The sequence below is a fragment of the Ictalurus punctatus genome, chromosome 8 (assembly GCF_001660625.3).
Source record: "Ictalurus punctatus breed USDA103 chromosome 8, Coco_2.0, whole genome shotgun sequence".
Taxonomy (NCBI): domain Eukaryota; kingdom Metazoa; phylum Chordata; class Actinopteri; order Siluriformes; family Ictaluridae; genus Ictalurus; species Ictalurus punctatus.
The window spans coordinates 7,451,239-7,516,484 of NC_030423.2; the positions used below are offsets into that span (position 1 = coordinate 7,451,239).

At 38.5% G+C, this 65,246-nt stretch overlaps 2 protein-coding genes across 4 annotated transcripts; both read left to right on the forward strand.

The window, feature by feature from the left end:
• The first annotated feature begins 2,184 nt into the window (after positions 1 to 2,184).
• On the forward strand, positions 2,185 to 35,340 carry ocrl (OCRL inositol polyphosphate-5-phosphatase). 3 transcript variants are annotated; one of them, XM_017474476.3, is made up of 24 exons: positions 2,185 to 2,736; positions 3,734 to 3,813; positions 7,966 to 8,057; positions 8,357 to 8,395; positions 8,679 to 8,792; positions 13,261 to 13,434; positions 13,539 to 13,785; positions 13,869 to 14,030; positions 14,132 to 14,233; positions 14,467 to 14,581; positions 14,703 to 14,819; positions 14,957 to 15,138; positions 15,360 to 15,471; positions 15,748 to 15,857; positions 16,025 to 16,160; positions 16,311 to 16,421; positions 20,893 to 21,058; positions 21,265 to 21,500; positions 22,952 to 22,975; positions 25,390 to 25,506; positions 27,271 to 27,355; positions 30,426 to 30,553; positions 32,449 to 32,560; positions 32,658 to 35,340. In XM_017474476.3, the coding sequence occupies exons 1-24, from the start codon at positions 2,695 to 2,697 to the stop codon at positions 32,780 to 32,782; spliced, it is 2,928 nt and encodes a 975-aa protein (XP_017329965.1). In that variant the 5' UTR covers positions 2,185 to 2,694; the 3' UTR covers positions 32,783 to 35,340. The 3 variants fall into 3 exon arrangements, with proteins under 3 accessions (XP_017329965.1, XP_017329966.1, XP_017329967.1); XM_017474478.3 differs by having other exon boundaries at positions 2,198 to 2,314; positions 3,714 to 3,813; XM_017474477.3 differs by lacking the exon at positions 22,952 to 22,975 and having other exon boundaries at positions 2,195 to 2,736.
• A 114-nt stretch (positions 35,341 to 35,454) lies between these two features.
• On the forward strand, positions 35,455 to 49,195 carry vimr2 (vimentin-related 2). The gene is made up of 10 exons (XM_047157109.2): positions 35,455 to 36,353; positions 37,095 to 37,236; positions 37,572 to 37,730; positions 38,065 to 38,184; positions 40,035 to 40,130; positions 42,329 to 42,466; positions 43,829 to 43,951; positions 45,583 to 45,693; positions 45,785 to 45,909; positions 48,503 to 49,195. Exons 1-10 carry the CDS (start codon positions 36,241 to 36,243, stop codon positions 48,543 to 48,545), a joined length of 1,170 nt encoding a protein of 389 aa, XP_047013065.1. The 5' UTR covers positions 35,455 to 36,240; the 3' UTR covers positions 48,546 to 49,195.
• The last annotated feature ends 16,051 nt before the right edge of the window (positions 49,196 to 65,246 follow it).

Below are 65,246 nucleotides of genomic sequence, written 5' to 3' on the forward strand. Positions count from 1 at the left end.
GACATTAATAAATAATTTTGTATGTATTTATTAATGTCACATCATAGATTTAACTGTTTATTATTATATTTTGTTGTAGAACATCTGTGAAACAAATTAGTTCCTGTAATCACTTTATAGCAGCTATAAACAGTCATTCAACAGTCATTCCTTCACCTCCTTCATCCTTCACCTTAGACTAAACCTTAAATTATACGCTCCACTGCCCCTCCTCGAGAGTCCCCCAAAAACGCCAAATAACTGCTCCATTTCTTCCTGAAGGAATTCCCAACTCCAATCCTTCTGCTCGACCCCTCCTCAAAGGCAGCCACCCTCCCCATCTCCATACACCACTCTGGAAACGAGAGCGCTCCATCTGATTTCTATCCCCTTAAAATAACCTGTCTACCAATCATCACACTGGTCAAAACCCAATCTTTTTTGTACCTATCCTCCAATTTTGTGACCTCCCCATCTCCCAAAATACAGAGTCTAGGGCAGAACGAGATCTGAGTGTTCAACACCTCACATACAAAGCTCTGCACCTTCCACCAAAATTCTTGGATCTTACGACACCCCCAAAAAACATGGGTGGTGTCTTCATCTTCTGAATGGCATCGCCAGCAGGTGGGTGTGTCTTTAAGACCGAGCCTATACAATTTAGAGGGGGTCCAATAGAACCGATGTAAAATCTTAAATTGTATAAGGCGCACCCTTGCGTCTCTAGATGCAGTTTTTATTTTTTTTTTTTAAATCCTAGCCCACTCTCCCTCCCCCAATTCCAAATTTAAATCTTTCTCCCATAATCTCTTGAGAGTGGTCGAGACTCCGTCCCCTAGACTCTGAATCAGTAAGGAGTAATACACTGATGCTTCATGCCCTCTTCCAAAAGCAGAAATCACCTCTCCCAGAGTATCTGCTGCTTTAGGGGAGTGCATGCTACTCCCAAAAATAGTACAGAGCAAGTGGCGTAGTTGAAGATACCTAAAAAACTGAGATCTGGGGATCCCAAAATGTTGAACCAATTTTTTCAAAAGATATCATCACGCCACTGTCATAAAGATCACCAAGTGCATTAACCCCCCTCGTGATCCACTCTGACCAACAAAAAGGGGACTTATTAATACGTAGTTTGGGGTTTAGCCATAGGCTCGAGGCAACATTGAGATAAATATCAGAATCAAACACTCTGGACACTCTTGTCCACACTGAGTGCAGGTGTAAAATAATGGGGTGTGATTTAACTTCTCTGGTTAGATTAATGGAAAGGCTTTGCAGTGGCAAAATAGGGGCAAGAACTTCTTGCTCAATGTAGAACCAGGGAGGGGCTCTCTCAGGTGGAGTAACCCAGAACCTTAACTGTTAAGCCACCACTGCCCTTGGCTTTGTTTCTTTTTGCTTCATGGGTAATATTTCTTTAGTTAATTCCATTCATTTGAAATGAATCCATATATAAAAGTGTCATAACTCCTCGAGATTTACGATTTGATCAATCAAGGTTTATTTTAGTTAAGTCTCCTTAGGGGGGAATTTACACATAAAAGTATGAGTAGGATGAGTGGGGCGGCTGTGGCTCAGGTGGTAGAGCGGTTTGTCCACTAATCGTAGGGTTAGCGGTTCGATTCCTGGCCCGCGTGACTCCACATGCTGAAGTCTCCTTCTGCAAAACACATTGAACCAGAAGTTGCTTTTGATGGCAAGTTAGCGCCTTGCATGGCAGCTCTGCTACTGTGAGTGTGTGTGGGTGAATGAGACACAATGTAAAGTGCTTTGGATAAAAGCGCTATATAAGTGCGCCTTTACCATTTAGTAGGATACGACCCCCCCCAAAAAAAAATAAATAAATAAAATAAATAAAATTACAGGATCTTCACGAATACCAAATTTTATGTAAAAGCTACTACGAACGACTTACGAATAAATCCGTTTGTATCCAGCTTGATAAATGAGGCCCAGTGTGTGTAGGCTACATAATAGAGGCGCTCATGTACTGTGTATTAAAAAGAGCCGATCCGTACCGTGCAGTGGAAAAGCGCCATTAGGACTGCTATATAAGCGTGAGGTACGTGCAGTCTCACGTGGATATTGTATTAGACTGCACCCAAGTACGCATTTAATGAATATGCGCAGAATCTGCGCAAACTCTGCGCAAACTCTGCGCAGTGTCTATGTTCACGAAGCTTCCCAGTCTGTGCTGTTTTACACAGATGTGGGAGCCGAAGCTAGCGCTGGTTGTGTTGATAGTATTTCAAACGTGTCTTAACTGGATGTGGCGAGCTTTCCCATAGTAAAGTCTTAGAGAATACAGTTAATGAATGATTTCTACTATTACGAGGTAATGGCGGGGGGTTTTTTTTTTCTTTCTTGTCGGAGACCGCAAGCTTCACCTCTCGGGGTAGAACTAGCTTAGCTATCCGCTAGCCCCATCTCAGCCAGTCACCGATTAAACTAGAGTTAGCTTTAAAAAAATAGTGTATTTATTTCAGTGACATTCTGCAGCAATAACAATAACAAACGAATATTGTTAACTTCGGTAAATTATCAGCTGGATAACTACAGAGTAAAGCTATTATTAAGTCTGTCTCCGAGGAAAGGATTATAGAAGTGGACCGCAGGGGTGTGGACTGGTATGATACAAATATTTAAGCAGTTAACTAGCCAGCTAGCCAGTGGCTAGCTAAATATCTGGCGAGAAGCTAACTGGAGACCTGAACGATGCTGTCCTCTTTGGGAATCTGTGAGCAGAACTGCCTGGCAGTATCCTTTGGAAGTTGTGTGAATGTAGTTAGATGATTATAATAATCCAAGAGAGCGAGGCGTTTAGCTAGATAGCCATAACAGTGTTGTGAACTAGAGGCTAAACTCGCTACAGACAGCTTAGTTAAGCGAGACAGCTTGAGCAGGGAGACTAACTGAACAACTTGAACTCTCTTAGACAGCTGTAATATATCAGTGAGTTACCCAAACTGTCTGACTGCATCTTTGTATGTATATATTGTATACATATATTACATTGTTTGTGTGTGTAACTTTTGGATGGACTTGATCCTAAGAACTTTTTAGTATTGTCTGTTTAGATGGAAAAGTGTTGAGTACTGATCCCTGATCATTCTGAGATTTAAACACCAAAAGCTCCTATAAGGGGATGGGGATTCCAGTACATCGCAGTGCATCGTACTGTACACACACAATCACATAAGCAGTTTAATCAGCATGCTTTCGGGAGGTGTGGGGAAACCCGCACAGACACGGGTAGAGCATACAGACAGTCAGCTCAGGGTCGGACCAGGAACCCACGGATGTGAGGTGTCATCTACCCCAGTACCCGTTCAGATTCCATGTCCTGTTCCATGACTGGATTATGGCTGGATGATATAGATAATATTGCTACACAGTGTGATTGCACTATACAACACAGTACATGCTAATTGATGAACCGATGATGTCTGTGATATCAGACTGGCAGATAACGGCTGCAAAGGCGACATTAGTCTTAGGACACTGATACGATTCGGACGAATGCTGCTTCGTTTATATTACCTGTTACGTCAAGGTTCTCTCTGCTTGTTTTGTTGTCCAGTGAATTGGTTGTCATTCTATACTCCTTTGGGTGTTGGGGATCACACAATCCTGGCGTTTCTTTTAGTATTTACACTGTATTTCGTATGCAGGTGTTATATAACTCCACTCCCTCTTTGTTTCCCCCCATTCATCCTCTATAACACACTATTAAGTCCTTAATAGTAATGTTCAGACGGTAAAGGGGCATGAGCTGAAGGCGGGTCAACGAGAACCTCGACTCCTGTCTCTGCTGGAGAGTTCAGGACAGTTCATGTGAGTATCTGCTTCTGACGTGATCATGTTTACATTTAGTTCTGTTTATTGTGTTCAAATGCAAAACTGCCGTCCTGCTCCATGGTGTGTGTGTATGTGAGAGAAAGGAGCTGTTAGCAGAATATATAAATGCTTTTATTGTATCTTGTGCTTTGTAAGGATTCTGTACACTTTCTCTCAAATTATTAAACAGTCTAATAAGCATGTGTTATCCAGATGCCCTTGTATCTCCAGATGTGTGGTATGTATGTCTATATAGGTGGTATTGTTACGCGGAGGGTGATTTAGCAGTCATGTTTTCCAGGTTGCAGAGATTGTGTGTGTGTGTGTGTGTGTGTGTGTGTGTGTGTGTGTTTGTTTATGACTGAGAGAAAGTGAGTAGTGGCGCTGTTAGGCAGTGTGCTGCCCATTAGCCTGCATACCTCTGTGTAGTCCCAAAGCCTAAACGAGCCTCACATGAGCACACAGTCGTCTAAACTGCGTTAAAATTTCACCACACTGAACCTCATGCTGGATTAAGGAGTCATTACTGTGAAGCAGTCTAATCATCTATACTTCTATGCACTGCAGTGTTTCTTACTCCACAACGTGACGTGAGCAAGATAGAACACTGACTACATTTACATGGACAGCAGTAATCTAATTATTGACCTTATTCTGAATAAGACAATAATGTGATTAAGGTGTTTACACGAGTTGCTTTTAGAATATTCCTTTCATATACCTGTTTTACATGTTATAGGGCATAGATCGATTAACGGCACACATCATTACGTCGCCACGCCGTCTGATTTCCCTCCAGAATTTCACGTATCAACATACAGTTGGTCTTCGTTATGGTACCGTATACAGTTTTGGGTGTTTTTATTTTTAATTTTACGAAAACTTCAAGTGCAGTTAATTATTTGTCATGCTGTATGTGCAAATAGACGACTGCTTGAAGCCATAGGCTTTGTCCCAAATCGCGTACTTACCTACTATATAGTAGCCGAAAAACATGTATTTCACCTACTATATAGTAGGTAAGTATGCGGTTTGGGACGCAGCCGTGCTCTCTTGTTTGCTGTCAAACGGTTGTGCACTGTGATCGTGTCCTGTCGCAAATTGCTGTGAAAACTCCCACAAGACGTTAATAGTGTGATTAAAGTGTTTACATGTCTATAATGCACTTCCATAATGCGACTAAAACAGGAATACTCCACATGTCTTAATTTGTGTTTAGACCGAGTATGACTTTAGCTGGATTATGGTCATCAGAAATCACTGTTTACATGGTAGTTTCTTAATTAGAGTATCGTCTTAATCGGGTTAATATCGGAATGTTGTTGTCCATGTAAATGTACTGACTGATATCTGGTATACTACTTCTGCTAATTAAAGCCTGTGAAGAGCTCCAAGCACTAGACAGGAAACACTGCTGTGAGTCTGAGGTGTTATAGGCGTTTACCAACACTGTGTGTCACACTCACAATGTTTTGATAGTGCATGTGGTCCGGGAGGAGTGAGCATGGGGAACCAAGTCTTATGTAATACAGATTCTTTATGGGAGCTTTCACTTTTGTAGGTGTGTGTGTATACCAAGAGTGCTGAAAGGATCTGTTTCTGCTCTCTGATTTTTGAATTAAAATCTTTGCGTTGGTCTGCCCTCTTTAATTTTCAGTGTCTCCTTATAGATATGAGCATCAAAAGACTTTTCTAAATTCAGGTCAACCTTAGCAGTGTCTGGCATTTCATGCCAGAAAGTAGCCAAGCTTCTAGCAGAAGAAGGAAGTGACCGCTCTATATGTTCTCATCTTACCACTACTGCAGCTCCAAGTGACTCAGACTGGCACTGGTTTGTTTAAATTCAGTGTTTGGTGGTTGCTGATGAGGTTTTGCCCCTTTTGAGAGATCAATTGAGAGTCATCATATGGAGAGGCTTCCAGGCAGGACTGTTATATTGAAACCTGTTGTATACACTTGTAAGTGATTGCAAGTGTACTTGAATCAGAGCTGTGTCGGGGGATTCAAAGGAGCTGTTTGACTGAAAATAATTTGCCTTAAATGCACAAACAGCAGAATATTGCACTGAGATATTAATAATTAATTTGATTTGCTGAAATATCAAATTTCACCAAGAACCATGAATAATACAGACACTTTGGCCGCATTTTAATGAAATTTTAGTGGACGCTTGGCTTCTTGTGTCGTCTCGGAGCAATCGCCTGTCAAGCGAATACGACAGCCGCACACGAGTGAGGATATTTTCTGTTGCTTTATTTCTGCCTAGTGAATGAAAGCTCTTTGAAAGACACTTCTTGTCAAATATTTTTGTTTTAAAAATATTAGTAACATATGTGCTTTGGGCTGAGATGCTAAATTGAGCTGTAAGGCTCCAACTGAGCCAAAGCACAGAGCAAAGTGCTACAGAAATGCCATTGTGCTCTGGACATTTGGACCAGCAAACAAAAAGAGAAAATAAACAGTGGATGTGACACAAAATATTTAAGCTAGTTATTGAAATAATGATCTAGTAATTTATTGAGACACACTGTCGCCAGCCCTGTGTTCTCCATACTTGGGTGAATATTTTTTTATTGTTGTGATTTTCTATACCAACTTGGTAAAGGTTTATTCACCATTTTCACTATTCAAGTTTTACTTGTGTATTCTCATCCCTACATGCCACTCAGCCGACTTAATTTTTTGCTTCATTTAATTATGTGCGGTCTGTGAAAACAAAGTAAACCAAATAGTACACGAAACAAAAAAGTAATCGTTCACTCTGTTCAGATTCAGCAACTGGACTGATAGGTGTGAAAGTGCTTTTAAGTGACCTACTTTCCAGACAACTCACACTTTTTCTAATCAGATAAGATTAGATCGGTGATTGCAGAGCTGCACAATTATCACATTTATTTTGCTCAAAATTGAAATAATTGTTTATTACAATCAAAAACGACATATAAAATGTGAATGTTAAATGTGTCACAGCTTACTCCCAAAAGTGTCAATTTTGCAGGGTAGTGAATAAACTATAGGACTCGTGGGCTATTGAATGCATACTGTAATAACACTGAGAGTAAATAATAATGTTATCGTCATCTTCGGTGAAATACATTTTATTTCACAGCTGCCAATAATATTATGTTAAGACTCTGACAGTAATGGCTGTCAGTTACTTTGGTTGAATTTGTTGTAGTAGAGAGCTTCTGGGTTGTGACAATTTTTTTCACACAGACTAGTAGAAATGGTGGTCAGTGGAGCTTGTCAGGGTTTTTTGTTTAGTTTTTTTTTTGCCTTCAGGCAGTGGGTGAATTTTTCATGTTGTTTAAATTTTGTGCTGAGTTAAGAGGAAGTTGGAGCATGTTGGAAGTGGAAAAATTTTGACGACTTATTAGTGTGTATTGAAGTAATGACCTTCACATTAGTTTTATAGTTGAGGAGTTATAGAAACATGTCTGTGGTAGAAAAACGAAAGCCACAACGCTCACAACATTTTTTTTCTGTCTCTTCCTCCTCTCTCTCTCTCTCTCTCTCTCTCTCTCTCTCTCAGCCCTCAGTTGCACTGTACAGGGTGGAAACGTGGTGCAGTTGATAACAGCCTGTATTTACTGTTTTGGTTTAGTGCTGCATAAAATGAAAGTATATGATAATTGCGTAACTAGATATTTCTTACTACCATGTTTAATGTAACGTTTATTTTTTGTATTAGATGATACATGTAATAAACAAAAGCCATACAGTATGGTTCAGATTGAAATTATTACCGCTTCTCCTCTGAATATGAAGGGAACAGGCACAAGATAGCATGTTTGTTAAAAGCAGCATGCACAAACAAACATAAGCATGATAATATTTTAATGCTCAGTGAAATTAAAGTGAAACAAATTATCACTTTTGGCAGACGCTACACTCACCTGCTACTACTTTGTGTCAGTACAGAAGCAATTTCAGCCAGAGACTTGAATCAAGATGTGTACAGTACGTGACTGTACCTGATGCAACATTTGGAGGATCATGGGTAATTTGCCAGGTCGTACCATACTGTGCGATAGAAAAGCGCTACAATTATAGATTGTAATTCTTCTCACTTGTGGTGCGGACATTATTAAACAGTCATCATTGCGGTAGTACACAAAGTTTCATTAGAAATATTTTGCTTTCTCTAAGGTTGAGTGTTTTGGCGAATCCTGAAGCGGTCATTTCCAGTCCCGTGCCTCAGCTGTCCATTCCGATCAATAGGCATTTTCACATAGTACGTGGTAAGTGGCGTTTATATTATGCTTTATTTTCCAGAGCGTTGTCGCACCAGTCCTACGTCTCTTGTAGCATTATCATATTTTTAGTCTGTGGTGAGTAAAAATAAAATAAAGATAAAATGTTGATGACTCAGGCATTAGATCATCCTGTTTTAATCCTCAAAGTGTTCAAGCTTCCTTGTAAATCAAGCAAATGTTTGCCGAGAGCCTATAGGAATTGTTTCCTTTCAGTAATACAGCCCCTAGCAACCTTTGTACATACGAGTCATAACTTCCTGCAACTGCCTTTTTTTTCCCTCCAGAAGCAGAGGAGGCTCTTCTCATTGACTTCTCAATACGCAGTAAGAACAACAGGTTTTTTTGGTTTATAATATAGTTTCTATGTATATTAAATTATTGGCAGATAAGTTATTACTTTCATAAGAGAAAGTAAGAGACTAGGGAAGATCCTATTTTTAGTATTTAATGAGTTATTTTTTGCATGCTCTGTCACTTTACTGTTTACTGGCAATATGGGATTACAGCTTATACATTGTATGTCCTCTAAAAGGTTTTTAGATGTACTGTTTTCACCCCATCTTTGTTATGCATAGTCTAACAGCACTTTTCCCTTTCTGTCGGCAGCGACGTTCAGGATCCGTATTCGAGGGGAGCAAGCTCCTGAGCTCCTGCTGGAGTTACAGGACGATGAGCGCAGTCAGACTTTTTTCCAGCAAGTGATGAAGGCTAAGCACCAAGGTGAGGATATGCTTCTGCGCATTTGATTATTTATTAACTCTTGAATTCTTTTTTTATTTTATTTACCATGGTTGCTTATTAACCTGAACAAATGCAGTAATAGTTTATAATGCCCCAATTTCAAGTTGTAGGGATGCAAGGCTTGATTAATATGACTTTTCGTTCTGAGTTGGTTTTCTTCTGAACAAATTGCTTTGCTAGACCAGGGGCTACAAGTTTGCAGACCTGGACTGTTGTTACGCAACACTCTTGCTGGTTATATAGGTTTAATGACTGTTTCAGACTTGTCCTGAAAAATGTAGTACTGTAGAGAAATCAAAAGACATGTAAGAACATTATCATTTTATTGGAAAAATTTACGAGCACCATTGAAGTTTAGTATGTTTTTTTTTTTTTTTTTAGAGATGGTAACGTTAATGTGCCACAATAAAACACACAAGTAGGCATGAGAAAACGTGAGCTTGTCAATTATGACAGAATTTAGGAACATTGTGTGAGCCATGACAAATTAATTTACCTTCTGATAAACTCAATTTAATATTTTCAGTTCATTTTACAGACTGTATGTAAAAAACAACAGCAACCGTTAACCTGTTCCACGTTGTAAACAAATACAAAAAACCTCAATGTTCAGTCTTTGAAGTCTGTTCCTCTTAAATATGTTTAAAGCTGCACTATTAGACATTTTCCACTTTCATGGTTCTGGGCTGGAGTCAGTTCTCAAACCACTCTGGGTATATTGTGTATATATCTGAATAATCTCATATAGGATGTGATTGGGTGAGTTCATTTACCCGTCAGATGCAAAGAACTTTAGTTTAATGGTGTTCATTAGGGATGCACCGATCAGGATTATTATGATTGGTGAGGAATTATTTGATAAAGAAGTTTCAATTAAAACCCACCTTGTAGCGTTAATATTATTATTAATTTACCGCTGTGCCTTCACGAGCAGGTCACAGTAGCAGGGTCAGGACATTTTGTGGGATCAATAAAAGATGGCGGTTGTGAGATCGGGAAGTTGAGAGAAGCAGATGATGTACAGAGTTATCTCATCATCATGGCTTCTTTGCAGTATTTCCACACTTGTTCGGTTGACTGAGGAGATGAAAAGCAGTGTGAAAGTAACTGTTGCGCAGTGTAGATGTATTTTGGAGTTTTAGTTTTTATTCCGATTGTATTATACAACTCCGAACAGGTCACCTGCACTGGTGCTCCTAAATATTTTTTTCACAGTTGCAGAAAGAACTTTTCAGTCGCAAATGTGAGTGAAATGGTCGCACTGTAGAGCCCTGAAACATGTTATGTATAAGCATTACTTTGTAAGTGCTTGAAGTTTCCTTCTTACATAAGGCAGTTCATATGGTCATCATCAGAAAATTCATCTGCATGTTGCTAGTTTCTTAAAGGTGCACTCAGCTCTATTGCAAAGAGGACACTTTTTGTAATCTTTGGCTTTCATTGTTGCACTGTCAGTAAAAGTGTCTGTAAACAGTTACAGAGAAAATCTGAGGATTACCAACATCTAACCAGTCAGGAAAAGCAGTTGTTTCAGTATATCTGTTCATCATTTTGCTTGTTAATTCAGAATGCTTCTTTTACACTAGCATACCGGCCTTTAGTTTAGACTATGCATTTAGTCTAGGCATCTGTTTTGGGTGTGGATTTGGAGGGAAAAGTAAAGGGAGGGGCTGTTTTTGTATGTGTTTCAGAACAGCCAGCTTCTGCTAACTTTTACCAAAATCACTAACTATAACACTGGTAAATCTGGAGCTCTAGCAGTTACACATACAAAACCATCAGAACTGTTTGTTTACTCATTGACACCAACTCCCATTCATACCCATGTTGGTGAAGCTCCCAGAATCTATGGTATCAAGCAGAGTTTGAGTGTTAGTTATGTAGTAGGTAAGCTTCCATCTGCTTATCAACTGCTATGAGCCATATACTATACATGTAAGATTAGTTTCCAAACTTAGCTGAAAGCTGCAAAATATAGTGTTTCTGCTATATTCTGTAGTCAGGGTCCATAGATAGCCTGTAATGCTACAGTCGCAGCAGGTATCAATGCAAATAATCACAAGTAGATTGAAATGTCAAGCTGGGCAGGGTGTTTGCATTCTATAGTCTGGCAGGTTATAAAAGGTTAAGATAATATAACTGAGACAATATGAAGATGCCAACAGATTAAGGACTCTTAAAATACAATGCTGTGGAAAAAATATTTTTTCTGCTTTTGTGTATCTCTCATACTAAATTGTTTCAGCAATTAAAACAAAATCTAAGATAAAACAAAGGCAACCTGAGTAAAAAAAAATACAATATTTAAATGATGTTATTTATTAAAGCAAAACAGTTATCCAATACCAACTGGGCCTGTGTGAAAATGTGTTTGACCCTGTACTTACTAATTCTCCAAATCTATGAAACTGATTTCATAATGGGATTCAGCTGGACTAGACGCAACCAGGCCTGTTTACTGCAAACCATGTTCAATCAAATCTACATTTAAATAGAACTTTTTCAACAGCATGAAGTTGGTTAAAAGGTCTTAGCCAGTAACACACTATGCTAAAACTGAAAGAAATTCCAGAAATGATGAGGAAGAAGGTGATTGAATTGCATCAGTCTGGGAAGGGTTACATATCTATTTCAAAGGCTCTGGGACTCCAAAGCACCACAGTGAGAGCCATTATATCCAAATGGAAAAACTCGGCACAGTAGTGAACCTTCCTGGAAGTGACTGACCTTCCAAAATTCCTCCAAGGGCACAGCAGCTACTCATTCAGGAAGTTACAAAAGAGCCAAGGACAACATCAAAGGACCAACAGATATCTCGCATCAATAAAGGTCACTGTTCAAAATGGCATCAATGGAAGACTGGCGAGGTTAAAACCACTGCTAACCCAGAAGAATGTTAGGGCTTGTCTGAATTTTGCAAAACACTCCTTGATGATCCTCAGACGTTTGGGAGGATGTTCTGTGGACTGATGAGTCGGAAGTAGAACTGTTTGGAAGACAGGGGTCCCGTTACATCTGGTATAAATCAGAATTCCACAAAAAAAAATCATACCTATCGTCAAGCATGGTGGTGGCGGTGTGATGGTGTAGGGATGCTTTGCTGCTTCAGGACCTGGGCAACTTGTAATAATTGAGGGAAACTTGAATTCTGTTCTCTACCAGAAAATCCTAAAGGGGAATATCTGGTCTTCCATCTGTAATTTGAAATTCAAACCTAGCTGAACTATGCAGCAAGACAATAATCCAAAGCATAGAAGTAAGTCCTAGTCCTAGAACTACGTAAAAGACTGATCTCCAGTTATCGGAAGCATTTGGTTGCAGTTATTGCTGCTAAAGGTGGCACAACCACATTTCAATTTAAGAGGGCAATTAGTTTTTCACATGGGTAATAGCTGTTGGATAACTTTTTGCTTCAATAAAAACTAAAAACTGAATTGTGTGTTTACACAGGTTTGTTTTATGTTGTATGTAAGGTTTGAAGATCTAAAACTATTCAGTATGAGATGTACACAAAAACAGAGGAAAAAAGTCATGTCTAATAATCTATAAATGTTTGCTAAAATTATATTTAAAATAATCAATATTATTGTTAAACAAAAAATGCCTGGAGGGGTGAGAGAGCCTTCAGTCAGTGTTCATAAATAAAATTTGCTCTAAAGGTTGTAATTTTTTTTCATGGTCCCATTTCTCATATATATGCATTATTTATTATGTTTAAATAAATGCAAATTAAATGTAAAAAAATATCAGTTGGTTTTAGAAAATCAGTGCTTTGGGGCCACTCAGTGGAGCTGGAATGGAATATTGAACTTTTCTCTTTTTACTCCTGGAGGTAGCAAGACTTTATTTTTTATTGAGAAATGAGCAAATATGAGACAGATTTCACTTCAGGAAAACATGTAGATTTCAGGATTACATACAGTAGAAAATGTCTAAATAAACATAAAGAGTTTTCATATTTGCATTTGGTAATAGTAAGAGAAGAAAATATCATCTGGTTACTGCTGCTTGTCATTCACATCATTTTATCTGTACGCAGAACTTGCCCAACCAGTTTTCAATATCCTGTTAGCTTTTGGTCAGCATGTGATGGTTATGATCTGTTAGTAGCAGAATACTAATGAGGTCACTAGGAACAACATAGCAGGACTTCATCATTAAGAGCCATCCCAGACTAATGTGCTACAGCCCTTTTAGTAGGTTGTTTTTATACTAGCTGTAATCATGATAGTGAATTTTGTAAGATATTAAGTGGAGGAGAAAAAAGCTATTTAAGGGAATTTTAAGTTTATAGACTCTCCAACATATTTACATGCATACATTGTGATTACTCCATACCTGTTTGTCTTTGAAATTCTGTTAATAATCAGGCTGATATTTTTGCCTAGGCCATTTAAGACTGGTACATTGTCCTGACTGTGGTGCTGCTCGTTTTTTCTTCTTCCAGTTGAAGGAAAAAGTTCACCGCTGAAGAAGATGGAGCCTGTTGTTCCTGCCCCACCTAAAGGCTCTGTCCCAATCCCCCCTCAAAGAAGCACCTCCAAAGCATCAAGCAGTTCCTCCAGGCCCATGCTACAAAGCAATACCAACAGTAGCACTCCAGGAAAGCCTTTAACCTCTGGTACATACATTGCCTTGCATTAATTGAATACATGCTATGTTTATACATGCTACCTATTGCATATTTAAAGCTGTTATCTATTTTTTTTTTTGTATTTTTACCAGATTCTGTAGACCCTCCATACCTGGTGACAGACTTGGGTTTTGAGGATCATTTCAACCATGGATTAAAAGTAGAGGAAAAGAAGAATAGACAAAATCGGATAGTTGCCCCAAGAGAAGCTCCTCCACCTCCTACACCTCCCCTTCCTCCTCGGAAAGGCAGTTACACCTCCTCTGTTGCCCCTGCTGCAGGCCTACCTCCTAAAGATAGACCTCCTCAAATACAAATGGCCACACCTGTCAGGCAAGAGTAAGTCTGAGCAAGCTTCTTTTGCTTTAAGGAAGTTTCTCTCTTCCTATGGAGTGGCTATAGTGTCTTATTTAATCCTACAGGTTTAATCACTATACAGACCGCTCCAACTCTTGGTCTAACAGTCCAACTACGCACACTATTAGGCAGGCTATGTTAAGTAGCCAGACAGGCCAGAGAGAGGGCCTTCTCAAATATCGGTTGGGCAAGAAGGAGAAGGAGTATGTGGACATCCAGAACTTTAGGTAAATATAATTTTTTTTTGTCTTTTAAATAAATTAGTTAATTTGTACCACCTATTATAAGGCTGACAGATGACCCTCTTTTTTTTTTCTTTTTTTTTCAGGTTTTTTGCAGGCACGTGGAATGTGAATGGTCAGTCTCCTGATAGTAGGCTGGAACCCTGGCTGTGTTGTGACCCTGAACCTCCTGATGTGTATGCAGTGGGGTCAGTGTCACTAATACTTGGAGTTAAACATCTGTATTTCTGGATCATATTTCCACAAACTCTATTAGTTTTATAGACCTACATTCCATTGATTTATCAGTTCATTTTCATGATTATTAATTAGCAGACTTTCAGCATAACAGCGGAGGTGCTCCCTCGGATCAGCGTATGGTTAGGTTGACCTTTTTTATTTTTTAAAAATGTGTTAAAAGAAAACCATTGTGACTTAATAGGTTTCAAGAATTGGATTTGAGTACAGAAGCATTATTGTACATGGATTCATCCAGACAGCATCTGTGGGTTGACGCAGTGGAGCGGAGTCTTCATTCCAAAGCCAAATATAGACAGGTGAGTGACTGACCACATTACATCTAGAAGAGAGTGCAGGTTGTATAGCTTATACTAAAAGACAGCATGTTTAGGCCTGTAGACTAACGGACCTTTTTTTAAAAAAAATTTAAATCCTCAGGTACGCCTTGTTCGGTTAGTTGGTATGATGCTGGTGGTGTTTGTCAAGAAGGAGCACAAAAACCACATCAGTGAAATTGCTGCTGAGACTGTTGGAACTGGCCTAATGAACAAAATGGTGAGTCTAACGTTAGTACAGTGGTTATATATAATTATAGAATATAGAATATGAGGTTGCTAGTGTCTGGTTTCAGTTCATGCACCTTATAAATAAACTACTGCAGTAACTGCTGACTGATTTGTGCACACCTACAGGGAAATAAAGGAGGTGTGGCGGTGCGGTTTGTGTTTTACAACACCAGCTTTTGCATTGTAAACTCCCACCTGGCAGCCCATGTCGAAGACTTTGAGCGACGAAACCAGGACTATAAGGAGATCTGTGCCCGCATGAGCTTTCACCTCATGGAGCATCCACCTCTCAGTATAGTCAAACATGAGTACGTTTTTTATTTTTTATTTTAGTAGTCTCACGCCCTCACAGAGCTTATCAAACATCAATAATGTTAACACCATTAATGTTAACCCCTTCTTAAGCATAATTAAACATGAGATAATAACTGTATCAAGATGTTAGTCATATGACAGTTAATTTATGTCTCTATTACTTTATTCTAAATTTACATTTTTCTAAAAGATTGTGTTCATTTGTTTGTCTTAGTGTGGTAATTTGGTTGGGAGATCTGAACTACAGACTGTTTTTAAATGACGCAGCTGATGTAAAGAGGCTCATTGCTAATAATGAGTTGCAGAAGCTCCAGGAGTACGATCAGGTACGTGCAGAGAGACCGTGCCATGTGCCAAATAGTTAGGTCAAAAAAAAAGAGGAAGTCATTGTAGATATAGTAAGAATATGGCTTCTCAGTTCTCAAAACATTTTTGGGAACACTAAGTCAGTCAGTCACTGGAATCCCTTGTTGTTGTTCCTGTTTCCTTTTTTTGTCATATTTATGTGTCCTGTTAGATATGCCTGAAATGAAGAGAGGGTTCCTCTGCCATTTATAATACAGTTGTTTTTTTTGTTTTCTGTCTTTATTCTCTTTTGGCAGCTGAACATTCAGAGGGAGACTAAACGTGCCTTCACTGACTTTATGGAAGGAGAAATCCATTTTATCCCCACTTACAAATTTGATGCAAAATCAGACCGGTGGGACTCAAGGTATTACTTTAGATCCAGGTTCATCACGGCATATCACAGTTAAAAAAACAAAAAAACAAAACAAAACTGTGAAACATATGAGAGCACAGTTGTGAACTGTTTTAAACTGGTCTGTTGTTTTTTGTTTGTTTTGTTTGTTTGTTGTGCTTCATCTTTTTTTGATTCAGTGGCAAATGTCGGGTTCCTGCCTGGTGCGACCGTATTTTATGGAGAGGTAATAATGTCAGGCAGTTGTGCTACCGCAGCCATATGGAGCTGCAGACCAGCGACCACAAACCTGTCAGCTCTGTTTTTAGCATCGGGGTGAGCTTCAGAGTTCCACCAACATTTATTTCCCCTTTTTTTTAAATTTTTTTTTATTTTTTATTTTTATTTATTTATTTATTTATTTTTTTGACTAATTTCGATATTGTTCACATATCTGTGGGTCTTTATTTTCTGTTTGTGTAACAGGTGAAGATGATAAATGAGCAGCGTTATAAGAAGGTATTTGAGGAACTAGTTCGTGATATGGATAGGTTGGAGAATGACTTTCTACCCTCTTTGTCACTGACTCAAAGAGAGGTGAGTAGGGCTGGACCAAAAGTCATATCGCAGTTATTTTTGGGCTGAATGACGATATACAATATATATCTCGATATTGTTTACGTGGGTTAATGCTCAGATGTAAGCCAACTACATATGAGGCATCACAAGCACCTTTATTTGTAAAACATCAATCAAAATAAAGTGCAAATACAGGGTTCCTCTAACTGTTTGAGAATACACACAGCTGTGTAAATATCAAAATGTAAATAAAAAATGACAAATATATAAAACAAAAATAGTCACGTCTCTGACAATACTCAGTTGTTGCTCTTCAGTTGTTAACCCTATAACAGACTGATTTGGTAAAAAATAAACATGCAGTTTATTCTTTTGTGCTGAACAAGATACACAGTTTTTCAAATACCAAATGTAAATAAAAAATCTATAAAATATATTAAATGAAAAGATGCACATCTCTGAGAATACCTCTTCCGTTATTTAACAAAAAGAAGACGGAACAAAAAAAGAGTGGCTTGAATCCAGGTTTTCCTTTCCTGTTTAACAAACTATATCTCGGTGCAAATAACAATGAATGTGTAAACATAAAATATAAACTGGTTTACTTGCTCTGAGAAAGTAGTTATTTTTCTACTAATCTGAACACTTCAACAAACAACAAAACCTTTCCTTGTGTGTAGCTCTCGTGTTCTCTCACAGGTTTTTGTGCAAGGAACACTAGCCTATCAACAGACTTGGGCTTGAGAGATGCCTTGTTGCAGGTTACAATGTTACCACTGAAAACTTTTTCTGAAGGTGTGCTGGTGACTGGGACACAAAGATACCTCTTTGCCTGGGCTGGAAAGAAAACATCATATTCCCTTCCACGACTCGAGACTATCGGTATCACTCTCTACACTGACCGACTCTGTCTCTTGAAAGTTCATTTTCAATCGCCTACCTCTGTGTCAGGTTGGTGTTGGTGGTGGCTGTCTCTTCTTAAAGAAGCTTGCGATTGTCTCCTTAACTGGTGGTGACACAAATGCTGCTCCTTCTTGGTTTGCAGGCGTGGCCACAGTAGGAACAGGCTGAAAGCATCAGCTAGCAGAGACTCCGCCTCCAATACAGCTTTGTGCTTCAACATGTTGATCTTGTCAGTTGAGACGTACTTGGTTTCGAACCTTGGATCCACAAGTGAGGCCATGTCCAATAGGTCACTAGTGGCTGGATCAGCATACTTTGTGTTGAGAGAATTCACAATGGTTTTTTTGATGGATTTAGTCAGCTTACTATCTCCCGCATTGTTTTGAAAAGATTAAGCACAAGTCTGACATATGAGAGAGTAACATAGTCCTCACTAGACAGAGAATCTGTGAAGTCCTGAAGAGGTTTGTGAGCCTCCTGAACTGCGTTCTAGGACCTCTATATCCTGCTAGTTTCCTGGATTTCCTGGACAAAACTTTGGCAAGGGCGCCCTGCTGCTCCAGAACCCTCTATCATTTCCTTGTTCCCCATCTTGTAACGGACTCAGTGATGAGCTGGTGAGTGAGCGTCCAGTTGAATCTGAGCTTCAGCCAATTCTCTCCTTTTCTTTCAGCTATAGGAAAAGCTGCTCACAGAGAAATAGCCGGAGAGATGCGGTCATCATCCATGCCATATCGTGTGATACAAAGTTTAGAAAAATCTTTTGAATATGTTTTTATTTAATATTTATTCATTTAACAGATAACAAAAACTTTAATATGTTCTGACATCACTTAAACCAGCCCCTATCTTCAAAATTTTATATATATATTCATTTAAAACCGCTACGCGGTCAACTCCTTCAGCATACTCACCAATTGCAAGATGAAACCGGTGACCAAAGCACTACATCCTCAGCCACTTAGTCAGTTGCACCGCTTTGAGAACAGTTGTTATTGCAACCAGTTCCCTTTCATCAAGTTTCCTGCTTGTAAGGGCGTCCTGTCGGGCTCTCCGTTGTGGTCTTAGTGGTGAAAGTAGCTTGTTTGGAGACACGCACTTTTCAACACCTTTTCAACAATCTTCAATGAAATGTACGGTCAAGCTCATATATGGCTCGTATGATCTGCTCGACCATACATCTGTTGTCATTGCATAGTGTGTCATTTTTGTGAGTCGTATAGTTTTTGTCTGGCATCACAGTACATTTTGGTAGCGCCTCTCTTGTAAAGTTGTGACAGCTGGGCAAGTCGTATCTTTGATCCATTTTTTTTCAGCAGTTTTTTTAAAGCCAGCTTGTTCAACCGTTGCAACAGGGATCATATCTTTAGCAACGTGGTAGGCTACCGTCTGTTATGTTTCGCCACTTGGCAGTTTTCTTTTCATAGGGCACGCCCTGAGTAAATGAAGCTTGTAAAGAGGTTGGTTTTGGGGCAGAAGGCTTTCCAGTCTGGCTTGCAGCACAACCTCCACGAAATTTCATACAGTTGTAAATGGTGAAAGAGGTTTGTAGTGCTTCCGGCATGTGTTGCAACATGTTTATTGCACTGTCTACATATCACCTTGCTCTGATGGTCAGCCGACCTTTTAAACCCGAACCATCGCCAAATGATTGAGCCATTGTTTTTCTTACATCTTGATGTATATGCATAGAATTTTGATCTACCATCCAGATTTAGAACTAGGCTTTGACTAGGCCATTCCAAAACCTTGATCTTCATCTTCTGAAGCCATTCCTTTGTTGACTTGTTTGTGCTTTGGGTCATTAGCCTGCTGGAAGGTCACATTTTTCTTCATCTTCAGCTATCCAGGCCTGCAGGTTTTGTGGCAACATAGATTGGTATTTGGAGCTATGCGATTCCCTCTTTCTTGATTAGATCCCCAGTCGAAGCTGATGATAAACAGCCCCATAGCATGATGCTGCCACTCCCATGCTTCACCGTGGATATTGTGTTCTTTGGGTGATAAGCTGTCTTGTTTTATGTCCAAATTATGACATTACTTTTAGAATTATCACCAAAAGGTTCTACCTTGGTCTCATCAAGTAACACATTTTGCCATATGGTTTGGGGTGATTTAGGTGGGCTTTAGGGGGTTAGATGTTTGTTTGTTATTCCCATGAGAAAGGGCTTCTTGTTTCTATGGCAGTTTCTATGGCAATAGTGAAAACTACAAAAGGTAACTGATATTTTTGTCTTAATACACGTCATCTTGCAAAACATCTGATGTGTGGATGTGTAAACTTTTGTTTTATTTTCATAGTTTTCTATAGGTTTTTGTTTTCCTGGGTGTGTTGCTCAAAGCCTAGACGTACAAGTATGCGTCAAGTGCCAAACAACAAAACTTGATCTTTACAGGAATGGAGCCGTTGTCTTTATTTATCTTTTGTTTAGCAACATGTTTATTGCCCATCACTCATTCAGTTTACACACAGCCATTATATTATTCCTTTTTTTTTTGGAACACAAAGCCTAGTTTCTGTGTTTTCTCACTATGTACCTAAATATATCACATTGGTCCGTATTTCACAGTTAGATTACCATAACCATGCTTTACCACTGCAGATGATCAAATAAAGTTGATTAGATTGAGAATATGGCTTTTGGAGCTTTCCACACATCGGGGAATAAAGGAGTGTTTATTAAAGATGCTCTGGTCATGAGGTTACACCGAGTTTGTAATTCCACAAGTGCAGAGCATAAACGCCTTTCATTTCAAAACATGCAGAGCTAAAACAAAGACATGAGAGAAAACACAGGCTGAAGACTTCTCTCCTATTAGGATTTATAGCGGGCGTAACCAGACTTGGCCTTTATAGAGTGTCAAACCACTTTAATCTGCCAAGAGAATAAAAAGGAGCTTATTTAGTCTGTAGAGTATTTTAAACCATGACCAATATACATCTCTCAATACACATGTAATCATTTCCAGTGATTACATGAGGGCGGCTAGCGTCCAGTATTTGAACAGAGTTTCTCCTTTAATAGCCAGCACATTTATAATAGTCTTTTTGTTTTTAAGTGTTTTTGCTGTTTATTTTCATTTCACGTTGTATTTTTTTTAAAATATATATTAACACTGTTGTAGTCTGTCGAATGTTTGAGCCTGTAAAATTGCATCAATGACAGGGTTTTTCCTGTCAAAAATGGTCTTCGGTGGTGTCCCACAGACATGGTCATACACACACACACACACACACACACACACACACACACAATAAAAAGTAACCTACTAATGTGATCTGCGAGCCCAATACTGACAATAAATTTAAAATAAATGCAAAGCAACAGTTTGTGATTTTTGCTTATCCTATTTATTCTTGAAATAAAAAACAATCACTGTCAGGACGGATAATAAACCAAAGTGCTTACAACTGTTTTAATCATTCTGTTTAACTTCTTAAAATCTTTATTGCTGTCCTATTAAATGTTCATATTGGTTGGAGTGTAATTTATCATAAGAACCACATATGTGTTTGTATGAGTGACTTAATTGTCTCTCTATTGTGTCCCCCCCCCCCCCCCCCCCCCCCCCATATTCCGGGCAGTTCCACTTTGAGAATGTGAAGTTTCGCCAGCTACAGAAGCAGAATTTCCTTATTACCAATGATGGCCAAGTGCCCTGTACATTTGCCTTCATCCCCAAACTCACAGACTCTCAGTATTGCAAACCCTGGTTACGAGCAGATCCCAACGATGGAGTTCTTGACCCTAGTGAGTGCCAGTCATTTTATACAGTTCTTGCATTTATTGAACAGTTTGTCCAGAATGTAAATAAAGGAAAACTGAAAGAGCACATACAATGTAAACAGTCATAATAAGCTTGTGATGTGATTATGTACTAAAAGTATAAATAATTAGCTGCTCACCGTTTCTCAAGTTGCTGATTGATTGATTGATTTAAAAACATTTTTCTGCAGATGAGACCATGGAGATATCCTTGGAGGTGTATGTCAGTAAAGACTCAGTAACTATGCTCAACTCAGGAGAGGATCAAATTGATGACATCTTGGTGTTGCACTTGGACCGAGGGAAAGATTATTTCATCACTGTGTCGGGGAACTACCTGCCCAGCTGTTTTGGAACCTCTCTGGAGACGCTGTGTCGTATGAAGAAACCCATCCGTGAAATTCCCATCACCAAGCTCATCGACTTGGTGAGGGATAAAGTGCAGCTACAAGCTTGTACTAGTAGCGGTTTATTTAGAGGTTAAATCATATAAATGTACTATAAATTAATGATGCAACAGTGTAGCACATGCAAAGTGAAATCCTTTCATTGGGCCATGTGCAGGTATTAGGGTTGTAATGCTGAATGTACTAAGCAAAATTTAGTAGCAGAATTGTGATCTTACTGAACTGAAATGAGATCTACTTGGCATCTCCTGTTTTTGATCAGGAATACTGATTAGTTAAAACATTAATTAGTGTCCTCTCCTAACTAAAATGGTTAGAGATCAGGGATAATGACTGCAATTGCATCTTTTTCCAAAGTCAGGTTCTTTGTTGTACCTTTGCTGTGTTGCCAGATGTACAAAGGGAAACGCATGTAGAGCAAATGGCATACTGTCGTCTTTTTTTTGGTCAACAATATGCACGTGTACAAGACCCAAACTGTTACTATACCAGTGATTCAGAAGTTTACAGAGTGAGGGTGCTCCAACTTGTGTTTGCTCTGGTTGTGTCTAGGAGTAATCATCTTGTGCATGCTCAGCTACTGAGCAGTTTGTAGGGTTGGCAGTTAGGGCCGGAGTATTTTTCTCACACTTTTATTTAGACGTAAGTTACAGAGAACATGTGAGGGATTTATTGAGACAGCAGTCTTATGAGACAGAAACATGAGCTTAGTCTTAAACCTATAATTATGTTTGCAGATCCCATAAAGACTTTTGCAGCTCGAATGCACACACACACACACACACACACACACATACACACAGAGTCATTGCGGATCAGAGAAAAGGAGAGATCTGAGACTAATTCCTAATGAAATGCAAGATTTACTTTCATCTTCCCCATGATTGTGGTTTTGTACTGAACCAGACTGAGAGATTAAAGGCTCAGGAAAACTTTGCAGGTGTTTTGAGTTAATTCGCTGATTAGAGCTCTTCTCAGGTCGACATTTCTGTATTATAAATTTTTTATTCTAATATTTTGAGATACTGGATTTTTGATTTTCATGAGCTGTAAGCTGTAAGGGCCGTTACATTGTCACTTCTGTATGTAAATGTAGACTTTAGTCTTCAGAAGCCCAGGATTGTTCCTGTGTCTTGTTTCCAGATAGTGTACCTATACGTCACCTGAGGAATGCGAAGCAGTACAGATCACTATAAAGCTTTTCCAAAATGTTACAGCATTTTTTTTTGTCAGCATTTATCATCTGCGTTTTTGGCATTTCTCGTACATGCAAATATGAATGATCATGAGTTATCGTTTCTTTCATTTCTGCTGATCTATTTTCTAGACTGGTGAGTGAAAATGCATCTCTTATGCAATGCTTTCTTTTCACTGCTTATCTAATTTCCCTGTCCTCCTTTTTCTCAATCTCTCCTGTATGCATTGTCCATTCCTTTCAAAACAATAATTCTTGGGACCACTTCACTCTCAGGGAGAAGATAGCTACACGGAGAAGGTAAAGCTCTACAGATTGCTGTACTGTAAGGGCTACTGCAGTGTTTTGTCTGTCTTGCTAAATGGCATTTCATTGCAGAATTTGAGACAGTTTGTTTACAGTGCATGCATGTGGTGTGATATTAGTTAGTCATTTCTGTGTATGCATCGGATAACGTTCTTTATGGTTTATGCTTGCTTTGCACTGTCGTCTTTAACACATTCAACGATCAGCGGGCCTCCCACTTTAAGATCAGCTCTTGCTTCACAGCAGAATCAGTGTGTTGTTCAGGCAGCTAAGGCTGTTTGGAGTTTCACTAGGCTCTGCATGTCAGTTTCTAAACAACACTACTGCTATATCTCAGAAGCTCACCAGGCACCGACATTACAATACTTTGTGTGGTGATTAAAGGAATAATGCAACTGGTCTAATAAATTGCTAAGCTTTTGCAATTAGCAGGGTTTGAGATTCTTCCGAGACAGTGTTTACTTTGGGGTTACCAAGGTGTTAGAGTTATCTTTGAAAATATTTTGTTAGGATGGAGCACCATTGGTGTTTTCTCTGTCAGGCCCAGACAACGAAAAAGCTCTTACATGGATGGATGAATCTTCAATTAATTTGCAAGCCCACCAGGCAAGTGACAGCTCCGATGTACTTGCTCAGTCTTATGTTTGGTTTGCCCAGGAATTAATTAACTAGGTTAAAATGTTGTACCAAAAAAATATCACAAGCTAGTTAATCCTAGGATGTGGAACGACTCTGTGTAGCCACTGTGCTTATACTGTCCTGATGAGGTCTTTAATATAGCATGCTGTGTTTGCACCAAGTCTTTGGTTAACATTTTGGTTCCGAGCTGTGGTGCTCTTGCACAGCACATAAAAGATGTTATTTAAGCCTGGCTGCATGTTTTTTCAGTCGACATGCGATTTGTATGACCGTTTTTTGCCTGCACCATTCTGTATTTTGCTCAGTTTAGATAGTCTCTCCAGGATTTAGCTGTTTTGCGATCACAAAATCAAGAAAACTATATTCGCAGGAGCTTGCAATTTTTCAAAATTACGCAGATAATCCGCAGACTTTGGCCAAGACACATCATATAACGTATCACAATGCGCTTTCAGCCCAAACCCTCTTTGATTCACGTGCAACGAACATGAGTAAAACTACTGTAAAAGGTCTTAGTTACCTACAAACATCGCTGTGCAAGACCATGCAAAACAATTTCATGCCAACTCAGGTAGTTTTCCGCAAAAAAACACAAAAAACAACAAAATAAATAATTTTTGGCTGTAACAATCACCAAAAAACGCCATGAAATCCTGTATGGACTGTTTAGAGATTCCTAGTGCTCCTGTCCTTAGTGCTCCTTCAATCATGATGCTCCACATTTTCTCAAAAATGTGTGGCCCAACATTGTACCCTGCTTTATACTTGTCTTACTTAGGAGTGCTTAAAATGAATCTTGGAGCACAAAGAAAAGGGAAATGAGTGAATGTATTCCATTGTTTTGTTTTGTTTTTTACTGTAAGCTCACCAAGTTACCCCCACCCACAATTTCCGTCTTACCAAATCCCACTCACTAGCTAACTCTTATATTATTGTTACCAGCCAGGGGATTTGGGACGAACACGCACTTCCTCCAATAAATGTGAAACAGCACTCTTCACGCCTACCCTCTTTCATATACATGAGGTCAGAGACACCTCGACTGGCTAGTGTTGCTGTGATCAACAGGGGAGAGGGAGATGGAGGGAAAGGAAAGGAGAGAGAGGGAGAGTTCATTCCTTGCAGAGAGCACTGCCAGATTACCTTCCAGCCACCGATGGCTGTGGCATTGTAAAGGTTCAAACTCATGATCTCCTGATGATCGGGCTCTTTTCTGTTGCACCACCAAGTTCCTTTCTAAACCCTTTTTACCTTCACATTAACACCATCTGACTTTTAGAAACTGCCTTTCTGAGTAAAGATGTCCTTGTTAGTTTTAGTGATGGTGTTGAGACTTCTGTGGTTGGACAAAATAATTGCACAATTTTTCAGAGAAGAATAAAGGGGTTTTGCTCTGTGTGCTAAAAAGAATAACTGGATAGCAGATGCAGATATTTTGCTACTTTTTCTCTTTAAATTCCTTTTAGGATTGGATCTGGACAGGGATATGCCTTTTTAACACTGCCATTTTTAAATTCTAAGTGATTCGTTTACAATGTCTAAATACAATATTTCTAGTTTAAAACAGCCCTCCTTCAGTCTTGCAGTCCCCTGTAAATAATGTGTGACCTGCTTAACCTCACTCTAACCTCCTAATGTGTGAAACTTCCCCGCTTGTATTAGTGAATCTTGTCTAAAGAAAATTCTGAAATTTATTAGCAGCACACAGTAAATCAGGTAAAAGCACACTGATTTTTATTCTAACAGGTTAACATTTATCTACTTCTCAGGAGAAATCCAAGATGAACTTTCTGTTGGACAATAGCAACACAGAGGACAAACCATTAAAGATCCCCAAGGAGATCTGGCTGCTTGTCAACCATCTTTTCACCAAGGCCTGTCACCAGGTAAACCACAGCATGTATATTAAATCAACTCTCTAGTTTTTATTTACAAGGTGCCAAAATGTACTGATTTACATTTAGATCATCTAGAAAACTTTTTAATGCTTTAAAAATTACATTCATAATGCTTCATTTTAATGCTAATATAGCTTCTCAGTGTTTGCAGTCATTGCTTTGTGCTCAGTGTTTCTAAGAATTTACCCTCGTACAGAGTATAGTGAGAAGCCATTAGGCTTCTCACCATCACACCTGCTGCACCTCAGTTATCAAGCTTATAGAAAGGGTTTATTCGTTAATCGTTTGTACAAGCAGTTGCCCAAGAAAAAAAGGAAAAAACGTTTGCATCATACTTGTGCTCCTGAGGGTGTGGAAATTTATGCACTGGTAAGAAAACTAACTAATGTAAACCTCGACTTGCTCAACTTGCTCATGGATTATTTTTCAAGGTGGCCCAACAGAAAAGTGTTTGCTCCATCATCGCGAGATTGAATCCCAATGATGCCGCAGACATCCGTGGCCAGGAGCCCAAGAGGGCAAAATTGGCCATGCTGTCAGGGAGGGAGGGATTTTATACTCCCTCCCCCTCTCTCTCTCTCTCTCTCTCTCTCTCTCTCTCTCTCTCTCTCTCTCTCTCTCTCTCTCCTGTCAATCCTCTGTGTGTGTTAGACCACCCCCTGTCGCTGTATGAACAGGAGTTTGAAAAGCTGCAGAGTTGCTTTTTTTTTTCTTTTTCTAAAAACTGTTCACTAGAACAGGGACTAAAAATACCATGGAGAACATTTTGTAAAACCCAATCATTTCATATTATTGACCTTAATTAAAGAGTATGAAAAATGAAGAAAGCCTGCCAAAACAAACCCCTAAATTACCAGAGATAAATTCAATAAAATTCGGACAAAAGAAATGCTGCTGCATAAACTGGCCGGTCTGTCTGTGCATAGCTGTATGTTTATTTATTTATTTATTTATTTATTTATTTATTTATTTTCACCCGATGAAAGTTGGATTATAAATCGTTCCGTTTGTAACGGCATCTTCTAGTGCTGTGCAACACGCCAACATGTCAGCTGACTCACTTAAAAATAGTTTTCCTGTTATGCTGTTAAATAAAGTCTATATTTTTATCAGCACAGACCTGAGTCTAAATCACTTTCCCCCTTTTTTGCCCTTTATGTGTTTTGTGGGCGTGACCAAATTCAAATCGGCTGTGCCTCACAAGCTCCTTTTCATTTATGGATGATTGTCCTTCATCAACATATACAGACGAGTAGGAAGAAAATCAGCGTTTCCAAAAGTTTTTATTTTTGTTTGGCTTACACAAACATTTGCACACAACTGGACTAAAATGTTGATCAATGGGGCCCATTCAGTCAATTTCTGTAGGAACATAGAACAGGGCTGATGATCACTGCTCTACATTATAAGCTTTAAAAGCGGGGAACAGATTACACTCTCACCAACTTTCATGGATGCTAAACAAGACCTTTTGTTGCCTTCACATTCAGGCATTTTTATTGCTCACAGGAGTTTTAGTTACTCTATACTATAGTATAGAAATCTATACTATGACTGGTAATGTCAAGGAACCAATTAAAATGAATAGTAATAGATTGTAGTTGTGGGAAGCCTGTAACTGGAATCAAAGAGATGAAAATTAGCAGTGCAGCTGCAACACAAATAAAAATACATTTTCATCTTCCCCCAGAGCCTTTTTATATACTAATTAATTGGGTCATGTTTTAAGTAAACTTATTATTATTTTTCTAGGAGGACCTTTTCCAGACCCCTGGCCTGCAAGACGAGTTGCAGAGTATCATCGACTGTTTGGATACCAGTATTCCAGACTCCATTCGTATCCTTTTCCCCAAAATATGTGTGTGTGTGTGTGTGTGTGTGTGTGTGTATATATATGTATATGTATATATATATATATATGTATATATATATATATATATATATATATATATATATATATATATATATATATATATATATATATATATATATATATATATATATATATATGTCTCATGGATATCAAACCATTGAAAACAAAACACAGGTTTATCAAGAAAAAATCTTTGTTAAATATTGGTGTGGAACAATTATTCCATTCAGAATCTCTCCAGATCCTTCACATTTCGAGGTCCACGCTGATGGACTCTCCTCTACAGTTCACCCCACATGTTTTCCATGTGTTTCAGGTCAGGGGACTGGGATGGCCATGGTAGGACCATGATTTTGTGGTCAGTAAACCATTTTAGTGTTGATTTTGATGTATGTTATGGATCATTGTCCTGCTGGACAATCCAACCATGGCCTATTTTAAGCTTTCTGGCAGAGGCACTCAGGTTTTCATTTCATTTTGTTGTTTGATAGACTCCATGATGCCATTTATCCTAACAAAATGTCCAGGACCTCTTGCAGAAAAACCACTGTAAAACATTAAAGACTAACCACCATATTTAACCGTGGGCATGAGGTACTTTTCCATATGGCTACCTCTCTCTCTGTGTGCGCCAAATCCACCTCTGGTCCCATTTGAAGTTCCAGTAGTGTCTGGCAAACTAAGACGCTTGAGTTTGTTTTTGAATGAGAGTAGAGGCTTTTTTTTCACCAAACAACTTGTGGTGATGTAGGTGACTTCGGATTGTAATTTTGGAGACTTTTTGGCCACTCGAACCATCCGCTTCACAGTACGTTGAGACAATAGAGACACACGTCCTCTTCCAGGTTGGTTCATAACATTTCCAGTTGACTAGAACTTCTTAATTATTGTGCCATTTTCTTGTAGCCACTTCCAATTTTGTGAAGCTCGACAACCTTTTGCCGCACATCACAACTATATTCTTTGGTTTTACCCATTGTTATGAATGACTAAGGGAATTTGGTGTATGTGTTTCCTCATATTTATACCCCTGTGAAACAAGAAGTCATGGTTGAACAATTTCCTGTTCCTAGTCACCCAGGTGTACTAAAAAAAAAATTAAATATCAATGGGAATATACTTCTCATATGAATTCATGGAGGTGCCAATAATTGTTGCACACCTATATTTAACAAAGATATTTTTTTTTGGATAAACCTGTGTTGTGTTAGTAATTGTTTGCTATCCATGAGAGTAGAGTATTTTTGTGAATCTTTTGGTTAAACTATAAAGACAATTTTTCACAGCCTTCTTTGCTCATATATTTCTGAATGTGTTTCAGATAAAGCATGTAACATGTTTTTCTTTAATGAATACAAATCTATAATCGTTAGCAAATTTCTGTGTTAGAAGAGGAATAAAAGACTTCATGCCGTTATAGGAAAATACTTTAGGGTGGTAACAGTAACTCTGCTTTGTGTTGGTATGCAACAATCCACTCCGTTATTGATATCTTTTCTTATAACAGCATGCCCCCATGTGGTTTATTTGTTATAAATCTCAGTTTTATTTCTTGTACTGCGAAAAAAATAGTGATTGTAATTAGAGGTGCACCGATGTATCGGCCGATATTTTAAAAACATCCGATGATCAGGGCCTATAGAACCTGTCAATCCAAATAGGCTGGGAAAACACACTGAATTTGTGCTGTGTGTGAAGACGTTGTCTCTTGTGTGGAATGACGACAAAACTGCAGTTTATAAGCTCTACACTGCTAAAATTTTACACCGCATGCTGCAGCAGAGCAGAAGCAGTGCGTATTTTTTCTGGTGTGCATGTTAACCAGTGCTTTTACACTAGACACAACAGCAGTGAAGCTGGATTTTCGGCATCGTGTCTAAATTTCTTTTTTGCCGAGCTGCTCGAGCTGAATTAAAGGGCCAGTACACTGCTGAAAGATTTAAATTAGGATGAGTTGACAAAAAAGTATATATTGTACAGAAAAATATATTTGTAGGGTAGTATACATCATATCCAGTTAATGCTAATATATATATATATATATATATATATATATATATATATATATATATATATATATATATATATATATATAAAAGTTTATATTTTATGTTACCAGTTTGGTGTTCAGTGATGGAAATGCTTTTGTTTGTGGTGATTGAATGTGAGACTAACTGGAGGTTTTTTAGAATTCAGTCAATTAATTCTCTTAATATGAAATAATAACATTCAATAAGAAATCTTAATTAAATCTTCAGAATTTAGTTAATGTTAATTAGAGAAATGTGTTTTCTGTTTATGAGACCAGTTACTGTGAAACAACTTTTTGAAATGGAGGGAATAAAGTTTTTATTCGCATTTCTTTCAGAATTGTGGAATTAATAATTATTACTTTAAAAGAAAGCATAAAAGGCAGAACTATCAGCTGAGAAATTTAGTATCGGTGCATCTCTAATTGTATTGTGAAGGTAAGATCGTCGTTGTTCTTGTACGTGTCAGCTGATAGTTAACTTTCTCTTTGGTAGCTACAGCCAGTGCAAAGCATGCAATTATGCATCCATCTGTTATACAAATTAGTTGTGTATTTGGATTCCAGTATATTTCAAGTATTATAAATAGTCAGATGATGCTTGCGGTTATAAAATTGCCCAGGGTGTAAAAGTGCTCTGCTTAAACTGTTCTCTCCCACAAGATTTAATCTGCACTCTAACCTGGCTGCTTCTGTGGTATTTTTCTTTCTTTATTTTTTGACAGAGATCCCTGAAGCTCTTTTATTCCTTTTTATAATGACTCAAACTACTTCAAGGAGACACAGTACACCCTCTGTTTTGCTCTCTTTCCTTGTCTTTACTGCTTTATTTTCTCCTGCAGTCTGTCACTGTGCACTGCCACAGTGGCGCTCTCAGTCCAATTTGTCCTGCATTCTTCAGTTTTGTTAAATGTCACCATGGTTTTCCACAAATTGCCAGTCTGCTCTGTGTGTTTGTATGCGTGGGTGTTCAGTTTGTATTTGCACCCTAACTGTGTGTATCAGCTGGCAGCAACCATTCAGTAGCCGAAGCACTGCTGATCTTCTTGGAGGCTCTGCCTGAGCCCGTGGTGTGTTATGAACTCTATCAACGCTGTCTCGAATGCTCACATGACACTCGTCTCTGTAAACAGGTACACAGACACTCTAGAAGAAGAGCTTTGAAATACATATTTAAAATTAATCTAATTGACTGTAGTCCATGATGGTTAAAACAATACTGATTTATTTAAGATAAGCCACTTATGACGAATCATTGTTCAGTTTTTAAACGGCTGAATTTGCAGCAAATTGGCAGTTACGAATGATATTGCACTATATGTATATGACGGCCTGGGAAACCCATTCTAATGGACGTTTTATGTTATATGAAGTTCTGAACGCTGTGGAAATGTGTTTCTCAACCAGAAATAAGGTTATAGCATTTTAAAGTCTGTATACTGCCAGAAGCCAAAAAGGGGAGAAATTGCTTATAAAGATTCCATTCTGACACCAACGAATTGAATTGTGTATGTAATAAATAAAATATATACATAAGAAATATTATCACTATCTTAATACAAGTCTTTATTTATAGCCTACAGCTGTCTAACCCTTCCAGCTGTCATTCCATGTTTATTAATAATAACAATAATAATAATAATAAAACTAATAATAACAATAATAATATCCTTAAGTGAACTTTTAAAAAAAAAAAAGACAAATAACCTTTCCAGTTTATAAAATTCATTATGTTTACATTATAAAGTATATTTAGACTCCTCAATAACGTTAATAATCCTCATTAATGTTATAATGTTCTGTAACCTCTCTGTATCATCTGAGTTAGAATTATGTTAACCTTAGTTAAAGTATCATTTAACAGGAGAAGGAATCAGCCATCTCTTCATTTGTAATGTATGTTTTGTCATTTATGTAATCTTTAGCAAAACAACATAAGTGGCAGTTTATCAGAGATTATAAAGCTACAATGGAAAACTCGGATCACAAGACATCATCCGTTTCCACTCTTTTCCTTTTTTTTAATTTTTTTTTTTTTATTAACACCTCTACAGTGTAATTGCCTGTCTGTGTGTTCATGGAGAATTTGGCAGCTGATATTTAGTTAGTCTGGGCTAGTTAGACAACTGAATCAACTGCAGAATTGAAATAACAACTTGATTAAAACATGGCATTCCCTGTGTGAGAAAAGCACAAATAGCTAGATGGCTGTTAAACACCTTTAAGCAGGCTGATAGTTTTGCAGCCATGTTTATTGCAGGCGAAAAGGCACAGGAAAGGTTTAGTCCCGATATATTTATGGTTTCTTAAATACAGGTATCCACGTGTGAAAACCTGTCATTTTTTGGCTGTTGGCCAGAATTCAGCCACAGAGATATCTGACAAGTTTTCCCAGATTGCCAAACATGTGTGATGATGCGTCCCCTGTTCCGAACATTCCAAGCTTTCCAAACATTTCCATGTTTTATGGATGCCGTTTACTTATATTCTTATTAATGGATTTTCATTTGTTTGCTGCCTTTGATTTTTTTTTTTTTTTTGTAATTTCGTAATACAAACCTATACATGCTTTCGGTTATTGTGGAAATGCTTGGCACGTTGTTCGTGATTCTAAATGATATCATGGCACTGTTGGCCTGAGTGGATAGAGTGGTTTAGTTTCTCTCCTTCTTTGTGCTTGCCAAGTGAGGGAGTCGTAGATCTTGTATAGAGAATTAAGCAGTTAGCTATCATCTTGGCTCCTCTTATGAAAAATGGGTAGCAGCTTAAAAAATGAGTGGATATCCAGTGTAAATAAATAATCTACTGTATATGTACACATGATTATAATTGCAACCACACGCAACGTACTATTGACTGTATAGATATGGCCTCAGATTAGGTATGGACATAGAGTTGGAAAAGGGATATTTGGACTATATATCAAACATATGCATTGACTTGATTCTCTTAGTGTTTAAAAATGAAATAGAATAAAATAAAACTAATTGGCTATTCTTCCCGTTTTTTGTTGTTGTTTGTTTTACAGATAATATCACAGCTCCCCAGAGCACACCGCAACGTGTTCCGTTACCTAATGGCCTTCTTGAAGGAGCTGCTGAAGCATGCGATCGACAACAACCTCACTGCCAACCTCATAGGTCAGTCAGTAATTCGCCCATCTGTGTATCCACACTAACTATTCAAAAATGTTTTTCATCTTCATTTCTGTTTCTCATTCTTCATTTCTTCTTCCAGCTACCCTCTTTGCAAGCCTTCTCATCAGGCCTCCACCAAAACTTTCAAGCAGACAGACCTCAAACGATAGGCAGAGGGCCAATGATTTCATCTTAGGCTTCCTAATGGGCAGTGATGAAGACTGAGGAACTCTTCAGAGATCACGGGTCATAAACGCTCATCCAGGTGCAGGTGGTGCCCTAGTGATGGCAGAGAGTTTAAGTGCGTGTGTGTGTTTGTGCACTCCTGTATGCGAATTATCATTAGCACTATCATACCTATTTGGAAAAAATGGCAGCATCTCTTTTGCACAAACGCTGCGATTGGCTTTAGTATTCTTTTTGTTTATTAGAGCATTCTCCATTGTTAAATGAAGTAGTTTCAGGTCGAACTGGTGTCGCTCTGAGAGTTCCGTATTATTTGGCCTCGAGGCCTTTATGAGGATTTATGTATGAACCCTTTTTTTTTTTTTTCTTTTTTTTTTTTTTTTTTTTTTTTTTTTTTAAAAAGATGTTTCAATTTTATGCCAAAACCAAAAACTGTTATTTTTGTGTGTGTGTTTGTGTGTAACATGCATCAGAAGAGAGCTTGTACACTAAAATACAAATAGTAAGGAAACTTTTGACGGATTTCAACAGTGTTGAGGCACCTTTCATTTTTTTGCTCCAATCCAGCTATTAGTGGACTGTGTAAGTTTACCATGTAACTAGTGAGAGACTAGTTCCTCTCAGTTTGCTATTAGTGGGTGGGGTTATATTATTCTTGAAAGGTGACTTTGACACTCTTATGCCTTTTGAAGCAAGGCTTTCTGTGGCAGTGAACCTGAGTCACAGTGGTGTTTATCCGTTGTAGTGTAAACATTTATTTATATATTATATGTTCTTTTGCTATATCTGTTGTTTTCTCTACCAGTCGACACTGGGGATTTCTCAAAGCTCAGTCAGATTCCCTCTTCAGTCATATACATGGGAATTTTGTTTTAGACCCACCTGTCCCGGTTCATCATGTTTAATTGTCAGTGCCGCTTTAATGCTGTATTTCAGCATTTTCTGGACAGTGCTGCTAAAGTGCTATTAAACATTGTGACAGTGAGCGTGGATCTTCACACTGTGGTTCAGCAGAACACTACACTCCAGAGTGCTGTGGAGTATAGCTGTTTGACAAATGTTCCGCATGTTTCTGATGGTTTATTCGAAATCCAGCTATGAGCTTTCTGGTTTTCAAAGTCATGTCTACTTGATGTCTTACCTGATGTAATTATGTACTCTTGTTAATTAATGGGTGTTTTCTGCATTGTCTTCTCTTTTAACGCTGGTGCAAAATGTCTCTGCTTTTCTTCTGTTGATACTGTGTGTGCAGTAACCTAAACCATGCATAACAATCATTACTACATAACAGTCATTAGGGGGAAGTTTCCTTTTTTCTTTTGTGCCCTAAATAGAAACGTTCACACCCTAATAGCTTTTAGGGGCATTGCTTGATCATTTACATATACTGTAGATATAGTTCACGAATCCATATAAGCTACTATCTTTATCAAGGCCTTTTTCTGTATTTCAGTCCATACTAAAAATCTGAATTTAGGTTTGTCATGAAATATTGTTTACAAATATAGCTCCTAATCATGCATGCTGTTAACGTCCTAACCAGAGGTTTACTGAATCAGTGCATAATTATGTTTTAAAGATGAAGATGAAGAGGAAATTAGGAGAACTTCTTTGACTTTACTTATATATACACACTTGGTATAGTTTGGTTAGTCAGTGGGTTTGTCCTGTGCTGTCACATATACGGATTACAGGTCAGATTTTATGCAACATTGCAAAGTCAGAGTATTCTGCCATTTCACATAAGTAGAAACCAACTTGAATAGTTAAACCTGTTCTCCCGGAATTTAACCATGCGAGACACTTGTGGTATGTCAGCTATGTTAAGAACAGGAAACTCTGCATTGAATACATCACTGATATTATCAAAAGGATACTATTAGAGGTGAAACTTTGTCTTTTTGCCCTACTTGTTTCCACGGCTCAAATTTCCCTGAAGTCTTAAATGAATTTACTATAAAAGTCGAGTATCCGCTATTGCTGTCTTCAAAGGCTCTTATCATTACACTGTAAAAATTAGCATGGCCTAATGCAACTAGATTATCTGCTCTCACATTCAGCTACTTCAGACACAGTCATGCTGATCTCTGCTATCTGACAAATTATCCATGTCTGGCATTTTTTTAACACTGTGTCTGTGGGTAGATTTAGTCACGCACAACACTAGGCCTCTTCTTTTGTAACTTCCTCTAAAAACAGCAGTCATAAGTAGATTCCTGGAAAGGGCCCAGCACTCAGCTTCTGCTTTCCTCAACAAATTCCTCAGAATTGCATGCATTGAAGTCTCGGGAAGGAGACGCTCTAGTGCTCAGTCATCTGAGATTTTAGATGAAAAGTTCATTCAATGGAAGGCTGCTCGCTTCTATGATGTCTCCATTCATCTTCATCAAGATCCCTGGGAAAATATAATTGGAGGTGTACTGCCTTGTATTGTCCCTTGTCTTGCATCCTATTTCTGTTTTCATGCATTGGGTTCTGCACTGGTTTGTCTTGTAATTTTGGTACATATGCAACTGAACACTTGCACATCCTTCAGTTTTCTCCTCTTTTTTTGGTACTTTTAACTTATTTAATGGAAATAAAATACTGAAACTTAACATTGTGGTTGCTGAAGTCATTTGAGTTTAGCCCATTGTTGTTATCTGTTTGCTGAGGCACGGGGATTACAGCTTTCATTTAAGTTTCTAGCAAAGTATAGCGTTAGGTTATGAATATGAGCTTCCTCCTGTGCTTTTGTTTTGTGTTGTATCATTAATGTATATAAACGTACCTTATGTATTACAAATGGCAATGGATTTCAACATTGTCGCCATCATATGTGTAGCTTCATATTGTATGTGTATCAGGTAAGATGTCTGGAAGAAGAGAATGAGTCTTTGGAGGCTCAGATTATTGTGATGGAAGAGAAATTAGCAGCCAAACCAATCCCCTCTAGATCCAACAGTCTCGACTGGCCTTCAGACTTCAGCCTGGAGGCCGTGGTTGGGAGACCACGCAGAGAGAAGGTGTTTAAACATACCAGCACTAGACATACCAAATATTTGTCATTTACACATATTCATGGTTTATGTACATAGAGTATGGGCCAGTAATACAACACATTATAGACAACTAAGATATTGTCACTACCTGTTCATTCACCTTCAGCTGTTGTGTACTTCAGTAGCATTTTAGGAAGCATTCACATAGTTATGAAACTAAGATATGTATATTTGTCCTTCACTGAAGTAGTAAATGCTCAGGCAGCATTCATTTCGAAACTATGCCTTATATGGTACTCTCTTCTCTATTACAGATGGCAATGGAGTTCAACATTATTGCCATGGCTGGATTGTTTCTCCTGTGTGAAACATTTCGCTTCTGATACCATTCCTATAGTTAGTTTGTGAGAGAACCCTCATGTCTGTGTGACATTCTCAACCAAGCAGTGTATAAAGTCTCCAGGCTGAAGCAGTAGCCACCAATTTGCCCAGCTATTGTGTAGCTTTGGTGCAGCCATGGCCATGCTGAGAGTGTCCTCGTATCGCAAACTGTTTGAGGAGCAGCACCAGAGATCAGCTACATGGCTCAGTCAGCGCTGTGGAACCCAGATCCTCCCATCTTCCGCCAGGTCAGACTGATATGCCAGCTCTTTGGCATTATGGCATTTACTTTCAAGAGGAAAAGAAAGGTGGCTTCAGTGATTTTTAAGGTTATATAAGTGTTATATATATTATATAAAGCAGGGTTGTTTTTTTTTTTTTTTTTTTTTTTTTTTTTTGTTACAGTGGTGGAAATCACAACCCACCATTACCAAAATTGTTATATTTATTGTTGAATTCTTGTAGTTATTTACTGTCATTCGAATGGAAAGGGTTTAATCCAGACCTCTATGACTAATAAATACATTTAAATAATGTTCATGAAATGAATTTATTCAGAGGGGGTCCTTGGACACAAGAACACGCTTAAGAACACTTTGAAAAATGATTAGTTACTTACAGTCAATGGGAAATGAGGGGGGGTTTTAGTTATGTCAATTTATTTGCATTATAAGCATTAGAAATCAGGGAAGCCCTCTTGGTGTGTCTCTTTCCATTATTTTTCCCTGTGCTAAGAATAGTGGAACTGCAGTGTTTTTAGCAGTCCAGTTTCACTTCATCCACTCACGAGAATTGAGACGAATGTTTAGTGCCATGTGAGGTATTTTTCGAGTATGAAACTATGACCTCACCCATTTGACTGATAAGCATACTTCACATTAGTCATGTCAGATGACTTTCCCATTGTAGCCATTTCCTTGCATGCGCTTTTTTGTTTGCCTGTGGTTTTAAGTGAAATGTCATGAGAAAGACGAAAATCTGTTTCCTAGGGGTGGAGTTTCCATGATCGCCTCTCCTGAACCGGACTTCGCTGCAGCTCGGGCGTTAAACAGGGAGGGTCTGATGCGTTTCTCCCAGGAGCGCTCCATAATCGCCACCCTCAATGATCGCCTGGCGGTCCTTATCGACATGGTGAGACTGGGAGAGGCGGCACTTTGCGACCGGGTGCAGAATAACTGGGCACATGTTAAATGCTTTACACATAGCACAACCTCCTTAGTCTTCTATTTGACACAAAAAGCTTATTATGCATTTGTGAAAGTAATATCTTCTTTGTAGTCGGCCCAATTAACTTATTCCCATACCATTACTTTGATACTACTGATTACTATGATTGATTACCGAAGGAATTGATTAACCTGGGTCTCTGTCCATATTTTTCATATCACTATGGCAGATTATTTAATAAGTGTAGTGTTCGAAGATTTTGCTACAACGTTTGTAGCTTCACATTGTATGTGTATCAGGTACGATGTCTGGAAGAAGAGAATGAGTCTTTGGAGGCTCAGATTATTGAGCTGGAAGAGAGATCGGCAGCCAAACCAATCCCCTCAAGCTCTGTCAGTCTCGACTGCCCTTCAGACTTCAGCCTGGAGGCCATAATTGAGAGACTGCGCAGAGAGAAGGTGTTTAAACATACCAGCACTGGACATACCAAATATTTGTCATTTACACATCAGATTAGTGGACATTCACAGTTTATGTAGGGCATGGTCCAGTAATACAACACACATAATATTGCCTTTATAAACAATTCAAATATTGTCACAAACTGAATCACATTCAGCTACTTCAATAGCATTTTGGGAATCATTCACAAAGTCAGGAAACTAGCATGTGTATATTTGTCCTTCACTGATGTAATAAATGGGACCAGGCAACATAATGTAAAGGAACATGCTGACCTAATTAAGATCAAAGCTTGGCCTTATTTGGTATGCTGTTCTCTATTTTCCCCAGGATGAGATTTTGTGTCAAAAAGAGGAGCTGACAAAAGAACTGCATCATATAAAAATAAAGTATGATGAGGTCGTGGAGCAACGGACTCACCTCCAACTGGAGCGCAGGGATGTTGCCGTGGTAATGCCATAAAGGTCTATGGAGCTGAACAGGGCCCTTGCCATTATCTTTTCTTCATTTTTTCTCCTTTTAAACAAAACTGTAACTGCACTAGCCCTTGCTTTGTCATAGGTACCGCACACAAATACTAACTTCCTGCGGGGATACCAAAAAATAGAGCATGAACGCATAACAAATATTTCAATATCAAGATATTTCATGTGTATCAGGGTGGAGGTTTCTTCACATTTTGTACAGTTTTTCCTTTTTTCATTTAATTTTTTAATTAAGTGAATTCGTATAGGGTCATGATTCATCTCATCCATGTCACTTTTATTATGCATTTATAGTAACTATAACACAAATGTACAGTTTAGAAGTACAGACCAGGCATGCAAAATATAATCTAACGTAAAAATCTAAACAAATGTAGTATCTAATCATCTGTAGATCAGTTATTGGATGTCAGTCCAGTTTGTGGGAACAGCTTAAACAGGCCCTCTGTGATGCTGTGTTAAGTTTTCCAGTAGATGGCAGCCTCTACATCCAGATCAGTGTGTGATGACATCGCCCAGCCTCTGTGAAGAGAATAACTCTGTGTGTGTGTGTGTGTGTGAGAGAGAGAGAAAGAGAGAGGCCCAAAACGGCACAAATCTGTTCTAGAGAGCGTTGATTAGCAGTCCCATGCTGGCTCTGGGCTAGCGGCCATGCCGAAACACGAGCCGCTGTGTTCATCGAACATCTCATCACTCCACACATGTCTCTTCTAATAAAAGAACAGATGTGGGAAAGCTGCTACAACCGTTTATAATTCATTCATGCAGGCTCTCATCTCTCACTGCCAGATGCTGTATGGTGTGCTTGGCTGGACTGAAATCTGAATGGAGAATGGCTGATGAAAAAAGCTGCTATAAAACACAGAAATAGAGTGTGAGACACATGGTGGAGTCAAAGGGAAATGGGTCAAAACAGAGATGGCAGACTTTTGTGAAAATAATTAAATCACTCTAAATGGTTGGTTGCTGCATACAGACCTGAGAAGCACAATATATCATGTTTAAAATTAGTTTTTATGACAGTTATACTGCAAGTCCATATAGGCTGTCTATGTAATAGACATTATTTCAAAATAAAAAGAAGTGCCAGTTTTATATGAACCATCTCCCATTAGGTGTTGTTAGCATTTACCTAAAATAACAGATTAAATACCACCACAGACAAGACAAGGTCATCATATGGAATTTAGCCTCTGACAGTTTAGGACTGGAGGAATAGTGTGTGCTCTGTCATCAGAGTCCAAGCTTCCTGTGGTCCATCACCACTCTGGCACATTCATATGCAAATGCATTCATTCAGAGTAATTGAATTCTTCGCCAATTAATCAGGCACCCTGAGAAGCCCGGATGAGCTAAGTGAAATGGCACTGTCTCGCAAGGAACATGCCCCATACATTGCTGTGTGTACAAGTTGTTGGAGAGGCAGTAACTCAACTTGAGCTTCACTCCCATTGCCACAAATGGTATGCCGAAACCACATGCTGCCACACTAAATAGTCTATTAAAATAGTTTCCTACATAGTGTACACAGAAACTACATTAGACATGGCTCACTATGTGGTAGGAGCACTATCAATTTAAATAGGAGGTCAAAATAGTTTGCTACTAGGTGTAGATTGAGGCTAAATCATAATGTATGCACCAATGGGTTTTATATATATATATATATATATATATATATATATATATATATATATATATATATATATATATATATATATATATATATATATATATAAAATACATATTGTAACCATACTGTTTTTACACTGGCTGTGAAGAGCATAGTTTGGTAATATGTGCTGCCCCCTGCAGGAAGTGGATACAGTGACTGCTGACTGCTTGGCACTCAGAGAACAAGCAGCAATCTTTGAGGAGCAGTTAGCTGCCATGGAGCAACAGCATGAGCTGGTAAGACAACACTGAGCACAACTGTATCCTGAGAATTTCCATGCTGTGGTTCTTCATACACAGTTCTCTAATGGAATTGTCAGTGAAGTAGTGTTGCTTTTATTGGTGGTCCATCTGTGTCAAACTAATTTTAGGTAACATGCCACATTACACTTAGTCCACTGTCAAGTGGGCCAGATCAAGAAAATCAGTTTACTAGACCAATAGCACATCAAGAACTCCTTTTAAATGTGTTCCTTTTCAACATACACTCACTGGTCACTTTACCAGGAACCTGTACACCAGCTCATTTATGCAGTTATCCAATCAGCCAATCACGTGGCAGCAGCACAATACATAAAATCATGCAGGTACATGTGAAGAGCTTCAGGTAATGTTCACATCAAACATCAGAATGGGGATAATATGTGATCTCTGTGCATTTAACTGTGTTCGGGTCCAGATGGACTGGTTTGAGTATTCCAGAAACTGCTGATCTCCTGGGGCTTAAACACATAATGGTCTCTAGAGTTTACACAGAATGGTGTGAAAAAAACAAAAACAACATCCTGTGTTCAGAGGGTCTGCAGGCTGAAACGCCTTGTTCATGAGAGAGATCAGAAGAGAATGACCAGACTGGTTTGAGCTGACAGGAAATCTATAGTAACTCAAATAAGCACTCTTGGTGTACTGTGTTTCTGCACTGTGGTGAGCAAGAAAGCATCTCAGGACACACAACACACCAAACCTTGAGGTGGATGACCTACACCAGCAGAAGACCACATCAGATTCCACTCCTGTCAACCAAGAACAAGAATCTGAAGCTATTACTGGCACAGCCTCACCCAAACTGGACAGTTGAAGACTGGAAAAAAACCAGGTGATTCTTCTTCTAATCTTCAGTTGTCCAGTTTGGTTGAGCCTGTGCCCATGAGGTGGATGGGCTACAACACCTGAATCTGCATGATTTTGTGCATTGTGCTGCCGTCACATGATTGGCTGATTAGATAACTGCATGAATGTACAGTTGTTCCTAATAAAGTGGACAGTGAGTGTATGTCTTAAAGGTACATTCAGAAAATGGACAAATTGATTGCACATATATCCCCTACAGAACAGATGAACAGAGTTCTCATCATTACCAAGAAAAATTTTCAAACTATGGCTTTACCATAGTCATGCATAAGTATTCACCCCCTTTCATTTTTTCACATTTCTACAGTGTTACATGTCAAAAATGGTCTCAGCAACAAACCTCAAAATATTACAAGTAAAATTTGTGATTCTAAGAATATGGAAATTATTGTTTCTAAAAAGTAGATAATCATAATTTTGTGTAATTTACATTCATTACGCATTGTATGTTGTTTAAACTGGTAAGAAATAGGCGAGTCAAGGCATAGTCAGATCTTACATGGTATTTTAGCCTATAGTGTATGCAAGACAGCGCATTAGACACACATATTTAGTGATGCTGAGAGAAAGGGTGCTGTGGTAAGTACCCACTCTCATCAACTGTTAGTACACTCCATTAAACTTTGACATGGCAGGGAGTGAGGGAGAGGCAAATAACAGCCAAGACCTGGCCATAGAGAGTTAGATGTCACAAATGATGGAGCTTTGGCCCAGATAACAGCAAAGGCTTTGAAAGAAGCTTTCTGTCTGTATTGTCTCTGTCCTTGCTTTTCTTTCTTGTTCTTTTTATCTGAGCCTTGCTTTTTTAAAAATACATTTTCCTATGCAAACCATATTCTCTCAATCTCTCTATACCCCTCTCATCTGTTCTTCTCTTCCCACTGCACTTCCTACAGGAGGTGATAGACCACCAAATCCCTCATATCAGGCATGGGAGCTAGGGACAACGGGATGCTACAGGCATAGAAAACTTAATCATTATGTATTTTCCTTTAGTTATCTCATGTTTAACACACTTCCTCATAGCCATGCTTGCAGTCTATGGGCTCATCTGGAGTATTAAATAAGGACAGGCATCTCCTTCTATTTTTATGATGGCTACTTTTAACAGGGTATTCAAAGCAAGTCGTATTCTCCTGGTAACTCTGCTGAAGTTGTTATTATTATTATTATTATTATTATTATTATTATTATTATTATTGTTCAAGGACAATTAATGAACATTGGCATTTAAGAGTTTAGAAGAGCATGAACTGTAACATGATGAGAGAAATGTAACCTCTTAATGGTGTGCTGGTCCACAGAGGATCGAGAGTCTGTGTGAGCCTACGGCTGAAGATCGGGATGATCCAACTGTGTCTCTGCAATTCCCCACCATCGACCTCACTCCAGCCATCACGGTTATCAAGGACTACTACTGCCAGCTGGCTGAAAGCCTAAAGGTACATTATGGATATATTTAGAGTCTGTTCTACCCTGACACTAAAGCTTTCAAACATGCAATTGTGTTGATATGGTCACTTCACACAGGCTAGGAAAGATTTATTTTATGCTAAAACCAACAACAATACACTTTTTGCATGGTGTAGCCTTCATGTCTTCTTTCAACTGTCTATTCAAGGCCTAAAGCTCATTGTCATTGAAGTCAATTATGTAATTGTAACTAGTCTCACTATTTAATATATGATGTTTCCCATCTACCTGAGCATCTCCTCAATATAAATAAGTGGGACAGATGATCTTTTGGGTGAAAACAATCCAAACACTCTCTCTCTCTCTCCTCTCTTTCGCTCTCGTTCTCTCACTCTCTTCTCTCTCTTGCGCTCTCTCTCGCGCTCTCTCACTCTCTCCTCTCGCTCTCAATCTCCTCTCTTGCTCTCTCACTCGCCTCTCTTGCTGTCTCTCTCTCTCTTTCTTTCTCTTGCTCTCTCTCTCTCTCTCTCTCTCTCTCTCCTGCTCTCAATTCTCTTCTCACTGGGCAAACCTGAGCTTTCACGTGTCTCAGTGGGACCACCATCTGTGTTTTCTGTCTCAATTTCCCCACTGTAGAGAAGCCCTGTCCGATACGTTTCTTTTCCAGCACAGACTATTATTGTGTGTTCAGTGACTTATGAGAAGAGAGTTTTCTTCCGAGGTCATCCTCTAGCACCATTCCCCTTTGACCCTGCCTGCCCCTAGAATGGTGGCTCTACACTGGGTCATGGCCAGTAATCAGTGTCCTGGCCTCCTTCCCAGGCTCCTTGGCAGTTTGCTAAGAGGTAAGAGAACTGTTGCACTGGGAGGTTGGCTTCAGGAGTCTCTAGAGAGCCTTCAGTGTTTGTGAATGTGTGTGTATTGGCGAGATTTTCAAAGACATGAGAGAGTGGGTTTTCCTTTCTAGACAGCTATGTTAAACTCTACAGTTGTTTTCTCTATGTCCCTGTTCTTCCTTTGTAATTTTTGTCTACTTTTCTCTTGCCCTGTGGCACCTGGATCCAGGGCCCATCTTTGAGTCTGGGCCTCATTACCGCTCCAAAGGGGCCAATTGTCTCAGTCACAATTGATAGTGATTGGGTCTTGGACTAATCATAATTACCAGCTGATTTTGGCTCATCATGCTAGCTTACGTGATGTCCCCTCATTTGCTTTTCTTTCACTCTTATTTATGCCTGCGTTAATTGGGAACAAGTATGAGGTAATGTAAGTGGGGATTAATCGGCCATGCTTACCGCCTACTCCCTGTATATGCCAGAGTCACTTTGTGCAGCAAGGTGATCTGAGTGATTGGACATGACTGATGTAGTATGCTTTTCTTGTGTTAATAGTTTGAGTCCGGGGCTGTTGCGATTGCCAGAGGAGAAGAGAAGGGGAGGAACTTGGAAAAACATACTGGAGGGAAGGTTAAGGATTATTCTGAGGTGATGGATGTGAAAGGTCTGAAGGAGCTGGTGAGTGACACTTCCTCAGTGCTGCACTTGAGCCCCCAACCTGCTGTTCTAACAGACTGATCCTTCCACTGTTTTCTTTTTTTTTTTTCTGAACATTTTGATCCACTGTGATTTCAAGTGATCCAAATTATTTCAAGCCCATGGTGGCTCTTGCCAGTTTAAGCCCTTCAGTGTTTCTTCTAACGATCCAAACAAGTGCTTAGGAGTCATGAGAGGTCAGAAGGCACGCCAGGGAAAAAAGCGTGAGTGTTCCTGTGACCGAAAGTGTTTACACTGAGTGATAACACTGGGAGATGTGAGTGCTACAGCATCTCCATACCAGTGTTTATCTGTCTTCTGAAGTTATCACATTTCACAGTCTGCCAGGCAGCTCTTCCCCGTTATACTTTATAAACTTCACACATTCCAGCTGGGTCTCAGGAGAAGGCAGCAGTACTAATAAGGCCCAGTAGTAATAACACCTCACCTGTCAACTGTCAATTCTCAGTCAAGATTTTATTTATGTTTTATTTGTAAATATCTGTTTATGAAGACACACTTATAGCACATTAGTCATTAGTAAAAATAATAAAGAAGGATCCGTTAGAGAGAGAGATGCATGAGAAGCATCTTGAACTTGAGCATAGTATGATTAAGAACCATTCATTGCTCTCGGTTTACATTTTAGAGGACGGGGAAATCATCAGTTGGTCGCAGCTGACACCTTTTCATTTGCAATAACAAACAAAGCAGTTTGGTCCTAATTATGTTGGTTGTAGTCATAGCCCACTCTGAAAATATACAGAAAATAAACCACTCTGCCTGCTTTCATAACACCATGTGCTCTTCCTTAATCTGCTGCGTGCAGATCGACATTGATGGACAGCCTGCCTCGCCCTGTTCCACTTGCTCCCCTCCACTTCTCTTTTTCTCCCACAATCACTCTTTTTATTTCTCTCGGTTTCTACCCTGTCTTTCAATTGTGTTTTCATATCTACCGTGAACCTCTGTCTAGGTTTTGGTTCCTATTTCTCAGTTTTGTTTTTCCCTCTCTCTGTCTGTCTCTCTCATCTTGGGGTCAGTTTCCTAATTCCTAGTGAACTGACTAACTCCTAAGAACCTAAACAAACTGCTTATGGTGAAATTAGGTCCCCCTGCTCTGCCTGGGCTTTGTGTAATGAGGGAGGCATCATTGATGTCTTCCATCGACAAAGGACACCAATCTCCTCACCAATCAATCTCGAAGCAAAGCAGCGACCACCTCTGTCGCGTGGCTCATCAGCAGTTAATAAGGCTGCTTGGAGGCTCCTGTGATCTACCTCAAAGAGAAACAGAGCCAGCTTTTTCCATCCATCTCTGCCAGCTGACTATTTAGCTTACCTGATTACAGTAATTATTCACAGCATTAGACTGCCCTGAGGTGGGCCATATAGCTCTCTGCATTCTGTTTGTTGTAAGGAACAAAATTAACCTGACATTCTGACAGCCTTCATATGCACATGTATACCATGTAATGGCAGCCTGGACATTTCATGTTGATAGACAAACTTTCAAAACAAAACATGTTGACACTCTTTATAGAGTCAGACTCTTGTGTGTTAATATGTACGCTACACTGCAAGTATAACCATTTTGACCATATATGATCCTAGATTGTTAAACTGCAAAAGGAGCTCGCTGAGCTGGAGGCATGTGGTGAGGAACTGGGGACAGAGATTGAAGCAAAAAAACAGGCTCATTTGCTGGAGATAGAGGAGCTGGAAGTAAAACACTGAATATTATACTGAAAAATTCCATACAGCAGAGCTGTAGGAGGGCATGACCCCATTTCACTAACACAGTCTGTGTGTTTAGAACTGCATCTGCCGGCTGGAGAAAGAGGAGGCTGACTTACAAGCACAGATGAAGGAACAGATGGGAGACTACGAGGAACTGCTCAATGAGAAGATGGCACTGGACATAGAAATTGAAGCCTATAGGTAAGATTAAGACCAATACTAATGTAAATGTGAGGCTTAATTAGGTAGTGTAGGCTTAGTTAAGTCCTTACAGAGAAGCTCGTCAGCTTAAAATATAGCAATCCTCAATGCAGAAATACACGCTGTTATTAAATACAATGGGGGAAATAAGTATTGAACACATCAACATTTTTTTTCAGTGAATATATTTCCAATGAGGCTATTCACATGAAATTTTCACAAGACTTTGATATTAACTCAAGAAATCCACACATATAAAGAAATCCATACATTAATGTCCATAAATGAAGTTATGTGTAATAGAGAGTAATGACACAGGAAAAAAGTATTGAACACGCTAACTGAAATTTATTTAATACTTAGTGGAGAAGCCTTTCCTGTATGAAGAAATTAATCGGCCGCAGTATTCAGGTGTGATTTTGGCCCATTCTTCTAAACATATGGTCTTTAAGTCTTGCTCAATTGGATTCAAGTAAGGTGATTGACTGGGCCATTCTAACACCTTAATTTTTTTTTCTCTGAAATCAATTGAGAGTTTCCTTTGCTGTATGCTTTGGATTGTTGTCCTGCTCGAAGGTCCACCCACATCTCATCTTCATCATCCTGATGGATGGCAGCAGATTCTTCTCAAGAATCTCCTGGTAAAGGGCTCCATTCATCGCTCCTTCAATTATATGAAGTCTGCCAGTACCATGCGATGAAAAACAGTCCCACACCATGATGCTTCCACCTCCAAACTTCACTGTTGGTATAGTGTTTTTAGGGTGATGTGCAGTGCTATTTCTTCTCCAAACATTGTGTGTAGTATGACAGCCAAAAAATTCAATTTTGCTCTCGTCTGGCCAGACTACACTCTGCCAGTATTTCATAGGCTTGTCCAAATGAGTTGTTGCAAACGTTAAACAAGGTTAGACATGCCTTTTCTTTAATAATGGAGACTTGCGGGGTGAGCGTGAGCAGTGGATTGCATTGCCTTTTGTTTTCTCTGTGACGATGGTACCTGCTGCCTCCTTGTGTTTCTGGAGCTCTTTCCGAGTGCTCCTTGGCTCTTGGGCTTCTCCTCTGACTATTCTTCTGACTCCCTGGTCAGAAATCTTGCGAGGAGCTCCTGTGCGTGGCTGGTTGATGACGGAGTGATGATGCTTCCACTTGTGGATAATGGCCCCAATGGTGCTTACTGGTGGATTCAGAAGTTTTGAAATACCTCTGTATCCGATTCCATCAATATGTTTTGCAACAATAAGGTTGCGAAGGTCTTGGGAGAGCTCTTTTCTTTTACCCATCATGAGATGTTTCTTGTGTGACACCTTGGTAATGAAAAGACAATTTTTATAGACCATCAGTTTACTAACCCAGCTGATATTAATTTGCACAGATAATATATACAATATAATTACTTACAGATTTCAGCTGGTTCCTTGCCTTACCTTGCCAGGGAGAACTGCTTTTACTTAGCATGTTCAATACTTTTTTCCTGTGTCATTCCACTTTATTACACAACTTTATTTACGGACTTTAATGTTGTGAATTCTTTATATTTTCGAATTTCTTGAGTTAATACTGATGTCTGGTGAAAATTTCATGTGAATAACCTCATTGGAAATGTATTTACTGAACAAAAAATTGATGGGTTCAACTTATTTCCCCTGCTGTATGAGAGAACTTCCAGTTCCTACTGTGCTTTAATTTGAGTCCCAGTAGAGAGAGTGAGAATAGCACAGATGAGGTCATTGTGTGGCATCACACCTGAATGAACCCTTGATTAGATGAAGACATTACTAAGAATAGCAGCTTCATTTACAAGAAAAAACTTGGCTGCAGGAAATGCATCCGTCTGCAGTCGTAGAAACCATGATGCCATTTCCTGTATCCTTGAAGGCGCATGCTTCCACTGCATTGTTAATTGTCACCTATTGGTATGCACTGTGACGCATGTGGTCCTTCTCTCCATTTGCACACAATAGCTTATTAAAATAGGCGGGAGGAAAACTTGGCGTTGTCTGAGAGTGTCACAGCTGCCTGCAACCTGCAAAAGTAGCTCTGCTCTCAGGTTCACTGCATGAGTGCTGTACACCTAAATACTCCAAAGTCTCACCAGGCTGACTTTATTCTTTATTCTCTTTTAGCTAACTGCTGTTCTGTTGTCCAGAAATAAATACATCAATAAGAGTTGAACCATTAGTGTATTTATTTTGACCCTTTCTGTATTTTAAAGTCCTGTCAGGCCTAAACTCTGATGCTGCTCTTCCCAGTTTATATTAATATCCTAAAAGCTGTTTATCCAAAAGCATGTCTACATGTCTGGCTAGTCCTTCACAGAGTTACAGTTTTGAATTAGCTTTATTTCCAGATATTACACACTGTATACAATGCACAAGTTACATTAGAAAGGGGATTTGAGCTCACTAGTAATTCATGACATTCAGTACGGATTTGAGTGAGCAAAAGGATGATCAAATGTAGCCTGGGACTGGAGGCAGTGTTTTAAAACCTTGGTCAGCATTGGTCAGCCATGGATAGCTCTTTGTCTTGGGGCTCTTGTGAAAGAACTGCAGTGTTACTTGTATTTTTTTTTCTTATACCTTTGTCCTAGGGCTTTGGTGGCGGTAGAGGAGCAGAGACTGTGCTACCCATGAAACAGAGAGGCCCAGAAACATATGATATCTTTATCATATTGCTGCTGAACTAATACACACTCACACAGTTGCACGTATAAAAGGTGTCTGTATCTTGTATCCACTCTCATCTAATCTCATCATATAATCAAGTATACATACGGAGTAGGTGTATTTTAAAGGTAAACCATTTCTCGCATGATATTCCTGGATATGGATATAATCATTTTTAATGTTGCAAGACCTGGCTCTTGAAGGGTGCTACACATTGTTTTGCTGGATCTTTGTGTGTTTTTACAAATAACCATATTTGAGACTGTTTTCTTAATCTTAGCACTCAAAAGAACCCTCAAGAATGTGCCTATATATATATATATATATATATATATATATATATATATATATATATATATATATATATATATATATATATATATATATATATATATATATATATATATATATATATATATATATATATATCTGTTTTAAAATGTCTAATAATAAATGGCAATAAAGACGCAACTTCATAGGTTTAACAGCAATCTGAAAATGTTGTAATAATTATTAATTCCTCAACCAAACTCAAGAAATGTTTGTATGAAGAATGTGTTGATATTAATCTGCTGTAATAGCTGCACATAAAGAAATAAAGGGCTCTAAGGCAGAAATTGGGCTTACTTGCAAAATATTGCTTGTACCACGAGGATTGCAGTTTGCAACTATATTTAGGGGTCCAAGCCTTACTTGGGAACTTGTTCATCAACATCATCTTCTTCTTAATAATAATAATAACGACAACGACGTAGCCTTGCTGTGCATATTCTGTCAGCCTCCTACTACCCTGTTTATCATTGGAAACTACTACCCTGTTTATCATTGGAAAAGGACTGCTATAGGATCACTGCTGGTCATATGTTCTTTGGGTGGTGGGTCATCAGCTATAATTGTATGGCTACAAAGTGAACAGTGTGTTAGGGTTGCCTAAAAATTTAAATCTCAGTATGAATCTGCAATGAAGTGAGTCACAGTCAAAAAAGACCATCAGACACAACTATCTGAGCAAATACAGACCTATACCAAAAAGATGAAAGGCATCTTTCAGACCACTGACAATACTCATAGCAATCAGTGGCTGTTAACCGCAATTCGTGAAAAAAAGGGAAATGTCTGAGCTTTGCTATGTGGGTGTATTGATGGAAATATCCATGTATAGATTTAGAGTCTCAGAAACGACATCTCCTAAAACAGACATATAAACACACGACAACGTATGGTTATGTTTGCGTCAGTCACTTCCTGAATTCTCACCTGACACTGATCAATTACATCCTCTTAAACCTTTGGCCTATTCTGCACTGTCCGAGTGCTGTTGAGCTTTTTTGCCGGAGGTGTAACTTAATAAGCTTGTCAAATTCTATGACTAAATCTTTTGCTCACTCTAATTAATTCATGTTTTCCACCTTTCTCCAATTTTGCTGACCACCCGAGAAATCTCATAAATGTCCTCCCTTTAACCCGTCTTCATTTATGCCCTCCATACTTTACTCATTTGTCTTCAAACTTACCTTTGCATGTAAGCACCCTGTGCTATGATATAACAATATCACGGTTGTGTTAGCTCGGTCAGATAAGATTACAGCTACTGGTGAACTGCTTGAATTTAAGATTATCGTTACTGACCTACTCAGGCAAGCTGACTACTTTAATTGTGTGGATATGAAACATGACAGACATGGGAGGAAGCCACTCTGTCTTTGGGGCCCTTGTTTTTGCTGCTGAGGCACTCCATCATTCTTAGTGCTTCAGGGCACCAGATCTCTATGACTTACTCCCCCAACCACCTTTGTCGCAAACACACACGCACACACATGTGCCTTCTGGGACCTTCTGGTGAAGTATGGCACATTCAGCATGGCCCCCTGGGCAAGTGGTCAGTTCCTGGCCTTCGTGGGGTTCAGTGGAGGAGGAGAGCAAGCAAAACCTTGGTAAGATTTATGTTAGTTTGATTGTGTGTTTTTCTGTCTCCCTCAGGTTGTTCTCTCTATGCTGACGTCTTTGTCTGCATTAACATGCTGTATTTATAATTATCACCTAATATGTTCGCTGCCTGATAAAGCACAAATTAGATTTGATAAAAATGTTTCTACACTTAATCATATTTCCATTTTTATAATGTCAGTTTTGGCTTAGTGGAAAACAAGTGTGTATCTGTGCTGAGATGGCCTCATTAAAATGGAAATGATTGCTGTTTGGCGCAGCACTCCAAAACACCGATTTATTGGCCTGATTGTTGATTAAAGACTTGCTGCTGGTGGTTTGGGGATTCATGAAGCCTTACCACTTGCCCCCACCACACCAATATGATGGCTGTTAGCCCTTAGAGCCCAGCAGCACCTTTAAGAGGTTTGAGGTCATTCCTCCCTTTAGACCCAAATCTTGAGTATGCAGTCATGAGGTCGGTCATCAAAGTAGCTCTGGGTCAGTGGTCACTGAGGGGTCTGGCCTTTTAATCCCAATACCCGTCATGAGGATAGAGTATGAGAGAAGACAGAGTGGGAGCACCATCCTTGATTTAAAAAAAAAAAAAAAAAAAAAAAAAGGCTTTCCTCACAGTTTATCATCGAAACTTATATACATTTCTTTAGATTTTCAGAAAGTAAATGTATAAATGGGCTTTGTGAAGTGTCTATAAATATAACTATATGTGTAGGTTTATGCTCATTTTTTTATATGCTGATCTTAGCAATGTAACACATCTGATACTACATGTGGGACCACAGTGCTTGCCTGCATGAAGAGCAGACATTGCTTATGCCTGCTGATATTTGATCTAAGTAAAACAGGCCCTATCAGTCAACACCTCTTCTGCCTCGGACATGAAGAATTGAATTAGAGAATGGTGGTGGTGCTGACCTGAGCAGCTTGTATAACTCAATTCAACTCTCATCTCCTAATAGGTGTACTGAACCAGGTTTATAACAGCCTGATGGCTATGCAAACAAACAGTGTCCTGCTGAAAGAGAGAAATAATTTACAATTCAATACAGGTTCTAAGAGGTATGCAATGAATTAGATATTTATACTGTAAATAAACAGGGAGGGACAGAATGGTGATTAAGGAGAAAAGTAAAGACTGAAAATATACAAAATGGAAAGACTATTGAGAAGTATTTCCCTAACAACAGAACAATAATAAATTATGGGAACTTCTCTGTCTGGCATGGCTGAGATTCAAGGAGGAAAGCCTCTCTATCTCTCCTTCTCTCTTGAGTTGCTCTTCCTGCTATTCTTAGAGCCACTGGGAAAGAGATCCCTGAGTAAACATTCTTTCTCTACATAGGAAGAGTTATACTGCTGCGTCTACAGTGTTTGTCTTGATGAGGTGATTGGGTGTTTTAAATGTTTTCTAATGGCAGTTGTTCCATTTACGATGAGACTGCTGACCGCTAGATGACTCTTAAGTTCTTCCACCACATGAATGAATTAGAGGCACTGTGGAACTCCATTTTATCTGGAGGTCTGAAGCAGTTAGACTATACAAATGAGTTTTTCAAAAAGGATCAAGGATACAGTATATAATATTTAACATAACACTGGTGTAAATGGTTTGCTCAGATTGTCCATTTCAGTGCCTCCTAATATTTTAGGCAATTTGTGGTGCATTTGTTTATATTTGGCAGATTTCTTCATTGTTAGTCCTGGGAAAAAATAGCAAGGGTTATGATTTCTTCTAATGTGTAATTAAGCTGCATCACATGGTGAACTTGATGGAAAATGAGGAATGTCTTGGCACAGTCCCACTTGTGAATTGGCAGCAGTTCGATTTTGTAGAGGCATTCATTCAATCCGTAAGATTAGTTTTGTTTTGGCAGTTTGTCTGCAAATTATGACACATACTTATACAGTAACATTTACAGTGCAATTCATAAAAATGAGTAAAATTTATATAAATATAAATTTATATAAATTTATATAATAAAAACAATAATATGAAAAAATAACACGTTAACAGTTTTTGCATCCTCTTTTTTTCTAAAAAAAAAATAAAATAAAATTACAACAAAAACCGGGTACAATATTAGCAGCTCCCTTACAGTGAATATTTTCTGACACCTACCCTGGAGAGAATAACATCACTGAGTCTCTTCTGCAGGTCGGAGACATGTATAGAGGGATCTTAGTCCACTCCTTCATGCATGATATTTTAAGTTCCTTCAATTTCACAAGTTTGTGCATGTGAATTTCCCTGTTCAGTTGATTTGGAAGCATGTTTGTCTCATATATTTTGTTGAAAGCTATATCTATAGCCAAGTCTGAAACTTCTGGCACAGGCAATGAGTTTTTGGGCTGAAATGTCCTGATATATTTGAATGTGACTAGGAATTTCATGATTTAAAAGTGTGAACACTCTTTTCAGTATTTTGTCTCAATAGTATAGATGGTTCTGGCTTTTGAATGTGCAGGTCTGTTTGCCCTCAGCACTGACATGATTCCCTGGTAAACAGGAGGCTCTGTTTTAGCTTTAGGGGAGTGATGGTATCAGATGTGGCAGCCACTCTGGGTATGTGTTGGTACCCGTCTAAACTTATTGATGAAAGTGTCTGTTATCTTGCATAAGGCACCTACTGTAAAGAGATTATTGTACATTATATGTCCCCCATTATCTGCCTGAAGCTATGGGATGACTCTGCAGAGAACACCAACAGCATGTGGAGCTTAGAGATATTAGCCCCTGATAAAAGGATGCTTATCCCCAAGCTTAGAAGTTTTATTGTAATACCATCCATATGCTTTGTACCAACTCAAATGTTTTCCCCTTGCTTCATGGATTGTAATTCTGAGTCTTAAGTAACCATTAAATGTTCATTATGGTATTGATTTTATTCATTCACTGACTCATCTAACTGGAAGTTCACTACAAGACACTCTCAAGCCTCTGTTTCTAGACAAAACAGTTCTTACATCAATCTCAGGCAACATCTGCTGCCAATTTGGCAAATATTCCCACAGTCTATTCACAGGGGTTCTGGGGTCTGCCTGTCAGGAAGAAAGAGAGAGAAGCAGAGAGGCAGACCTTTCCGAATCCAGAGACTGATAAATGAGGGGTTAAAACAGACCTCATTGGTAAATAGGCATTTCTGAGCACTACTTATTTGAAAGGCTAATAATGATGCTGACACTATCAGCCCTCACGGAGACTCAGTTAGAGAGGCCATAGCTGAAGATGAGCCATGGTTCTCCAGAACAGCAAATCGAAATTTATTCAATTATTCAACCAAATGTAGAGAGGCTTTGAGCCAAACCAGAAGCAGTTACTGCATAAAATAAAGACAAATGTGGTGCAGAAGTGCCAACTGTGCCTTTTTAAGAAAAGTACCTATCACTGAGGTTTTGCCAAAACTAAACAGCACTGCAAAAGTGTACCTTCTGCATACACCATAGCCAAGCTCTTCAGTGGTACTGCAACAAAGGGGGGAATTTTTAATGACCGTGAATGGTTTGAAGGTAAACATTGTTTTACCACTGAAAGGATCACAGGCTTGATGCATTGTATGGTTAATGGGACTTGCTCATATATATGAAATTATAAAGTATAAAAGTCTAGTTTATAAAGAAATATCTGCTAAGAGACAACATGTGCAGTGATGTGCGGTGTTTCTTCTTATGATGATTATTATATTGTCTAATACTTTATTCTGTTTAATTATATATATGTATGTATATGTATGTATGTATATGTATGTATATGTTTATATATATATGTATGTTTATATAAGTATGGGATGCATATCCTGTGAGTGGCAGTGTATTTGGCATATCTGTTGCTGGATCTATCCACATTTAGGCTGTAAGAGAGGCACCTGACAGCAGTATAGAGAGACTGTGTGTTACAGGCCGAAAGAGGAGAGAGTTTCAGCCAGAGAATGGTGCTGATCAGTTAACACTTCCTCAGCCTTTCTCCAAACGACATCCTTTGCCATGGCAACTGCATAAACATCAGACTCTCTCTCCCAGGGTGAATCTGCAGGGAATTTCTGAAGGTGCAATTTATGAAGCATCAGCTAGGGATTATGCTTCTGTGCAGAACCAGACTGCAGAGATTTTCAGAGCCCCAAGGAAGCTGAAACAGTGATTGCTTTCTATATAGGTTAATATTGGTCTTGTGGGCACACAGTATGCATGAATATTTGGTGACGTTTTAATGTCTATACTTATTCACGAGAATTTCTCCTCTTATGATGTAAAGATGGTGATGCTAACCTTATCACTCATCAAAGCTTTTTTTATCAGAACTAACCACTTAAATGGCTTCATTGAGTTTGAACATTCTAGCAAGTGAAAGCTTAAATAGTCTGCAATAGCCTGACACTTGAATTCGGGAAACTAATTGGTCATTTTTAGCAAAATGTGTTCCAAAATTTTTACTTACATATATGTGTGTGTGTGTGTGTGTGTGTGTGTGTGTGTGTGTGTATATATATATATATATATATAATGTATATATGTATGTATGTATGTATATATATATATGTATATATGTGAAATATGTATATATATATATATGTATATATATATATGTGTGTGTGTGTATATGTATATGTATGTATGTATGTATGTATGTGTGTGTGTGTGTATAGATAGATAGCCTTTAAGAATACCTTTGATGAAAGAAAAATGGTTGAATGGTCCTCATGATTGAATCGGGAACCTGTCTTTAATGGGAATCATGGCAAACACATCATACACAATACACCAAGTTTGTTGCCAAAGCAAATTCAAAAAGATTGGGAGTGTTTTGGACCAACCGAGGCGTGAACGACCACAAACATCAACTGACGAAGGCACAACTGACGTGATGCTGGCAATTATAGTCCCCTATGTATGGAGACTTTTAGGAAACCCTGTAGTTCTGAACTGGAAATGATTACATATATAAAGACTTTAGATTTTTCTTAGGATAGATTTTTATTATATTTATGTTTTATAATATTTATCATTTTTGCCATGTAAGTACTATTTTTTTGTGTGAAAAAGTTTAACTGATTTTTTTTTAAAGCTTTGCTTTTGTCTGTCGTGTTTTTAGTTATGTAATTTTTTATTTATTTTATTTTTTTGCATTTTCTAAGCGCTGCAGTTAAAACAATAATCATCTTAAAGCTTAGTAGCTTTAAAAGAAAAAAAATATTGAATGGGTATTGATATTGGCTGATACTCAAAGTTTCACTGTCAGTATTGGTATCGGAATAGAAAAATGGTCTGCATAGAAACAAATCATTCACACAGTCTATTTGGATAAAATTTAAATCTAACAAAAAGCTAATATAAAAAAACACACTGTTATTTAAAGAAATTGTATAATAATTTTTTAGATTAAACTTTCTGTAATGAGACATTTGTTTAGTTTCTTGTCAGCCCTTTGCAACAATTTGTAAAAGGCTTCATTAATGCAGAAATGCATAGAAGAAAATGTTAGAGCATTACCTGTGATGACAGATATTAGTTTTAACTCGGGTATAATCAGTGAATGACACAACTCAAACCTGTCCCTGTAGATCCTGTTTCTGCAGCTGTCTTCCGCTGTTCTCTGAGGGTGATTCTTAAGTGACAGATATGATAAACAAGCTCTTGTGCTTCCAATAAAGAAATATTTGATGTGTTAGCTTGATATGAAACTCAGTCCAGAGTTTTGTAAAGCGAGATTTGGATTGGATGACCGGGAGTGGTGTCTCTACTGCCTGTTTCTGAATGGCAGGAGTTTAGACATGGCTACACTGATTGTATCATTTGCTGCTGTATTGCAGCTAGATTTTGAATGTTCACCCAAAACATAATTAATCATTGCAAATGAGGGAAAATAAAATCCAGAGCAAGGCAAAGGAGCATGCTGTGCTTTGTCTCACTTGCATTAGATCAACTTGCCAGTGCTTCGGTTGTTTTCTGGTGCATCTGTTGTACTGCTGGTTAATGGTGAACTTTGTGGCTCAAGGCTCATCAGACTGTGAAATCTAAATGCTGCTTGGAAAAACATGTCTGTGAACCCTCTGAAATGAACTGGATTTCTGCATAAATGGCAGCCAGAGCATTGGATACACTATACAGTACAAATTGAAGTCCTGTAGGTATATCCGAGCTCTTTTAAGACTGTTCACAAGCTCTGTATTGAGAAAATGTTTTCAAGCTCAATGAAAGTATTAAAGATGTAACTGAACACAAATTCATTATTCAGAGTTAACAGATAATGTGGTATAAATAGATACAAATATAGATACGAAATGGATGTACAGTATTCCTGCACAATGCCAGAAAGGATCACAGTGTGAGTGATTTCATATCAGCCAGATATGAGATTTGCAGGACAAAGAAAGTCCATTTTCATTAACATGAATGTGTGGCGCTAAGTCATGCAATTACAACATACTAAATAACTGCCTGGTCAGAGTCACTATCATTTCAATTAGGGTGCTAGTTTGGTTAAAATTTGGGAAGCAGAATCAACTTCATTTGACACAGACAGATAAAAACAAATAGAATATCTGAATGAGCAGGAGTAGGAACATGCTAAGAGCACTGGCGTTTCTACTTCTTTGATATTTTCCTCAGTGTTTCCAGGGGCATAGTGATAAGGTTCATATTTAATAATAAAAGACCACTTCAGGTTTAGATCATGACTGCTTCGGGTTTAAATCCAAATACAGATAAAGATATTTGGAGCAAAAAATGGATGTTGTAATACGTTTTATTTGTAGTTGATTGTTGCTTAATACATGCTAAGACGTGTATTTTGTCTCTATACATTACATTGGACCTTGCTGTAATCATGCAATACACTTGAGTTGGTTTTGGATCTTGAACTTGCTGCAAGGACCACTCTAAATTATGGACAAGCAGCAGTGCATTTGTGGAACTTCCACAAGGTCCGTCATCATGCTAACATTGCTTACAAATGTCTAAGCCCCTTAATGCAACAAACTGGTGGGACTGATCTAAATACTAAACAGGAGAGCAAGATATTTTGCTGATGCCCATGTCTCTTTGTGGGGTTATGATATATTTGTACTGTTGGTTATGGTTTTGTATGTTATCCTCTATGTTGGTTTGTATGCAAATTACAGCATGTAATATATAAATACCAAACAAGATGCCATCAACATCTGAGCTTGCAAAGGACTGTTCATTCATTCTTTTCTCATAGTCTTAGGATTATGAGGTTGATGCAAAGACAAAGACAATGAGCACAAACATGAGAACTATGCACACTTCCAACTCTATTTATATTGCTTAGCCAGGGCTGGTTTGGGTAAAATCACTTCAAGCTTGTAGCAGTAGACTAATTCTCACCAACTGTCTCAGAATCTGCATGGAGGAAGTAATGTGTGCAAACATGGATAATGTTTCACACTCAGGGGAAAAAATCAATGCACCATTTTTCCTCACTCCTAGTGGTAGATGGCAAATCGCTTCGCTTTTCATATGCATAAAGTTATTCTTTGCACAAGTTTGTCATGCTGCTTGCATCCCTAACGGTCATTTGTCCTTTCTCTGGAAATCGCCAGTTCTTAGTAAAATCAAATGACTTCCTATTACTTTGACACATCATTTTGCCACCAATGGGAGCACAGGGTTATGCTTGGATTGACTAGTAGTATACAGTGGCATGAGCAATGATTTACTACAGATTACCTACAGATTTTACTATATTCCACCAGGAAGTAATCAGTCAAATCCATCTAAGTTTGATGATATAATTCGAAAAATGAGATTCTCTTTGTGCCAAAAGTATTGAACGTAACTTTTCAAGAAACAAACCAAAATATACAATGAGAAAGAAGAAAAACACTCTGAAACTGAAAACAGTGATCAGTGGCAAAAATTTAGCATGGTCTTCAAATAAACAGTATTCCTTGTTAAGGATTTTCTAAACTTCCTTTTCACTAATCATGCTCTATGAATGCGCTGCCAGAGTTTTTGTTTATGCTTTCAAACTTTTCGTTTACGCTCCACAGGTTTACGTTCACCATTCTGGCACAAATCTCACGTGTAGGTGGCTTAACAGTGGTTTACTCTCATTGGCTAGTGAGATTTGGATTGACAGCTCCCTCACCAGGAAGTAGAGACTTCAGTGGTGCGAGTTTTGGAGAGCGTTCTAGATGCAGTTCTCTCTATGATTATAGTGTATGTACTTTGTAGTGGAAATTACTTACTTAGTCAGTATATTAGTTCATAATTACTCTTTGAGATTTGTGTAGTCTCATAAGACTATTTTTTTTTTAAGATGAGCTCTCTTCGCAGCACGAAGGATTGTTGTTGTTATCATCAATGTTTTCATCAGAAAAATCTTAACAAAGAATGCTGCTTATTTGAAGACCATGTTGCCACTAAGTTCACCGTTTTCAGTTTCAGACTGTTTTTCTTCTTTCTATTTGTATATTTTTGTTAGTTTCTTAGAAAGTTGTTTTCAATACTTTTGGCACAAATTTAATTCCATAACAGAGTATCATTAGATTTTTTGTGGTGCTGCTGAAGAAATATATTGCTATGTGCTCCTGTGTGGCTTGAACACCAAAACCTATTTCCACTTCATATCCTATGTCTTAGAAATAAGTAAGGCTAGAAATAAGCACCACATGGAACATCCTTGAAGAAGCGGGCAGAAGAGCATGGTGAGGATGCGGAACATCCACAAAAATGTCACACCAATAGAGGCTTGTTTTGAACTCTTGCTCGTAGCCTCAAGCTTTCAGAACACAACAGCCAAATTCCAGCGTATTTACATAGTCAATGTGCTGGTGTATTCTGACAGGGAAAAAGTAATATTTACAAGACTTTAGAATTGTTGCAATATTACACCTCTCACATTACAAACCGTGACTTTGTGTGAACCAAGTTGTTTATTATATTATTATATTATAACTATAATATAGTGTATTATCCACTGTTATAGGAAGGCAAAAATCAAGAAAGCAAAAAGCTATGTTCCCTTACATTTATAGACAGAGTAGTAATGCTGCTTTGTTTGTTTGTTTGTTTGTTTTGTTGTTGTTTATTTGAATCTGCTTAGACTGATGCTGGTATCATTTTTTAAAAAACATATTACAATTCTTTCCAGTCTTATAAACAGCATCTTACTCTGAAAGCTCTTTTGACCATAGTATACTTGTACAGAATTGTATTGTAAATCAAACCACAGGTAACCAAAACTGTTGTTTTTTTGTTTGTTTGTTTGTTTTTTTAACATGGAAGAGCAGGTCACCCCTGAATCAACGGGAACACTTGACTCCAATTACCCTCATTGTAAGAGATCGTTATCATCGTGCTCGACATGCGTTTTTCACCATTCAGGTCCAGTTGTTAAACCACTTACTCAGTAAAGCAAGGCTATATGACTATATAAAATATTTGTTTGTTTGTTTGTTATTTACATTAAGATTAGATTAGATTAGATTTCAGGAGCCCTTCATGTGGAAAACTTTATCTGTGTGTTGCAGTTATGCTTCTGCTTCTCACAGAATTTTTTTATGCTTATTTTTCCACATGAATTAATCAAATTTAGTTTTTTAAAAGAGACCTTATGTAAAATAAAGCTACTATAATAATAATAATAATAATAATAATAATAATAATAATAATAACAGCAATAATAATAGTAGTAGTAGTAGTAGTAGTAGTAATAGAAGTAGCAGTAGTATTGTGGTATTACATGTGTGGGCCAAATTAATATCTATAAAATCTCAGCCATCAACTTCTCATCAATGGCACAATAAGAATGATGTGGGCCAAACTATTACACACACACACACACACACACACACACACACACACACACACACACACACACACACACACACACACACACTTTTCTGTCTGTAATGCCCGAATGGAGATCGAATCTAGGAGCTGTTTCACTCGGTGTAATCACCTGACATGACTGATAGGCTGCATGAATCTACAGTCTGGGATACAAGGAATCAGCCTCAGCATCACTGTATTTTTTCTTATGACCTTTTGTTCAACAAAAGTCCAAAATAGTATACCTTAAGAAATTTACTAACAGCAAATAATCTGATATGGTTGTCACAAATTAATTTATATGGATATAAAATAATGAAATTATATTGATTTTTCTCCTTCTTTGAAATAAGGGTGGATAAGCCCTGCTAGCACATTTATTCCAGCTACCCTGTACTTCAGTACCCTGTTTAGACAAATGGTTTTAAACCATTTTAGAAGCCAGAGTGTTTAAGAGCTGGGGACTGAGAGTCAGTTATATTTCATTACACGTGAAAGATTCAGAAATGGATAAAGAACAAGAGCATTAGTGAGGTCAGGCACGGGTGTCAGGTAAGGACAGTCAGCATTTCAGTTCATCCCAATGGTGTTCAGTGGGGTTGAGGCCAGGGTTCTGTGCAGGCTATTCAAGTTTTTCCACATCAACCTTGGCAAACCATGTCTTTATGGACCACCCCTTTGTGCACAGGGTCACTGTCATGCTGGAACTGGTTTGGGCCTGTTAGTTCCAGTGAAGGGAAATTGTAATGCTACAGCACACAAAGACATCCTATACAATCGTGCGCTTCCTTCTTTATTACAATAGTTTAGGAAAGACCCACATATGGGTGTGATGATCCGGTGTCCACATACTTTTGGCCATATAGTGTATCTCATTGCCATGTCATCCTGTGATGTATAAAAAATGTTATAGCCCACTATCCTCCAAAGCCTCAGATTTTTCCCTTACAGTACATGCGGTTGATATTGTCACACAACTTGTTTAGTCCATCCATCCATCCATCCATCTTCTATACCTCTTATCCTTTTCAGGGTCACAGGGAACCTGGAGCCTATCCCAGGGAACTTGATTAGTGAATATCACAAATATTTTTCCCAATTGCTTCTCACTGCTGGTGGAATGGAGTGGTGCAGTGGTTAGGAGTGGCCTTGTCTGAGCTGCTGCTTGGCTGTGGTGTGATAATCCCACAGTCACTGACACTGGGCAGTATGATGGAGGTCTACATCCACACTGTCTATGTTTATAGTCAGTCTCAAACATGGCAGAGCATTGTCATCACCACACACTCTGGAAAGGAGGAGAAAGAAAACTCTCAAAGGTCTGTGTTTAATAAACAATTCAGCAATAGCAATTACCTGATACAGTGCTTACTATAATTTGCTGTTGGACCCAACTTCCCTTCACTCACCAGACATTATCACATGCTGAATTCTTTAATGCATTAAGAGCCTAAAGTAAATGTGATAAAATGCAAACTTAATCCACAGTGGAACAGAGTATCTCTCACTGTCAGTGTGTGTAGCTGTGGATCATAACTCTTGAAGGTACGCACGTTTATTATTCGAGCAATCACAGGAGGCAGTGCAGAGCACCAAGACAGCAGGTCCACTCCAGCTGCAGTTTAATTTGCTGTCAGCCCCACTCTGAGCTCGAGCTGCGAACTGAAGTACAGGCTGTTCCAGAAAAGCTTGTCTTACACTGGCACTGCTGTGTCTGTGTGTGGCTCAGCTGGCTGTGTGCATGGATAAGAAGGAGATGGAGTGGGAGTTGGAGTTTGCTCCATAGTTTTTATCTCTTGAGAGAGTTGAACTTCATTAAGACATCATTAAGAAATGAAACAGTCAATCAGGTAGTAAGCAAATTTCTTCAAAAGCTGGTTACGAAAGAAAAAATTGGCACTGCATTGCATTCTTTTATAATTTTACTAGATATAATGTAATCTCGAATCAAATAATTCGAATAATCAAACAGCAGGCCTTTTAAGGCTTTATCAGTCCCTGCTGTTTTGGTAAACTGTGATTTCTGTTTTGTTTGTTTTTTTTAAGCTGATGCTAGCTCATTTACTTTTTCTGTCCTACGTTGTCTTGTGTGCTTGTCATATTTATCTGCGTACATCTCATAATGTCGTTTAATATTGTCCTGTTTTGCCACAGCCACGGGTTGTGTGCAGATTAAACATACCAGTCGAACAATAACCTCACAGAAGAAAAGCCTTTCTTTCCATTTCTCCTGAAATATCCACCCTTTGAGGTCAATGTTACTTTTTTGGACATATTCAAGATCACAAGTAGCTTGCCACACAAGCATCAGTTTCAAACAGCTGTCATCAATAATGCCCTCAAAGATTTTATGTTAAGTGTTCCAGGGTGTAATAGCAACACAAATAAATGAGCAGTGAGTTTCGATTTAAATTTAAAAAATAACATTTTGTGCCTAATATAATTTATTTAATCTTTATTTTATTTTATATTATTCTTCAAATCATCCTGCGGGCCAGATTGGCTACATGTTTGACATCCCTGGTCTATAGCATCTTCATTCCCATATACGAATCCATTTATGAATGATATACTGTTCATAAAGGCTAATTGTTTCTGTCAGTAGATAAGAATAAAGCTTATGATATCAAAGGTTTGGATTTTAAGCTAATAATAAATGCCCCCACTCTGATTCAGGTTCTGTGCTACAGCCACACTTTGCTGCTTGCTGCCTTGTAATGTTTCATTTAATTAACATCTGCCATAATGCGTAAGCAAATTTGCAGTCTGTTTTTGTGTTTAGGGCATTCCACAAAGCCACTGTTAAAAGGCACTTTTTAGTTGAAGCCATCTGACAGTGATTTTTCCTCATCCTATGTAATTTCATGATGGCTCCCATCCTTTCAAGTTCCTAATGGCAGTCAGTGGCAGAGCTCTGGCTTAGTGCTTCTGCAAATTACAGGTCAGCCTGTGCTGCTCTGTTGTTTATGCAGAGAAATCACTTTTGTTTTTAACCTCAAAGCAGTATGTATCTTCCTTTCAGTTTTAAAAGTGGGTGTTCAAATGAATCAGTTAATAGTGTAATAGTGGAAAAAATGTCATTCATTTTTCCTAAATAATTTTTCCTTACTGATTTGTAGCAAGTGGATTTAAGTGGCCATGCTACACTGGCATCCATGTCATATCATCAGTGATGGTAAATGGTCTGCACTTATATAGCGCTTTTTAACCATAGCTGTTCTGCAAAGCACTTCACACTGGTTCTCATTCACACACACACTCACACACCAATGATAGCTTAGGATAAACTTGGGGTTCAGTGTCTTGCCCAAGGACACTTCGGCATGTGGAGTCATGTGGGACAGGAATCGAACCGCCAACCCTATGATTAGTGGACAACCCACCTGAGCCACAGCCGCCCACAATGATGGCTGATCATGATGTATTGGGAGAATTAAAATCTAATATCACTAGCTATCTGTCAATTGCTCAACAGTGTAACTCAGGACTAGGGAATGCATTATATTGTGAGGTCTCATCTATGAAATAATATGAATTATGTGGGGAAATTATTACACAAGCTGACACATAAAAACAGAAAGACTTAAAGTCTATAATGGTTTCAAGTCTATAATGGCGTACTGGGTTCTTGAAGTTTTTTCCCTGTTTCTTCCAAATATCAACCCAAATCGAGTTCAGATCTTGGAGTTGTTTCACTGTGTGTATCAACCCATGCATTTCTTTTTCCTACCATTTGGTGTATTTTTTTAAAATAATCTCCACCACTGTGACCTGCTACTAATCTATACCCCAAAATTTCTAATGCTTAGGCATTGATTTAAAGAGAGAGAGAGAGAGAGAGAGAGAGAGAGAGAGAGAGAGAGAGAGAGAGAGAGAGGGAGGGAGAGAGAGAGATATTCATATTTAGAATGTGATGAATTTGAATGGAGCCCACCTAAAAATATTCCACTCCAAAAGATAGAAATGCAGGACTAACAACAGGAAATAACTGCATAGTTGTTCACATTTTACAATGTCACCAAGTCCCTGTGGAGAACTCCTGTTTACTGGCATAAACACAGCAATAACAATTGCAGCAGTATCCTTAACCTTCGGAAACCTTAAGTTTCCCTGGTTACAGCACTGCCTCCACAAACACCATTTGTTTCTGTTGTAAACAGTCAGTAGGATGTATTGAGTTTCTCACAGATCAACAGCTGTTACTTACCATCTGTATAACATACTGTAATAATAGAATGATGGGTATGTAGCCGACTGCGCACTGCCTTTGTTTCAAATATGTCAGGAAAGCCTAATGTAACCAAGCAGTCCTATGCATGACTAATTCTTGAGAACAAGTTTTTTGGGGGGTCTGATAAGGTAAATGAATTCAAGGACAAGTTCTGTGCATGAAATCTCCTCTTGGTTTCTAGACATGTATTCCTGAGTAGTTTATCAGAGTCAGTCATTCCCATGGGCACTTTGAATAAACCACAAGAAATCAGCACTTTGATTGGAGCAGTAACCAAAGAGGCAAACCCGCCTCAAAAAATCATAGATATTTGCCATATCACTCTTACCTAACCACAACCTCCCTGACTCTAAGTTCATGCTGATCTTGTTTTTATGACCAGTTAAATGAACCGTCACCTCTGTAGAACTGCCACTGTTAACACAGCTGAGGTGCATTAGGCTTTTGTTGTTCTTCCTTTTTTTTTTTTTTTTTACCTGGCTCCAGGCCCAGTGCTGCAGTCCCAATGTTTTCCTTCCTCTTCACTGCTGTGACAGACCTCAAGTGGCACCTTGTCGCAACTCTAATGTGCTTAATTGTCTTGAATGTTAATGTTCATTCTGAAGCTTTGACATTCTGACATTTGAAATGGCAGTGATTTGACAATGTGATGTCTGATCCAGGGCGCACGGTGGCTTAGTGGTTAGCATGTTTGCGGTGCA

Coding starts and splice junctions, on each gene's coding strand:
- ocrl (XM_017474476.3), top strand. CDS start 2,695: ATGCTGTCCTCTTTGGGAATCTGTGAGCAGAACTGCCTGGCA. Junction 25,507..27,270: donor TCACCAAGGCCTGTCACCAG/GTAAACCACAGC, acceptor TTATTTTTCTAG/GAGGACCTTTTCCAGACCCC. Junction 32,561..32,657: donor CCTCACTGCCAACCTCATAG/GTCAGTCAGTAA, acceptor TTCTTCTTCCAG/CTACCCTCTTTGCAAGCCTT.
- vimr2 (XM_047157109.2), top strand. CDS start 36,241: ATGGCCATGCTGAGAGTGTCCTCGTATCGCAAACTGTTTGAGGAGCAG. Junction 37,731..38,064: donor AGAGACTGCGCAGAGAGAAG/GTGTTTAAACAT, acceptor TATTTTCCCCAG/GATGAGATTTTGTGTCAAAA. Junction 40,131..42,328: donor TGGAGCAACAGCATGAGCTG/GTAAGACAACAC, acceptor GCTGGTCCACAG/AGGATCGAGAGTCTGTGTGA.